This window comes from Apodemus sylvaticus, chromosome 5 (assembly GCF_947179515.1).
Source record: "Apodemus sylvaticus chromosome 5, mApoSyl1.1, whole genome shotgun sequence".
Lineage (NCBI taxonomy): Eukaryota > Metazoa > Chordata > Mammalia > Rodentia > Muridae > Apodemus > Apodemus sylvaticus.
The window spans coordinates 163,652,484-163,715,634 of NC_067476.1; the positions used below are offsets into that span (position 1 = coordinate 163,652,484).

General features: G+C 50.7%; 1 protein-coding gene across 2 annotated transcripts; it reads left to right on the top strand.

The window, feature by feature from the left end:
• Nucleotides 1–31,982: 31,982 nt before the first annotated feature.
• On the top strand, nucleotides 31,983–49,606 carry Slco4a1 (solute carrier organic anion transporter family member 4A1). 2 transcript variants are annotated; one of them, XM_052184526.1, is made up of 12 exons: nucleotides 31,983–32,064; nucleotides 39,360–40,233; nucleotides 41,144–41,234; nucleotides 42,589–42,710; nucleotides 43,136–43,247; nucleotides 45,903–46,057; nucleotides 46,844–47,039; nucleotides 47,202–47,370; nucleotides 47,460–47,632; nucleotides 47,902–47,966; nucleotides 48,314–48,462; nucleotides 48,873–49,606. In XM_052184526.1, exons 1-12 carry the CDS (start codon nucleotides 31,990–31,992, stop codon nucleotides 49,011–49,013), a joined length of 2,322 nt encoding a protein of 773 aa, XP_052040486.1. In that variant the 5' UTR covers nucleotides 31,983–31,989; the 3' UTR covers nucleotides 49,014–49,606. The 2 variants fall into 2 exon arrangements, with proteins under 2 accessions (XP_052040486.1, XP_052040487.1); XM_052184527.1 differs by having other exon boundaries at nucleotides 47,205–47,370.
• The last annotated feature ends 13,545 nt before the right edge of the window (nucleotides 49,607–63,151 follow it).

Genomic DNA, 63,151 nt, shown 5'->3' on the forward strand with positions numbered 1-63,151 from the left:
GTGTATTATGTACATGTGTGTGGGTGTATGTGTATGTGTGTGCATGAGTATATGTGTATATGTATATATGTATGTGTGTATGTGTATATGTGTATGTATGTGCATGTGTATGGGTATGTGTGTGTGTGTGTGTATGTATGCATGCACAGCACATCCATTGTAGATGTTATTGGTTGCTCTGGGGCTGGCATTTATTGCACACTATCTTTCTTCTGGAAGACAGTCACATTTTCCTGGTTCTGGGTATGCCTGAGCACTTCAATGTCCAACACAGAACTGGGTCCGGGCTCTTAACTTTGGAGAACACCGATAGTTTTGTTAGGTTAGTGGGTCCTCCTGAATTCTAGTGTGTCTAAGATGGACTTTCTAACATCAGATTTGTTCTCAGAAGTTTGTGTTGGGCCAAATGTCCCTCCAGGAGCCCTGTATGGCCCACATGCAGACAGAGAGAATCTACCTCCTGGCTCTCTCCTCCCCCGGGACCCCTTCTCTAGCCTATGGACTCCTTTGCTCAGCTTTGCTGGCCAGGAAAATGGAGATCTTATCAGATCTCTCTGTGGGCACTGTCTATCCTTTTGTGGGGGCTCGGTCCTGAGTTTCTCTGCCTTCACAGTGTGCCTGTTTTACGGCGTTCTCAGGAGCCATGAGCATCCTATGCATTCCTTAGAGTGAGTGACTCATACCACCCTGACAGAGTTTGCACCTGAGGATAAAAGGCCATCTTTATTCTGAGAATTCCTGGTGGAGCCCTCCATGAAGCCAGATCAAGTCTTGCCCCACCTGTGTGCTAGGTAGTAGGAAGTGCCAAGAACTGGAAATGTAGGGAAAGCTGTAATGGACTCTTTGTGGGGTACAGGTTGGCACTGCCCCTTGAGCAGAGAGGAGGGTCACTCGCTGATGGCAAGCAGCCACACCCTGTGCAATAGGGAGCTTGTGCCCTTGTGGTGACACAGTGACTTCCTTTATCATGTCAATGACAGGGAGACATCCTGAGGCGTAGGCCATGGCGGGAGCAGCTGCTGCTGCTCTCTCATTGTGTCTTGGGGCAGTGATTGAGAGGTCTCTGAACCCTTAGGACCAGACCTCTCCACCATCATACAATCTGGTCACTCGGCATTGAGACAGGAGGACTGGGGCCTGTGCAGTGTGCACACAGCACTGCTGAACCAGCTGAACTGCCTTTTATGGAAAAGTCCTTGCCGGACGTGAGTCTCCTCAGTGCTTTGTCCCGGAGGTAGCTGATTAAAGGAGGAGCCGATGAGCTCAGAGCTGGTGTGGGCAGTCTGGTCAGATGGGGTGACTGGGTGGGAAGAAAAGGATGGGATGGAGGCCCCTCACCCACACCCGCTGTCCAGCATTGACAGGAAGAGGCTTGAGGCATATGCACAGAGACAGCTTAATGGTTTTGGGGTAAAACATCTTCGGAACATGCTGGGCCGGGAAAGATTAAGGGAGCCGTGGTGGCCCTGCAGTGACGGCTACTGGCTAAGACTGGTGGACTAAACAGTCACAACAGTGGCAACAGACTCAAATGCCCCTCACCCGGCTCCCACCCCCACCCAGCCCACAGGGGACTATGGGTGCTCTCTGAGGGAGGGCCCATCAAGCAAGACCCCCCATCCTCTGCCTGGCCCCATGCTTCCTTACCCAGAGCCTACCTTCCTTGTGAGACCCTCCCAAGATCTGCAAGCAGGACCATCAGAAAACACCAGGCAGAAAGAGCCAGAGAGCTGAGGTACACTGGCTATATAAGCCACATGTCCTGGGAAGGTCTATCGTCAGCTTGGTTTGACAGGTTCACATAGGACTTGGGTTCTTTCTACAAGGGACCCAGAAAGAAACCAACATGCTAGCCTGGTCTCTCAGGCAGCAGGAACTTAAGCAGGAGATGGCAGAGGAGGGCTTTAGCCTTGGCCAGCTCCCACCAGGAGTTGCCAGCCTCTGCATTCTGAGCTTGAAGTCCAAGTATGCAGTTACTGCCCAAGACTCTACTAGCAACTGAGAAGCAGCGCATTTCCAACCCATGAAGCAAGCATACTCCCTATCCTGCCAAGCATCATTCTGCCTCTTGATGAAGATAAGGAGGTTTGGAGTCAGGCAGCTTTGCCAGATCTGCACACCACCCACAGGCCTGTGTGCCTGTATCCCTCCTACTACAAAGTTTCTTTGGGACCACTGCTCTTCATGTTGGGGCTGGGTGTCTGATACTGGGGTGCAGAGCTAGGAGTTAGCTTGAGCAATGTCCACCTGTGGACAGTGGACAGAGCAATGCCCTGAGGGTGGGTTTCCAGGAAAGTCCCATTGCCTGGAATGGTAATCCCTTTTCTAAACTGACAAAGGTCGTAATGCCAGGCTCCTCGAGTAGAGGGTGTGAGGACAAGGCCATCTCTAGAAATTCTCTTGTGCCCAGCCCAGGATGCAGGCATGGTCCACATGCTTCATAACAAGCTCAGACCCAGAACAATGAATCTGAGTCTGTAGAGGGGAGTTGGGGTGTTATGGGGCCCTGGAGCTCTGGACAACAGCAAGATGTGTCAGAGAATCCAGCAGCTTTTCAGCCCTTAGCAAACACCATGAACATAGAGCCTACAAGTCTTCTCAGCAACTTTCTCATTAGCGTAGTCCTGCTGAATGCAGAGTCACTGTGAAGGCCATGCTGACCTACTGGGGCAGGTCCTTAAAGTTTTTCTCCCCATCATGACCTGGTTGATGGGCAGATAACTGTCTGGGTGGACTAGGAAATGTAACCATTCTTACAAAGTGGCAAAGAAAGTCTTCCTCATCTGGAAAGTTACTTTTCACATCTGAACAAACAGCTTTTCTAAAATACAGGAATTGGCTGTTTGAGCAAGCGAACAGCACTCCCAGGGGCACCTTTATGTAGATGTGAGACTGAGTTAACTTTTGTTTATTTGTTTTGACAGGATCATGTTATATAGTTTAGGCTGGCCTAGAATTCTGGGAAACCCTCTTGCTTCAGCCTCCTGTGCACTGGGATTACAGGTGTGTACCACATCTGGCTCCTCGTTTGATTTTAAGCAAGTGGAAGACAGGATCTGGAATCCCAAGAGAAGCAGATATTGCTAGGTGGTGATTGAGGCACACAGAAGCTAAAACGGGCAAAGTTTCAGGGAGAAGGAGGAAGATGGAGAAAGCCACTGAATTAGCCAGCCATTAAGAAAACTTTGTGGAGAACACCACAAAGGAATAGCAGACTATGATGGTCAGCACCTTGTGATTCAGGTGGGTGGGTGATGCGTGGGTCCTGCTGTCCCAGGGATCTTCCTCCCGCCCCATCTCGAGCTGGGAAGTGCTGGGCTGGGGGCCAACGAAACACTCTGGCTCTGACAGCGGACTCATTTTTAACTGGTATTATTTCATTAGCAGCTTTACTCAGCCGGTTGGCAGCACCCCAACCCGGCCACCAGCCGATGCCCCAGCTACAGGCTTGCAGAGATCTGCCAGAATCTTCATTTGCATACCCAGTCAAGGTGCTACCCATCTGCAGCATCTCCTTTGCTAAGTATCCTAGAACACCTCACCCTTCCAGGCTCAGCTCTGGAGGAACATCAAACAGCTCCAAGCCTGGGAACTTGGGTGCGGGGAACCTGGGAATGGGGGGTGGTGGTTGGGGGGGGTGGGGAGGTGGAGTGGGTAATACATGGGCTATGCTATCGACTAGGGTGGCTGACTGGAAGGTGTCCCAGGGAAGGCTATGGGCTAAAGCCTGTTTTCTGACAGGAGAGATTCTCCAAGCGCTGCAAGCCAAAGACCTCAAGGGCCTTCTCTCTGTCAGTCACTATCTACACTAATTTTAGGGGATACAGTTTCCTCCTTAAATAGCATCTAAAGGAACCAGCAAATTGCCACCTCCTGAAACAAGTCCTTGATGCAAACAGGTCTCACATATATCACACTACAAATTAAACATTAATGTGCCCACTCAGACCCCAAATACAGGACCTGCCTGTCCACCAAGGTGACAGGGCCCATTGCACAAACTCACTCTCTGTTTTATCCCTTCTCCCCTGGAAAATTCCTGCAGAACGCAAGCACAGCGTACAACTCACAGAGACTGGCTGAAGCAAGAACAGCTCATAAACATCAGAAAGGGGCTTCAGTGGCATCTCTCATAGCTATACACAATAGAGGTCTGTGGCCATTAGGAAGATGGTGTCTGTCGGGACATTTGGTTGTAAGCAGTAGTCCAGATTCTATCTTAAAGGATGTAGACCCTGCTATACATATACACATACACATACACATGCTACATACACATATACATGCTACACACACACACACACACACACACACACACACACATATGGACACCTGATCAGCCACTACACCTTTGAGGATATGGGATGTCTAAATGTCATGCAGGTCCTGAGACAGAAACAGAAAGCAGAAAAAAAAGGCAGTGGAACTTGATTTCCACTGTGGCGAGATGTTCATGACCATGTCATGTGTTAATGTGGACGTGACTATGGGCTTAGGAACTCTGCACCACTAATCTGAAACTATTCTAAAGTGGAGAGTGTCCTTGGAATGGGGGGAGTAGAACAGTTTCTGTCCCATTTGATTTCACACTAAGCTATATAGAGTGAAGATCTGGGGTAGATGCCCTCAGGTTTGTTACCCCTAGAAGGGATCCTGATGAAGAGTCTGTAAAATACTTAAACATTCCACTAGGGGGCACGATACTCAAAGTCTGCTCCAGGAAAATGTCACAAATGCCTTTCCTGGATTCAGTAGGTGGGTAGGTGGGTGTCAAGTCAAAGTGTGACAGGTATCTGAAGTACTGAGAGTGTGGGGTCCCCTTCAAGACAGGCAGCTGGCTCCCCCCCCACCTCTCCAGGATCACAGAACAGCAGAATTCCCAGGCAGTCTACAGCTCTGTAGGGGCTGCATTTTATCAGAGACCCTAGGACACTCAGCCACAGCTACCCTGTCCTCATGCCCACCCCAAGGCTAAGCTTCTGGTTGGCTGTGGCCATCGAGCCTCCTTACAGTAATTGCTCCGATGATGCTAAATGTGTAGACTGCTTTCCCGGAAAACTGCTGACACGCATGTCTGGGAAAGGGGGGTGGGGGCTGGTGAGAGACAACCTGATCCGCAGGACGCCTGATGGTTCAGACCTTAATCAATCTCTACTCTCGCAGCTAAAATAGCCGTGATTTATGAAATTCTGCAAGTCGGATCCCCAGCAGCCCATGCATTCTGAGCAGCAAAGGGGAGGCTCACTGGATACCCTGGCTGCCGTGGTGTGTACACCACCTCCTGACTTCTCTGAGGTCCCTCTGCTCTCCCAGTCTCTGAGTGCAAATGAACACAGCATTCTGTATCTTCTCTAGGATCTGCCACACCCTCAGCAGCAGTCTTCATGAGACCTACCTGTCTCCGATCACTTTTGTCCTCCAGCAGACCTGGGACATGACAGGTTCACACAGTGCTCCTAGCCTGGGGTCATTCTCTGTGCATGGTGAAATGCCAACCGAGGGAAGAGTCATTCTCTCTGGCTCCATTTGTGGAGGACAAACACATTTGTATTAGGGTGTCAGAAATTGGCCCGAAATACCAGCTTCTATCCAGCTTTGATATAGCTCCTAAGGCTCTCTTTGTGTGTTTTGTATGTGTGGTGTGCATATGTTGTGTCTGTGCTCATGGTATGTGTGTATTGAGTGTGTGGTGTGTGTATGTGTGTGTGTATGTGTATTTTGTGTGTGTTGTATGTGTGGTGTTTGTATGTGTGGTGTGTGTATGTGTGGTGTATTTATGTTGTGTCTGTGTATATGGTATGTTTTGTGTGTGTGTATGTGTGATGTGTGTGTATGTGTGTGGTGTATATAGTGTGTGTGGTATATGTGTGTTGTGTGTGTGGTATGCGTGTGTTGTATGTGTGGTGTGTGTATGTGTGGTGTATGTGTGTGTGGTGTGTGTTTTTGTATGTGTGTGTTCTGTGTGTGGTATATATGGTGTGTGTGGTATGTGTGTGTTGTGTATGTGGTATGTGTGTGTTGTACGTGTGGTGTGTGTGTGTATGTGGAAGCCAGAGATCAAGTCTGGGTGTCTTTTCCTACCATTCTCTACCTTATTTGTTGAGTCAGGGTCTGTCACTAAACCCAGAGCTTGTCAGTTTGGATAGACTGATGGCAGCGAGTCCAAGCGACTTTTCTGCCTTTACCTCCCAAGTGAGCAGCTGCTCCTGGCTATTTAACACGTGTGCTGAGAATGCACACTCTGATCTTCATACTCACATAGCAAATACTCAGTTGAGCCAGATCCCTACCCCAGTGATGCCTCTTATTTGAAGACAATCATAGAGAAGCAGACAAAAGATTGGAAACTGGCCTTTTCACAAGCTATAGGCTCATGATGAATGCTGGCCTTTGAATGTATCCAAGTCACACAGTCAGAGAATGAATTTTCTTCTGTCAGACTTAAATTATAAACCCAGTTCTGGCGACAGAACAGATGAGGGGCTTGCTGGCAAGAAAATCAACTTCAATTTCTGTCTGGGGAGAAGAATGGAGAAGGTTCTAAGGGTTCACGCTGACACAGTGCACCACGATTCCAATAAGGTCCCCAGAAACTGTCCCCAAGGAAGCAAGTTTGTGCCCTGAGATTTGCACATTGGACCAGCCATTGAATTTAACATTCAGACCTGGGGATGACCCACATGAGCTAAATAAATTATGGTAAGAATGTGGGTGGTAACTAATGTGATATCCAAACACACTAAATAGGTGGGACCAGAGGGATAGCTCAGTGGATTAAGGCACTGGCTGCAGAATCCCAGCATACCTTGGTCTATCCCCGGAACTCAGGTTCATGCTTTGTGGGATATCCTGATTCCCTCAATTCATATGAGAAGACCCATCTCAATTATAGATTGGGCTATTCTCTACTGTATAAGCAGAGAAGGGAAGCTAAGAAGCACACACTCATTTGTGTTGCAAGACATTTCCTATCCATTCACATTGAGGCAGTGAGAGGCCAGTGATTGGAGGGGAGAGAGGAGGAGGAGCTAAGAGGTGGGGGGAGGGAGAGAAAGGGCTCGGTGGAGGAGAAGGAGGGGCAGAGAAGGAGGTGAGGATATACAGATGGCTTCAGACGTATTTCTGGTGTTTTGGAGAGGTTAGATAATTGGGATAAGACTTTATCATTGTAAATTGGCATTATGTAATTGGGAGTTTCATATACATAAAGATATTTGGTTAACTATTCAAGTTTAAGAGTCATGCTTTATGGAATATTTGGAAGGAGTGGTGCAGAGGCCTGGCAGGGCAGTACTCTTTCTTCATAATTACCCACTACACATTTGTTGCTTTTTCCTCATGACCAGCCACTTTAAGCTCCTACTTCACCTCCTAAGCATGATGGAACTGTGACCCGAGATAAATCCTTTCTCTCTTAAATTGCTTTTGTCTTGGTATTTTATCACAGCAACAGGAAAGTAACTAAGACACAGACAAAAGGCGAATAGGATCTTAGAGTTCTGCATGAGTTCTCTACAGCTTTGCTCACAACGACCAAGAGGCAGAAGCGGCCCAGGGCCCATCAGTGAGTGAGGAAACAACCTGGTATATGGTCCACACAGCAGACGCCTCTCAGCTCTGAGAAGGAAAGGTGTCCTGACAACACAAGTAAGCCCCGAAGGTGTGAGGAATAGGTAAGTCATAAGCCAGTCACAAGAGGACAAACATTACATGATCAGCAACTCGAGTTTCCTGGAGCCACAAATGCTGATGCCCCAGTGATGGCTACCAGGCTGGGGAGAGAGTGAATGCATACTGGTGTCCAGCAGGGATGGAGCCTTACAGAGGGAAGGCTCTCACTCTGGAGCTTAATGCCCGAGAGGGTTCCCCGCCCCCAAGAATTAACTGAGTACCCTCAGCTGTGCACTTGAAACACACGCATAAGTCTAATGTTATGTATATCTTCCCAGAATAAAAACCCACATTGGTGGCATCCCTACAACAACCCAGGTACACACACGTGGCTGATGCATTTCAGCCCTAGGTTCAGCTGTGTTCTGGAGAAAACACCATTACCAAGCCAGAACACCTGGTCCTGCACCCCGCTACGCCTCTGGGTCAGATTTCTCAGCTCTCAGAGGTGCTGTCGTCCATCTGTGTGGAGAGGAGAGGGCACACACTACAGCTTGCTGTAAAGGTCAAAACCCAGACAATGTGCTGAGCTTGGTATCCTGCCACCGCTCCCACTGTACAGCTGCTCTCAATGCTCTCCATGACCCATCTGACCCTTAGGCATGTGGACCCCAGGCCCTATGACCTCAGTCTAGCTAGCAGGTAAAAATCAATAGGTTTTGCTCTGAATCTGTGAATTTGGGTCTTAGGGAAAACCAGGGAGCAGGTGTCATGGGAGCTGATTCTAGCATGTGCTTCTCATTCACATATCAAAATGGCAATAAGATAGAATGCACCATTTGCAAAGGAAGGACTTCCACACATGTCAGAAGGGAGATGGAGTATTGGGGGTCATAGGCCAGCAGCTGCAAGCATCCCCACAACATACTGAGCACCCAAGTGGTACCAAAGCAGAATTTTCACGTGTGAGACAATCGGGACATCTGTTAGTGTGGAAGATCCCAAACTTTCCAGCAGAGTGAGAATGTGAGCGGGTGACATGGGGACTGAAGGCACAGACAGCCACCCAGTGAGATAGTGTTGTGATCCCTTGAAATTCACACGGATGCTTGGCTATATGTGAAGCTCTGGAACCCACCTAATAGGCCTACCCAGGCAGGCCCAGAAGTGGCCTTTAAGTCTAGGCCTCATCTAACCCAGACATGCAAACACAGACATCTGGTGGATACCCCAGGGACACATCCACTATTAGCCAGAGGGGAAGCCAGGGCTTCCAAGGACTCCATAGCACTGCTAGGCCAACTGGGAGCTGTGGAAGGAGCTCTCATCTGAGACTTCTGCAGTAACCTGGAGTTACTGACACTCTGGGACCTCACCAGACTGTGTACCAGGGTCTTGGCATGTCTGTGCTGGGCTGGAGCCTCCCTCCTCCCCCCCTTGCATTCTGAGATTCCTACCTAATCCATCTATTTTATGCTCCCCCTACTTAGCGTGCCCAGTGAGGGTCTTGAGGGCCACAGGTTATATAAGACCTTCTCACTCCTCCTGGAGATGAAAACTTCAAGAAGAGTCCTGGACCGGCTTCTGCCAGGTGCCCCAGGATTTCCACACAGTGTGGACACCCTCATTGGCTCCCTCCAGCAAGTCCTGTGCCTGGGCTCAGCTGAGACACTTCCGCCCTCTCCTGGCTGAGATGGGTACTACAAGCAGAGATTAGTGAGAAAAGCAGCGTGAAGTGGTTAGGGACAGAGCGCCTTCTGGAGCCTCAAGGGCTTCACCAGGTAGTACAAGGAAGGTCCTGCTCTGAGGTATTAAGGAGAGACTTGGAGGAACCTATTGAGCCCAGAACCGAGAAAGAGAACTAGAATAGTCTACAGGGCCAGGATTTTCTGTGCCATGTAGAGTCCCACATTCTTATAAATGGGAATACAGGTAACATTATTTTCTAGTTAGAGAAACCTAGGCTTTGAGAAGCAGCTGCCTTAGTGGGTGCTGGATTGACACTCTGGGGCCTGTGGCAGGCTTGGGGAGAAGGGAGACCAACAATAACAATAAAGCCAGGAACGAAGCTAGCCCTGGGGCTGATGCACTTAGGGGCCAGTAGCACAGGCCCAGCATGCCCTGCGCGGGGTCTGGCCACACCCCTCGCAGCTGTCTAGAACTTTGAAATCCTTACCATTAAGACCAGGTGATAAATAAGACATGCAGGTTTTAGGGTCCACCGTGGCCTTATGGATGGTGGGGCTCACCTCCATGAAGTTCACTGTAGGCTTTGCAGAGAGCCCTGGCGCGTGTGAGTCCCCACCATCAGCTTAGTGCACAGGGCGAGTACTACACACACCTACCTGTCCCTCCTCTGTAAACAAGCCCGGTTTTAATTCAAGGGTTCCAGGTCATAAGCCCTGGTTAACATCCCTGACTGGATAGCTACTAAGAGGCATGGGACCTCCAAGTACTGCCAACCAATGCACTCCCCAAAGCCAGGACTCATCATGTACCCTACTTACTTCTGGAGCTGACAAGTGGTACACTGTCGGCTTGCCACCCTCCCCCCTCCCCTGGTCTCCCAGAAGCACCAGAGTTCTGAGGATCCTGTATTCTGGGAAGGGAAGTGCTATGTACCCGCTTCTACTGGCCACCAGATTTTCATACTATTAAAGCAAACCTGGGCGCTATTATAGTCTGACTGGGGCACCACAGGATTCTGGACTAAACATAGCCAGCTGTTTTAGCCCAACTCCAGGTGTCTGGTGGTAATGTGAGGCCCATATGGCCTCCAGTGCACAGAATGCAGGAGATTTAGTTAAAATTGTTTTTTCCCTTATGGTTCTGGGGCTAGATCCCAAGGCCTCATGACTGTGTACCAAGTGTTCAAGCCCTGAGCCACATTCCAGGCTGAAAAGCTTCTTTAGTAAATATCAGTTTCTACCACCATTCTGCCAGCAGTGGAGCAGGCTCTTCCTCTAGAATGATTGAAAAACAGCTTGTGGGGAAAGGTCCTGTCTCACTGGATCCCAGCTGAACCAGGATACAAGGAAGATGTTCCTTGGGATTGGGCCCCAGCAGGAGCCTCCTTTGGTGGCTTTGCAACCGACTCTGTGGAACCCAAGCTGCCTGCTTCAGCTGTGGATCTACTCCAGGCCTCCCTCCCCGGATCAGCCCAGGACAATCACTCTCCTCCACCTGAAAGGTGCCCTGCATAGACACTGCCCATCTCTGATTATGCTTTTCCATTGTCCTAGACAACAACAGAAATGTGTGCTATGAGGACCAAAGGGGCCCAGACAGAGCCTGTTGTTCACAGAGAGAGTGGAGCGGGACCAGGTAAGGTCACTGGCGTGTTTCCCTTTGTTCCTCTTGCTGTCAAAGACATATTGGATGTTGGTAGCTCCTGCAGAAGTTACTGGCACAGGCTGGGATGGACCAGTGAGGGAGGACAGAGAGATGTAGGATGGGAGAAGGGACAGAAAGAGTAAGGTCCTGCCCAAGGCCACCCGAAGCCCATCCTGTCATAATGGAGCACCTAAGATGACAGGTGCAGCCAGAGGCAAGCCTCTGACAGGCAGCTCAGGCTAGGCCTAAGGAAGAATTGATAGGAGCATCAGTCACTGAGATGCCCACATTCCAGATTGCTAACAAGCACCAAGATATTCAGATATGCTAACCGGTCACCACCTAAAATGCCAGGAGGCAATTCATGGGTTCTCAAGTGAACAAGAGGCAAGAGGACCATCCCCACACACGCAGCGTCTCCATGTAGTCAAGGAGTAAGAGAAATGTCTCATGGGAAAGGGTAGGCTAGAATGATAATTCACTGCCCGGCACTGAGTGAGGGTCTCTGGTTGAATTGACAGTGATGTCACAGCAAATAAGGTAGTTAGACAGGGACCTGCTCCTGAGTCCCTCACTATGCATACAATGGCCAGTTTTATTGTCATAGACAGGAGTACCAACACATGCATATGGAGGAGGCCATGCCAAGGAGGCCTCAAGCAGCTGAACCTTATAAAATGTTTTGGACAGGGGCCAGGAGACAGCTCAGCTGGTAAGAGTGCTTGCTGCTAAACCTGATGATCTGAGTGCTATCCATAGGGCTTATATGATAGAATTAGAGAACAGACTTCCAGAAGTCGACCTTTGACCTACATGCTATGTATGTATAGGTGGGGGCAGCTATACATATATATGCATATAAGAGCAGGCCAGAGGTTGTTGGGCATCTTTCTCAGTTCTTCTCTGTCCTATCTATTGAGGTATGGTCTCTAGTCCAGCTAGCCAGCTTGCTCTGGGATCTCCTGTTTCTACCTCCCAAGTACATGGGATTTCAGGTGGATGACCATGGCTGTTCGCTGTTCACGTGTTGGAGATCAGAACTTAGGACCTCACATTTGTATGGCAAGTGAGTTACCTACTGAGACATCTTCCCAGCCCCTGAATTCTATACTTTAAAATAGTCACTAGGGCGGGTGTGGTGGTGGCAAGTTTGTAACCTTGAACTTAGGAGGTAAAGGCAAAAGGACCAGGGATACAATGTTGTCTTCAGCTATGTGGCAAGTTCCAGGCCAGCCTAGACTATATGAAACTCTGTTTCAAAACAAATACAGACCAAACAAAAAAAGCCCAGGGGCAACAACAAAACAAACACATGAATAAATGTTGAACCTGGGCTGGAGCAGGGTGTCTAGCATGGAGGAGGGCCTGGGACCCATCCCCCCACACCAGGTAGCAATGCAGTAAACTTGTTGTCCCTTTTATTTGTGACACTGAAACAGCAACATATCCCTCAGTAGCTGATCTGGGGAGATCTGAAGACACAGGACTGTGGTGTCCACAGTAGTGGAAAGTTGTCTGGAGAAGTATGGGGTCAGGGCAGGGTCCAGTTTCCTTAACCCAAAACGAGAAGCCAGCCAGCCACATTCCAAGCTTTGATCCGGTTTAGACACACATCAGCAGTCGAGTGGCCTTAGTAAGCAGCCTGTGGGTGGCGTGAGCTGTTCCTGGTGGGCGGGATAGCAGAACTGTGTTTGTGTTTTAAGCATGCAAAGAGCCGCTCAGCAAGGCAGTGGGAATGGATGAGGTCATAGGAACCCAAGATTTGGCCCCAAGTAACCTGGGTGGGCTGGGGGGGGGGGGGCGGGAGAGCTGGTGATGGCCTGTGTGTGTTCCACGTGTGGGTGTTTAAATGTTTCCAGAACACGACAAAGCAGGAACTGGTGAGCACCACACACAAGAGCTCAGGGTAGGTGCTGGTCAACTCCAGGCCCCCAAGTTTGTGAGGACTTTGTAGAGGATCCCTGACACCATTCCTGCTGTGGAGTGTTGGAAGCACTTCCTGGTAGATGACTGCACCAGCAGGAAGCAAGAACGGAGATGTGGAGAGGAAAGTGAGACCAGGGATTTGGAGCCTCCCAGGACCAGAAAACCAAGTGTTTCTCCTGGGACCTGGAATTTTCCACATATCTATCTGTCTCTCATGTGACTTAGCCACATCCTCATTGCTCGAGATGACCAGACCTCCAATGCAGTAACAGGAGGAAGGGCTGTGCTCTTTGCCTTATCAGAGAACTTTTCCACTGTGGCATTTGGGCCTTTGGTCCCCTGCTCAATGCTCTCCCCCCAACTTCCTGTGGGAACCCACATTGAGCCTCACCACAAGTTTCTGAGATGACAGCTTCTTCACTGTAGCTTAGAAAATGGGGGGCGGGAGGGGACTGTATACACAAAGCTGAGACCTGTGTCTCCTTCCCCCTCCCCATCAGAACCCAGGTCCAGCTTTGGCTCTCACAGAGTTCCCATACCTAGCCCCAGCTACCATGCTGAGCCCTGGGGGAAATGCCCTGTGCACCCAGATGACAGGAAGTGCCATTCAAGACCAGAATGACAGTTTTCTAAGAGCTTCCTCTGAGACTTTCATGACAGCTCACAGTGGCCTTCAAACACGTCAATTTTCCTTAGAAGGGCCAGGCTCTGAGTAATCCTCCCATCATATAATCAGCCAGCCAGGCCAAGAGCAGTCACAGCAAAGAACACTGCTACCCTAACAGAAGGTAGGGGTGGGATGGGGAACCCAGATGCCTCAAGTGGAGATGTTAGGGGTCATCTTCCACAGAGAGCACTTTCTGCTCAAAGATCCTACCCCTACACGTGGACCAGAGATTCCCATTCCTTGACCCTAAGAACCCACACTTTGATCTCAGGAACTTACATAGACTGACTCCTCAGGACTCCACATCCTGTTCCTTTGAAACCTCCTCATATCCTAACCACAAGGACCCCCAACACTGACTAATGGATCCACGGGCTGACGGTGGGACCCGGGAACTCCTCCAGACTTCATCTGGTGGTACAGCTGAAGAAGCTAAAACAGGGCCTTATTTCTTTCTATACAGAGGCCTACATTTCCCCGGGTTGCTGAGCAGAATCGGGGCTGTCCACACTATTTCCAGATATCACACGTAGTTGGTCTGAGGCTTTCTGTTACAAAATCAACCCCCCTGGGCACCATCCTGGGCAAGCCCCTCCATACCCATACCAAATACGGGAGCGTTTGCCTCTCCCTTTGGTGACAATCACCACACCTAGTTGCTATGCGTAGTGAGGCTGTCCCTGCATCCCACCAGGGGGGGCTAACCCACAGACCTTACGTTGGATGTGAGTAGTTCTGCTCAGCAGTGAAAGCAACATGCACAAGAGCACATGTGTGATTGTCTGTGCTCAGGCAACACACTAAAAAGACTGAGGCCCGTGAAGTCTGACTGTGTGTGTCATCCAAGCTCCATCCCTGGGCCTCAAGCACACAAGCAAGTGCTCCATCTTCGGTTACGTCCCCAGCCTTCCTTTTACTCTTAATTCAGAGTCAGGGACTCACCAGTTTGCCCAGCCTGGTATTTAGCTTACAATCCTTCTGCGGCAGTCTACCAGGTAGTTGGGATTCTAGGCCTGGTGTGAAGTTAATCTTGATATCTTTTATTTACATCTAACAGAATCATAGAACTACCATGTCAGTAAGGAAGCTATGTAAGGAATGGCAGATACTCTACTCCCTTTAGCTTCTATATATTCAACCGTTTGTGTTTTACATCCACTCCCTGTGTCAATTCAGGTACTGAGTTTTTATCAGGAATACTGGACTGAGCTGTCAAGATTGCTCAGTGCGTTCAGGCAATTGCTACCAAGCCTGGCCTGAGCTCAATCCCTAAGACCCACACAGTGGAAGAAGAGAACCAACCCACAACGTTTCCTCTGACCTCCATGTGTGTACTGTGGCATGCACAAGTCTCACACAAGATAGATGGATGGATGGATAGATGGATGGATGGATGAATGGATAGATGGATGAATAAATAAATGATGGATGGATGGATAGATGATGGATGGATAGATGATGGATGGATAGATGATATATTGATGGATAAATAAATAATAGATGGTAGATAGATAGATGATAAGATTAATGGATAGATGATGGATGGATAGACAGATAGATGGATAGACAGATAAAAGGGTGGATGGGTAGATAGATAGATGATAGATGGATAGATGGATAAATATATGATAGATGATGGATGGATAGATAGATGATAGATGATGGATGGATGGATGGATGGATGGATGGTAGATGTGGTGAAATTTTAAAAAACAGATTCTGAACTGGACTTAGAATTCACAAAATTTAGCCAACAAAGCACTCTCGAACAGCCTATGGAAACAGCTCAGTCAGTGGAGTACTTGCCTTACAAGCACAGGGACCCAAGTTAAATTCACAGAGCTTGCCTTAAGGGTGAAGGTGGGAGGAAGTGGGTATAGTGGCTCAAATTTACAATCCTGGCCCTGCAGAAGCAGAGACAGTAGATCCTGGAGCTTGCTGGGCAGTCAACCTAGCTTGCTTGGTGTTCTCCAGGCAAAGAAGAGACTGCCTCAAAAATCCAAGGCAGGTCTGGGCGGTGGTGGTGCACACCTTTAATCCCAGCACTTGGGAGGCTGAGGCAGGTGGATTTCTGAGTTCAAGGCCAGCCTGGTCTACAGAGTGAGTTCCAGGACAGCCAGGACTACACAGAGAAACCCTGTCTCAGAAAACAAACAAACAAACAAAACAACAAAAAACCAAACAAACCAAAAAAAAAAAAAAAAAAAAACCCAGAACCCAAGGTAGATAGCCCTTGAGGAATGACACCCAAGGTTGACTGATCTCTGGCCATCACAAATATTTGCACATGTGCACCTTCTGACACAAGAACATACACACAAAGTAGACCCATGTGACTAATTCATACACAGATAATGACTGGTTTATTTAAAAAAATTTTTTTTTGCTGTTGTTTGGCAACAGGATCTTGCTCTAATGCTTGTGACACATGACTGTAGCTCTCTGCCATTTCTGAATTCACACTATCCTAGGTCATATCTATGACATACTGCCATCGTCTCTGATTGTCCAGTTTTATCTGCTGGTGTCTAGTCTCCACGAAGGACTCTGTCTAGCTCCACCGCAGCCAGAGCATATGGATGGAGTCAGAGAAACACCAGAAAAAAGGGAGGAAGCCCAAAGCCCCTCACTGAGAACTGCTGAGACATGGTGCTAACCCCAACCAGGAGGCCTCTGAGGAAAAGGGTGCAACAGTCTGGAACCCCCACACCCAGACCTGCCTGCCACCAGCTGGCCAGCAAACTCCTTGGATCTGTTGGTGGTCTCACTCACTGCCTGCAGTTCCTCATAGAGCTGCAGGGCAGTGTGGTGTGGTGAGAGAGCAGGCCCCAGGACGCGTCTTCCAGGCCATCCATTCATTTGTATATTTTTTTAAAAAAGAAAATGCACAAAATCCATGTACGCTGTTTGGGGACACAGGTATGTCAGGCTCTACCCACAAGAGGGAACTAGAGGAGAGTCAGTTTTTCTATGATCAGAGAAGAGCAGAGAGGAGGAGACCTGAGTGGAAGACTCAAGGGCTGTAGACTCTACAGGAGCCTACCATAGTGACTGGATTAGCATTCCAACACCCAGAATACTGAGGCAGGAGGATTGATTAGAGGTTTTGCCCACCTCAGACTCTGTCTCAGAAAGATGAACCAATAATGGCTTCACCACTGGGCTGGGCAATTGTGTGCTGGGGGCTGGGGGGTAGGAGTGGGTGGGGTGGGGATACAGGATCTCCACTTAGCACTGGCAAACTGGACATGGGAATGCTTGGGCCTGTGCCCTGCCCCTGGCTCCCAAACCTCCAGACTTGCACCAGCAAGAAGGTTGGACAATTATGTCTTAGGCTTTAATGGCTTAGCTGGTACTTAACCCTCCCTCCCAGTTACCAGACTTCCAGGCACTTTGAAAGGAATTTACACAGAAGGTGGGTGGGGGAATCTGCTGCCACCTAGGTAGACTGGACTAGGCTTTTTTCTAGAAGGAGTTGGTATGTCCTATAGACACACTGCTTGGAGTCTGCTCCTGACATTGTCACCGAGGGCCATGTACCCTGGCCACAACTGGTGTAATCAGGACAGCCTGGCACAAGTATTCCTCACCGCCAGAGGCCTCCAGAAAGGGTTGCAGTAAAAGTCACTGGAGCCAGGCATTCTCCTTGTAGGCTGAGACCAACCCAGGAAGCTGATCTCAAACACCCCCCAGGGCAGAAACTTCCCTCGTTTCCTGGATGTAATTTTCCAGAGTTGAAACTTTCCTCTCAAGTGGGGGGAAGCACATTTATATAGCCACTGACAGCACATGCAGAACTATTTCTGTCCAATCAGAAGCCACCCCCATCCCAGCCATGGTCCTAGAACTAGCACAGATAGAGACAGCAAGATCAGGAGGTCCAGGTCATCCCAAGCTACCTAGGGAATTCAAGGTCAGCATGAGACTCTGTCTCAAAATAAATAAGTGCTCTCTCAGAGTGACTGAAGTTTCAATGCTGGGTGGGCATGGAGGGAAGCCAAGCTCTGAGAGCTAGGGCAGGTGGAATGCTGGATATGCTTCTTTTTTTTTTTTTTCTTCCTCCAGGTACAGGTCTGGGCACATGTGTGCAGCCCCTACAGGATAGGAAAAGTTCTGGAGGAAGGAGGCCCACAAGGGCAAAGACTCATGGACACCTGTGGGACAGATGCCTGCAGGAGAGCCGTACCTGGCCACAGAGGCACAGAGGAGTCAGATGTGACCATCTGAGGCTGTGTGTCTGATGATGGCTCCTTTCAGCCCCGGGACCCAGGAATCCAGTCACCAGGGGAATATACTGTGGCCACATGGTATGCCTCAAAGGACACCTAATCAAACCAAAACCAAAAAGCTGAGTCTCTCGCTGGATCTGAATGCCTTCTTGGGGTACAAGTGACAGGATTTCATGACAGAAGGCCTGTGTGGCTGCCAGCCAATGACAAGGATCAGGGAGTGGGGTGCTGGGGTCTGGCTGGACCCTGCAGATCAGTGTAGAGTCCATCTGCTCAGACAGCAACAGCTCAGCACTCAGACGGTGCCCACAGAGGTAAAGGTGGTGACTTGGGCCCCTCCTAACTAAGAGCACTAGTCAACACTGATCCTCTTCTTCCCAGGGATTGGGGGCTTAGGGGGATTGGAGGGGGCTAGAAACACCAAGAATCTAGTACTTCTAGGAAACTGCAAGGCAATTCTGTGTCGGGACAGTTTTAGGAGAAGGTCTTTATGACTATTCAGATATGTCGCTATCAGAAAGGGGAAGTGGCCAACCTACAAACAATGCTGTCATTGCACCAGGAAGAGCTGACCATGCCACACAGGTGCCTGGGAGAGCAGAACCACCCCTGGTGTCTAGACAGGCAGAAAGGCTGTCCCCTGGCTTCTGTGGTAGGGGCATGCTGATAGAGCTGGCGAAGAACTCAGACACACTGTGGCCCCAGCCTGAGGGCAGCAGGCAGGTGGGCTTGCAGATTCTTCTGGAATGGTCAGGTGGAGGCTGCCTTTGCCTCCCCGGAAGGAGGGGAAAGTTCACGTAATTCCAGACTCACTGAGCTCTCTCTCTCTCTCTGGCTGTGAACCATGAACAGCTGAGCCAGGGAGGTAAGGTGGACCACGGTCAGGGGACGCATAAGTGACAGTGACCCAGGTCACTCTCCTTGGGGCCCCAGATGTTTTTCTTCATAACCAGTTATAGGAAATCCACATCATTCATCGGGATGAAATTTCAAACATTCTTCATCCACTGTGTGTTTATCAGTTAATGTTTGCCTCCAACCAAACCACAGCAACCTTCGCTGAGGAACAGAATCCAGGGTGAGCCATATTTCAAAAGGCCCAGGAAGCATCTGCTGGACCTAGCTCCTTTTTAGGGTTGGTCAGTGTGGGGAAACCGTGCTGTGTGTATAGTAAAGGGGGGGAGCAAGCAGATCCCACCAGTTCCCAGCTGGCCCTCCCCAGCCCTAGAGCCCATGAGGCAGGAAGCTAGTCAAGTCTCCTCCCTTCCTGAGAGTCACCTGGAGACAAGGTCTTGGTCAGGCTAAGTCCAACTGCTGACCCACTTCCAGTTCTAGTGCCCGGCTGGCATCTGAGAGGATCTACGATGCTCATTCACCCATAACTTGTGATCCACAAGTAAGTCCTGGGCACAACCTTGGATTCACTAGTGCCTCCTTGTGCCCTGTTACCGTCATCACTGCAATCATTACCACCATTATTATCATCAACATCAACATCCTCACTATCACCATCATCACTATATTTTGCCCTGCAAAGAAAGAGCAGATCTCAGTTCAGTAGAAACAGACTTCAGCTCCCCAAAACGTGCCCAGGAAGGAGAGACACCCTTCCTTCCCCACCCCCTTACCACAAAGGAACTAAGACTTTTCAGGTCGTTTAGAAACGTGGTTAATGAAGTTTATAAGGGAAATGGTAATGAACCCTTTCTGGATTTTTCCATTTCCCTGATTTGTCACGACCAGCTATGAGTCATTGGTCACCAACAGCTGAGTTAACCAGGCTGGGGCAGCAGCTCCCACTTTCCTCAGCCAAGCATGAAACCTGTTGTCCAGAACCCCACCCCTCATAATAGCCCAGTGTTAACTTCTCAGTCAGCCAAAGCCAAGCGCTAAGCACAGGTGAGCACTATTTATAGAATCTAAGCCCACGGGTGGGTCGAGCTGGCCTCACTTCCGGTGAGCACTGTTCACCCGGGTGCTGCAGGCCTCACTTCCGGTGTGGCTCCTGCCACTGCTTTGCCGCAGCTTGCTATCCCAGCACATACCTTGCCTATCCGACTGTACTCACTGAGCCCGCATCTGTCCTGCGGTCCTGCTGTGTTTTGCAATGTAGCCTTATCATTACCTTGAGTTGGTCCCTGTCTCATCTTCCAACTGCCTGAGCTCTGTGGGAGACCTGCATTCCAAGAACCTAGGATCAGCCCACAGCAAGGGGCGATGCCTCTTGAATGATACACACTATGGCAACATACTACTTGGCCCTGACCCTGGTGGTGACAAAGCTTTTCCATGTGTTATTGATTATCACAATGCTCATAAATGTGAGGTGTTGAGATGACAGTCGCTGAAGGAATCACGGTGGGTATCGCTCAGAGTCAGTAACCCATTCTGGGTCTGCTATCCCAGATCCTGGGCTAGTAGTAACTATGTACACCAGCCAGGCCTACAATGGTCACAATGTCTGCTGTATTCATTTCTTCAAAATCATCCTTAAAGTCACAGAATTCCCACACTCAGAGACTTCTGGTGACTGGGATCACTTGACAGGGGTTCTCTTATGACTGGTCCCTCAAGGGCCAGTAAGATGGCTTCTGGGGAAACTTAATAGCCTGAGTCTGATCCCTGGATCCCTCAGCAGAAGGAGAAAAGAAAATCTATCCTCTGATTTCCACATACACAGCACAGTATATGTGCTGTGGCATATACACAACAATAATGATGAATATAAAAAATTAAAAATAGAATCCTCAAGTTTCATCCACATTCTGGTTTGGTCAGGATCCCTCTTCTGTAACGCTGAGTAACGGCCTGTTACATGGGCAGATTGGCTTATTCATCTATGTATCCATTGAGAAATACTTGTCTCTTCACTGTTGCTATAAATAGAATTGTGCAAATCTTCTTGCGCGTTGCAGTCTCCAGTGCTTTTTACAATATGTCCCAAGTGAAATCGATAGAGGGCACAGAAATTCTATTTTTAATTTGAGGAACTGCCGTGCTGCTTTCACAGCAGCTGTTCTGTTTTATATCCCCACCAGCAGCCTGCAGCGCCACAAGTGTATTTCCAAGGAAGCCCCAGGAACTGAAGCCTGAATGTACAAGCAACAATACCAAAAGGAGAGAAATGAGGCTGCACTACAGTAAAAGGCTCCCACATCAGAAAGGAATCTATCAACGGAGTGAAGAAATAACCTACTGGGTTCAGGAGAAAATATCTGGGACAAGCTGCTATCTGGCATAGCAAGGAGGTTAGTCTAGCAAGGCCCCAGCAGTGAAACGAACAACCGCAGTGAGAATGGGGAAGGACCTCTGTGGACAGTTCCCAGAAGAAAACACAGCCTGTTAGGCAGCCGGGAAAATGATAAAAGACTCATCAAGGAAATGCAAGCCCAAACTGGCAACTTGCCCACACCTGCTAGGGTGGAAACAATGAAAAGACACAGAAAACAAGTGTTGGCAAGGACGCAGACAAAAGAGAACCCTTGTATATTTGTGGCTGGATACAAATTCCTACAGTCATTATGGAAATTTTTATGGAAGTTCCTCAGAAGAAACAAAAACACAACTACAGCCAGTTGACTGCTATGTGGTCCCTGAGCTCGTGTTGGGAGGAAATAAAACAATACACCAGAGATCTCTGCCCTCTCATGCTTATAGACACATTATTCTCAGTAGCCAAGAAATGGTATCCAACAATAGAAGATTGGGGGCAGGTAGATATAACAATGGAATGGTATTTAACCCAAATGGAGGAAATCCTGCCATTGCATAGTGACTTAAATGAACTCAGAGGACATTAGGCAAGTGGAAATAGCCAGATGCAGGGTGATAAATACTGAATGATTTCACTTATCTGAGGACTCTATTAAAGGCAAAGTCCTAATATGGTCATTTCCAGAGTCAGAGGAGGGTGGAATACCTGAGGATTTTGGAAGGGTACAAGTTTTATTTAAAAGATGGGGCAAGTTCTTAAGCCTGCTGCTTCTGTGGCCAGGTTATTGGTAACAATATAGCATGAATTGCACACTGCTAAGAGATGGGCTCCCCGTGTTTCAGACACACAGAACAAGTGATCACAGATCTGTGAAACTTCTTGCTTAATCCTCTCCTGAACTACCCATGTATCAAAATGCTATGTTCTACACTGTCATGCAGTGTTTGTAAGTTTTATTTTACTATTTTGTTTCAAAGAAAGAAATGCCTGGAAGGTCATGGATTGAGGTTCTGGAAGGAAGTCATACTTTTTCCAGATTCAATATGGAGAACCCCAAGGCATCCAGGAGGCATGGCCCTTTCAGTACTATGCTGTCTTAGTTATTTTTCTATTGTTGTGATAAAGCATTATGATTGAAACCAGTCTGAGGAAGAAAGGGTTTGTTTCATCTTACAACTCTCAGGTAACAGTGTATCATTGAGTCCAGGGGCAGGAACTCAAGGAAGGAACCTGGAGGCAGGAGCTGAAGCAGAGGCCATGGAGGAGCTTTCTCTTAATGCCCAGGACCACCTGCCCAGAGGGGCACCACCCTCAGTGGAAAGGGCTGAGGAGGGAACTTCAGGTCTGAGGATCGGGGAAAGAAGGCAGTTTCTTCTTGGGGATGCAAGGGTGGGCCAGCTTGGGACAAGCCTGGAGATAGCTTCTAGAAACATTGTAAGGGCTCTGGTCATGGAGAATGAGATAGGCTGAGAACAGACAGGGAGGATAAAACCGATGCTGGCAGAGAAGGAGTGGGGCAGAGATGAGGGAAGGTAGGAGGCACTGGGTCCCTGGGGCTAGAGAAGTTCCCCTCCTAGGGGCTGATAATTGGGGGTTGCTCCTCCCAGAGGATGATCATGGGGGTTGTCCTCCCCAGGGGCTGATGGTGGGGGGTTGTCTCTCCCAGGAGCTGATGGTGTGGGGTTGCCCCTCCCAGGGGCTGATGATAGGGGGCTTCCCCTCCCAGGGGCTGATAATACTGACTGTCTCTCCAAGGGTCTGATGGTGGTGGGTTACCCTAGGAGACTGGGTCATGGCTGGTATCTGACTTTCACGGAATATCTTTCTACCATAACCAGGGGTCTACACTGTGGACCCCAGTCAATGTATGGCTGCTGGACCTGGGCACTCTATGAAGTCATATTACATATGACTATGTAATAGTCAATGCCAGGCTATTCTCCCAAAGGGCAGTAGAGGTGATTCCTACCCACCTTTGCTGACATGTCCTACACCAGCTCCTTCTGGAACCTCTGCCCCAGGCTAATAGCACTCTAGCAGGTATGATCTGCACTGATTGAGAAATTAGTCCAAGCCACGTGTCTACACAAGGTCACAGGCCTCCATGAGAGCTCGGTGATGAGCAGAGAGAGATGTAGAAATATGTACAAGCCTACATGGGGACAGCCTGCCTATCATCTCTGCCTAAGCATTCTGTCACAGCTCAGACCAGAGCGACGTATGGGAACCAGGGAAAACGTCCCACATGTTCAGGTCACATGCCACAAGCCGTGTTATAATGAGGTCATTGCAATAATTAAATTTTCTGGGATAAAAACAGGAGGCAGAAATGGAGAGAAATGAAGAGACTGACGCAGATGCACAGAGGGGGAGGGGAAGAGAGCCACAGGGGCCCAGCAGCCTGGTGCTGGGAGGAAGCTCAGGGCCCAGACGGCTGAGGACTGAGACAGATTGGGAATGGGGCTTAGAAGAGAGACTCCTCCTCTTGGAGGAATCTGGGGTCTCCTGAAGATCTGACTGGCACCCTGGCACCCTGGAGAAGGCACTGGAGTGTAGTGAGGTACTGCAGAGAGCTGAGGCAGTGCTATAGGGTGCAAGCTCCTGTTGGTCACCCAAGCGTAGGTGATTACTGATTAAACTCAAGGTGTTAATATTGTGAGCAGTAACTCTTGCCTCACGGGTAAGTCTGCATCAGCTTCTGGGTAGACAACTCTGTGCAGCTGATGTACAAAAGACATGCGGGTCTTTGAGTAGGGGCAGAGAATGATCAGGAGAGGCTGAGAGCCCCTGGGTGGCCCTGGCCTAGGTGAGCAGGACAACCTGAGAAGAAGATGTGTGCAGACATCAGGGCAGAGGCACAAGGTGGGTGTGCCAGTGACCAACAGAGCAAGAGGCCACTTCATCTTGGGTTTTAGGTATAGTCCTTAGCAGGGCCTGTGCAGAGGTTTGCCCTTCCAGCTATTCATGAGGTTGAGTCAGAAGTTCAAGGCCGGGGGCTGGAGAGATTGTTCAGCAGTGAAGAGCACTGGCTGCTCTTCCAGAGGACCTGGGTTCAAATCCCAGCACCCTGATGGCAGTTCACATCTGTAACTTCTCTTCCAGGGGATCCAACTCCCTCATACAGGCAAGTAAACAACATGACTAAACATGTAGTAAACAACAATGCAGATAAAATAAAAAATAAGTTCAGGGCTAGTTTGGGCTACATAACAGCTTCAAAGCTAGCCTGGGAAATGGAGCCAGATCCTATATCAAAACAAAATTTTCAGAAACTATAGGGCTGTGTGTCTCAGTGGTATATTTACTTAGTTCTCACAAAGCTCTCAGTACAAGCATTAGCAGAGAGAGAGAGAAGGAAGGAGGAGGGGGAGGAAGAGGAAAAGGGAGAGGGAGAGGTTTCACTCAAGGATAGTTACTGCCACAGTCAGTCTGAGAAAGTTTGCTACTGTATGGATACAAGGCTACGAGCAGATAGACGAGGCCAGCGATCGGCTAGGATGGTCTGGCAGAGGCACTGGGCTGCAATGTCAGTGTGGAGGAGGTGGAGAACAGACAGAGAGTCCTGGAGAAGCTACAGGAAGTGATCTCCACAGATTGATGCAGGCTGGATAGAGAACTGAGGGGCACCCAAGCTTGAGAGGGGCATATTTGGGCTGCAGTGTGGTTTGGGGCAGATCTAAGACCTGTGACCCTTGTGGCAGACACAGATGTCTATGTAGGCCAGGTTATAAAACAGTCACATGGATAGCAGAGACTGCTATGGGCTTCCCGCAGCAGCACCTGCCCCAGAGACTGTAAGAGGAAGTTCCAGAGACATTGCTGTACAGGGCACCTGGAGGGTGGAGGCAAAGGAATGCGGTAACTGGTAACGTTCATAGTGTTTTACAAAGGGGATGGGGGCCTTGGGAGAACTGGGGAGTGGGGGGCAGGCGATGAAGTTCTTAGGGGGCAAGGATGGAGATCTGCTTAGAGGTAAAGGTGATAACCCCAGCTCCTGAAGTGCCCAGATTAAAACAAGCTCTCCAACACAGCTGGGCTACCAGGAGCATGCAGACGACTGAAGAGAGCCATTTCTAGGGTGTGAGGGCATGGTGGCATGGTGGGGGGGGGTGCCAAGCCTGGGACAAGGGAGAATCGAGGTAGACACTGGCCATACTGAATGCCCAGAGGAGACTCCGCCATGACCCTCCACTCTGGATCGCTCCTGTAGCCCTGCAGCCCTGGCAAAGGCAGGAGTCACTCTCCTCCCTGTGGGAGCCCTCCTCGACAGGAAATTGAGCAGACTCTTTGTTCCATTTTGGAACATCCAGCCTCTCATTCAGCCAGATCCATTTCTGCTCAGGCTAAAGAACTGAAATGCGAATCTCTCACAGAAAAGATCCGGCCTCACAGGGCACCAACCACACAGCGCTGCCTCTGAGACTATTCCTAAAGATGTTTGTTATCTCTGACAGCTAGCTCTTGGGGAAGCATCTTCCAGCTCAGATTAAGTTGGCACATGCTGGTCCTGGCTTCCTGCAGGGTCCCTGGATCTTGGGCACAGCACACACTTGTGAAGAAGGAATCTCATATGCCAGCAGGATTACCAGTCACCCATCTCAAGCTGGGTTTGCATGGCTGATCGAGTCTGTACACAGCCAGGGGGTGCTGTGGGTAGTCAGAGATCTCTGCATACAGCTAGGGAGCTGTGCATACTGCCAGGAAGCCCTTCACAAAGCCTGGGAACCTCTGAAGGTCAGTATAGACCTCTGTTTCTCTCTTATACAAGGCAGGGGTCTTCAGCAGCGAAGGGGCTGGGAGAATACTGGGAATGTCACCATCTTCTGGTACCTCTGGGGCTTACCCTGAGAAGGGAAAATGCAGTGGCAAGAGCCCTGAAGACAAGACAAAGACCTGCCTGTTGACTTTGCTCAGATCCCAACAAGGTAACCCATGAAGAAGTGACTAAGTAGCTGCAAGTCATTGCGATAATTTGCGTATTATTTATAGTTGATGTTTTTAATATAAAAGCATCCCAATGCACTGGAACCTTGCCTGTCACAAGGCTGGCGCAGGTAGGTGGGCTGGGGAAGAGAGTCACTTTGCCAGCCCAGGAAGGCCTGACAAGACCTGTCAACAGCATGCACATTTGGAAGCTAAGATAATCACTCACTAAATTCGAGGTCCCAGCCACATGGGTTCTCGCCCACCTCTAGATAGGCAGGGCAAGAGCTGGGCAGGCTCAGACAGTTCTGAATGCCTCCAGCTGGCAAGAACATTTGCTCCTCTGAAAGCTATGCAGAAGACCACACAAGTGGATCAGCACTGAGATGCCACTGGAGCAGGGCTTCTAAGGTTCAAGGACTGGAGCAATTCTGCATGGCATGGAGTGCCACTGTGGCATGACCTCCCCATTACTTTGAAGTTTAGGGTACTCCATGTGGCCACCGTGAGTCCTGTCTTTCTAGTATCTGCATTCAGCACTGAGCTTCTTTGCCAATTGTGGGTGGTGGCGAGATAGGGTCTCACACTGTGACCCAGGCTAGCCTTGAACTCATGGCAATCCTCCTGCCTCACTCTTCCCAGGGCTAAGATCACAGACATGAACACAACGCTCAAATTCTTCTTGTGTGTGTATCAAACTTGGGTCTTGCCCTAGGCCTTACATCAAAGCAAAGTACATGCCTAGGTGAGTACTAGAACACAGTACCATATGCCTAGGTGGGTACTAGAACACAGTACCATATGCCTAGGTAGGTACGAAGCACAGGACCATGTGCCTAGGTAGGTACTAAGCACAGAAACATATGCCTAGGTAGGTAGGTACTGGAGCACAGGACCATATGGCTTGGTGGGTACTGGAGCACAGGACCATTTGCCTAGGTGGGTACTAGAGCACAGTACCACATGCCTAGGTGGGTACTGGCTTCTGGCTACATGGTGGGAGAAGCTGACTCTAAGCTTGGACATGTTCTCCTGGCCAAAGCTTCCATTGCCATCTCAGCAGCCTGGCATCTGTTTCATGAAATACTATCTGAGTAGATCATCTGCACATCGACCCCAGAGCAAGACTCAACCGTGTCACCAGCCTTTGGGAGGAAGGGCAGCTCTGGTGTGCCAGCTCTGAGCCCTTTGCAGCTGCTTCGTGCAGTGCAGAGCCTCTGGAACAAAGATGGAATTGAAGCTTGTCTCCTGGTCACCTCTCTCCAGGAGACACACAACAGGGGCAGTGGGGTGTCTGTTGCCAGGAGTGGGCGGCTCACGACTGCCTGTCACTGCCAGCCAGACTAGTCAATGGCATTTGTACTGAAGTCGTAAGACTCCCAGCAGAGTGTCTCAGTTCACATTGAAGGCTCAGCAGAGTAGCCAGGAAAGAAAATGGGAAGATGACAGTTCACACAGACAGCTCGCTGTGTGTCTTGGCATGAGGCCCTGTGAGAAGAACCAAACCTGAGGCTTGTGAATATCAATGCAGTGTCTGAGGCCAGGGCTGGCAAGGCAGAGCTCTCTGCTCACACCACTCCAGGATGGAATTAGAACTTTGAGGACAGACAATACTTTTACCATCTATGGAATTTTGCCACCAAGGACCTTCATGTCACCCGAAGCTGTCCCTCACACCATAGTCTTAATTGCCTGGTGTCACCATCCCAGATGTCTGGACAACTCTGGGCTGGGTTTTTCCTAAGACTACTCCAACCCCGAGAGTCTCTTCTCTGGCATGGCCACCTCAGGACTGTACCATCCTAGTATCATCTTACTGAGCACAGATCCTTATCAAATACAGCAAGGTGTGATCCCACACACCTGGCTCTAAACATCCCCAAGGCTAGGTTTCACCTTTGACCATGGTCCCCTTCAACCTTCCAAAAGATCTATTTTCTCGTTCAAAATTTTGAGTGGAGCCCTGTAGTTGGATCTGGTGCCACAGTATAATCTCAATGTCTGGGAGGCCAAAAGATTGTGAATTCAAGTTTACCCTCAGTTTTAAAGCAGTTTTGTGGGGTGCCTGTCTCAGAAAGCAAAACAAACCTAACAAAAAGTCAGAAAACAACCAAAACCAAAAAAAAAAAAAAAAAAAAAAAAAAAAAAAGGTCAAGTATTAACTCTACTCACTTATTTATTTTGCTTTTTTGAGACTAGGCTTCAGACTGCCTTTGAACTCCTCAAACACCTCAGAAACCTCCTGCCTCAGACTCCCAAGTGTTGGGATGGTAGGTATGCACTACCTCAAATAGTTTAGAAGCCTTAACTTCAAACATTTAGCAGAGACTCCAGGGCATGTCACAGCCCACAGCTTGGCTGCCAGTTGTCATCATTCCTAGGCATGGGTCAACTGTCACTAGGTTGTCTTGGCCCTTTTATAAACCAGAAAAGGAAGAACTGGAGTATTTTTATGTATGCAGCTAGGATGATGAGCCAGGCGCCTCAGAAAACACTGCGGGGTGGGGTGGGGGATCATTCATGCCTGTCAAAGTTCCAGAGGCAGACCTAGTTCTGACCTAGGCCTTTGAGGTTGTCCACCATTCTGCCTGTGCCCTGGAGAGGCATTCCCTCAGCAGCCTGATCCCTCCTCGCCCTGTCCTTTCTCTTTCTAATCTGGAGATCAATTGCCTGCCACTGGCAACATCCACAAGGCCAGGAGAAAAGGACATGCACAGCATGAGTTTACATTTCAGGGTCCCTCCCAACGCTGTGACAGGGGACAGTGATTGCTCATAAAAGCTCAAATGTCTGTTCGGAACCTTCTGGAGCACCCCCCCCCCCCCCCCAGCACACAGTGATGCCCCTCCTCTGGGACCACGGGTGCCCAGCAGGACGTGGGTTACTTGGATTATTTTCCTCTTGGTTATTTCCTCTCCAAAAAACCCGCTGGGATAGAACTTATTGAGAGCAGAATGTTCCAGGGCTCATAATCAGCCAGTCCTTGTTCCAAGCTGCTGTGGTACCCTGGGGTTGACCTCGTTGGGGCTCCGCCCTGGACCTCCCAATTCCTTCCTGGCAAGATGAAGGGGGAAGAAGCCATTTGAAAGGAGACTGCACTGGACCCCACGTGCCACATCTCTGTCCCTTTTGTGAAAGGTTAGAGAGGCACAGACAGCTCCCAGAGCTGCCAGGTGCCTTTCAGACAGTCAAGGCCCAACACGGCTGACTGAGAGGTGAAGTCTCAATGAATGCTAACTGCCTTCAGCGTCGTTATAAAGATAAGTGGCAAAAACGCCCATCCTCATCATGCATCTGACACCACATTCAAGACCCCATACAAGGACAGGAAAGGGGAAATTTCAGCTCATTTATGGAATTCCCCATATCACCCACCACCTCAACTTATGAGTAATCTTCCCTCCATTACATTTACACTGCTCTAGGCTTCAGGCTGATGCACGTACTCAAGAAACATGAATTCTCTCTGCAATAAACTTTCTCCCAATTCCTTATTTAGTTTGGTGTCCAAATTCTTTCACTGCTGGTGACAAGAACCTGGATGTACATTGGATAGAGGTCTCAATCCAACCAATCTCTGGGACTTCCTAGTCTTTAGTCACAGGAAATATATCAAGAGTCATGAGGAGCCAGGCATAGCCTAAGGGGGTCTTTAGATACACAGGTATCATGAAGCCCCCAGAGGGCCTGGGTATGTGACTTGGCCTCTGAGCGCAGGACAGGGTCTGTGTCTTTCATTAATACCTGGATGTTTACTCTAGAATCATCTTTAGATAGTGTCTGACGAAGAAGGCTAATTCCTGTTTGCGCTTGAGGCTGTCTTAAAGTTCAGGCCCCTCAGCAAGCAGCACTATTTGCCTAGAACTTAATATCACTGTGTTACCTTTTATCTATTTTTGTGGTGACCTCTCTATAGTAATCAACACTGGTTACTTTCTTTAAAACAAACTTGCCCTTTTCATAAAGCACACCAGATGTTTAAAGGAAAAATATTGTACCAATATTGGTTTCAGGGATGTGCCCAAAATTAAGTGTTGGAAGGAAGCATGGTGTCCAAGTCAGCTCCTGACATTTGGAGTACTTCCAGGAGTCCCCTTTAGAGGTAGGCAGCTTCCACTCACACATTCTGAAATGGAGGACTCACAATCTCTCAAATTTGTGTTCAGTCTGCTCTCTCTGGCTTCAGATCTGAGCCAGGTCCATGTACCTGAGGGAGATGTTTTGAGGGAGGGGGGTCTAGTAAGGCTGTGTATACCCCATGGTGCCTGGCTACCTATTCTTCCCAGATGTCTTCTCTGACCAGAGGCAGGCTCAGATATGGAGGCCAACACCTGGGATAACTGAAATGAAACTCAGCTTTCTGGAGCAGAGACTCACATGTTGACAAGTAGACCCTGGACCCTGAAGTCATCACCAGAGGTTCCCAGGACAAACCATGAGTAGGTACCGACCACACCCACTCCAGGAAAACATGCTCATAAATAACAAGTTAGGCTCACAGCTCTAAGCTCAGCAGTCAGTCTCTTCTCTACACATAAAGGAAGAGGTCTGCCTTAGCTCCTGAGGCTACATGGATGCTGGGGCTGTCACCAGGCACCCTTGTGACTAGTTATGTCCTCATGAGCTGACAGCAGGATCCACATACTAACTTTACTTTTGAAAAGAGTCTTGCCGTGTAGCCCAAGCTGGTCACAAACTCTGATTTCTCCTGTCTTCACTTCCCCTGTCCAGATTATAAACTCTTGATGCCTTGGGAAGGAAGGGAAAGTTATTTTGTTTCTTTTGTTTTGTTTTGTTTTGTTTTGTTTTGTTTTGTTTTGTTGGATTTGATTTTTTTCGAGACAGGGTTTCTCTGTATAGCCCTGGCTGTCCTGGAACTCACTCTGTAGACCAGGCTGGCCTCACACTCAGAAATCCGCCTGCCTCTGCCTCCTAAGTGCTGGGATTAAAGGCGCGTGTGTCACCACTGCCCGGCTTTGTTTTTATTTTTTAAATCCAGACAGGATTTTATTAGGTAGCCCAGTCTGCCCTCCTACCCCACTAGAGATCATTCTGCATCAGCCCTAGGTATAGAATTATCGGTGGACATTGCCACACCTGGGTCACATGTCTTTTCAATTAAATGTAATTCACCCAAGAGGGAGACATCTGTGGAGAGTTTCTGCCATTGGCTATTGATACAATGTCAATGGTATTATGTTAATAGCCAGTGGCTGTCGACTGTTACTTGTCCAAACTCAGACCAGCTACTGTTTTCTATTTCCTTCAGTGATGTGTTGGGATTAAAAAAAAAAAAAGTTGTTTGCTTGATTTTCTGACACTGGGTTTCTTTTGTAGCCCAGGCTGGCCTAGAACTATGAAACCAGGAGGCTTCTTCTGCCCAAACCTCCTGAATATCTACAGGCTTACAAGAACAAGCAGTCACACTCCTATGGCTAATTATCTTAGTTTTACAGATGTGAAAACTGGCCCAGAGGGGTTCAGAAATATGTTCAAGGTCGCACAACAGAGAACGTCTCAGTCTGAAGGTGACTGGTATATCCTCTCTCCATCTCAGGTCAAGAGGCTCCCGGGCTGGAATCCTAAGGGGGCTCCCCTGGTGAGGGTGTAGTTTGGTCCAGGTGTAGTTTGGTTGCACTGACCCCACAGAAGTAGCCTGCACTGGTTGACCTAGGAGGAGAGTGGAGAGCTCCCTTTGCAGGGCTGCAGCCATACCCTACGTCTGAGGGGATTGTCACTCGCGCCCTCCAACGCCTCGGTTCCACACTTGAGCGCGAAACCCGGGGCAGGTGGCACCTACGACGAATGCAGTGAGACCTGAGCCGTATTTTCCTAGCCTGGCGTCGCTTTTCCTAGCCTGCAACCTCCAGAGTGCCTCCCAGCAGAAAGAAATCACCGCGTGCAAAGCTTTAGCTAGGTCCCGCCCTCTGTGATGTCCCTGCCCCGCCCAAGTTTCGCCCCGCCGCTCGGACCCGCCCCGTCGCGCTCCTGCTACTGTCACCTCCCGCCCAGGCCCTCCCGAACTTCGCTGCCATTGGTGGCGGTGGTGAGGCCACTACCCCCACCCTGCGGGAGCGGCTTAGGCGATGAATGAAGCGCGAGCCGGCTGCGCGCGAAGGCCAGAGTGCAGGGCGCAGCGCGGCGGCCGGGTTCGCGGGAAGGTGAGTGCTCTGGAATCTGGACTGCTTTGGGGACTTGGACCCGGATGGGGACAGGATCTGGTGCCGAACGGGATGCCTCCTAGGTATGCCAGACTCCGACCTGCTGACGTCAAGAGCGCGGCAGGTGTTTGCGGAGGCTGGACTAAAGCGCGGCAGCGCCGGGGTGCGTTGTCTGGCGACACAACCCGGGGACCAACGGATCCGGATGCAGAATTCACCCCTTCTCACTGCCAGCTGCACATGAGGGAAGCTGCGAGTTTGCATGGGGATTGGGGGAGGCAGAGCCGCTGCGCCATGCGCCAAAGCAAGAGGGAAGACGGGAGAAGACTGGGGCGCAGGAGAGCGTGAAGGGGGAACGCTAGAGCTGTCGGCCCAGGTTAAAGGTCTGAGCGTATGCGCTGGTGCGAGCCTCTGCAGGTCTGGTCAGAAACAGACCCAGTGGCTGTGGTGGCTGTTGCTAAGACCGAGGGAAACGTGGAGCACGGAAGTTGCTCACGAGTGGCGGGCTTTGTCCCTACGAGGAGCGCGGATGACTGCGTCCCTGAGGCCCGGTACCTTCACGCAGCTCTCGGACGCCCCCGGACGCAGGTGTACGCCAATGAGAATTCGGGCCGCCTTGCTGCCTGATTGGCACGCTTGGCTCCAAACCCGGGAACCCGAGGCAGGGTATCTCCTTCTTGGGAAACATTAGCGTCTGTAGGAAAAAAATGAGAGACACACAGTAGCTTGAGGCCCCAAGCGTAATAGCTTGAGCTTAGCGTGATGAGGATTGCTGGCCTCCCCCAGACATGGCCTTGGGGTGTTCCTATCCCGAGGTTGATGGAACCTTCCCTACTTCAGGGCAGTGGGGTTTTTCTAGTTTAGTAAACCGAGGTAGCTGTCTAGTCAGCTGTTGTTAAGGCGGCTTGGGGCAGGTGGACGGCAGGGGAGAGAACACCTGGTGTTTAGCCGAATTATTTATAAATCTTAGCTGTGGTAATGGGGACAGCAGGCGCTTTTGCTGAGCCTGCCATTTGCCGGCTGGTGAGAGCTTTGGACAAGACCGTCCCAGGCAGCGTTTTAAAGTCCCCTGGCACAGAAGAGCAGCCTGGGGCACCAGAATGTTTGGCTTGCCTAGAAATGACACAGGGGAGGCCAGAGGTTTGTATGTTTGCCAGTCATTCTCTCCTCAAGAAGAGAGGAAAGCCAGGTCAGAGAATCAGCAGTTACCAGGACAGGACTCTGCCAGTGGCCAAAGGTACCTGTTGGCTATGATGAGGTGCAAGACTTGATTTGCCTGCCCACTAGGAAAGACCAACAGGTACTACCTGGAAAAATTCTTCCTGGATGATCTAATTGTAGCTCACAGGGTGTGGTCCCCAAAGCAGGTGCTGGACAAGTCCCAACCAGAACCTTCCCCAATACTGCTGAGGGGCCTGGCAGGCAAGAAGGGGGCTTGTGACTGGGCTAAGAGAGGGGCGGGGCAGGCAGGATAAAAACCTTGTAAATGGGCCCAGCAGGAAAGCGATGGAGTAACCGGTTTGCAGCAGTTTGGACTCCATCTATGCCTTGCTTCCAGACACCCAGATTTTCTCCGTTCTCTGACATTTGGGGCCTGTTGTCGTGAGTCCTCTCTCTGTTACAGAAGTCTTCTGACTTAGCCTACTTCCCAGGTGTGTGCTGTTGTGTTATATGAATTCATACCAGGGTGATCTCCTAAGGTGGAACAGGTTGAGTTCCCAGCCAGAGGGTCTGCTGCAGGGTGAAGCATTTGAGACACAGAAAGGTCAATGCTGACTCCGGTGCTCTTGGACACCCTGGCTTCCTCTTGAGATATATTCAGTGCCCCATGAAGCACAGAGACTGGGTACTTCCTTCCTGATCCCCATGGTCACTGAGAGGGATCATGGGCTAATCCTTGGAACCTCACCACAGGCCTAGTTCTGGGATTCTGGTGAAAGTCTGACCTTAGTGTGGTCTTGATGAACAAGAGGGATAGAGAGGCGCAACTCTAGTTCCCAGCCACTGGGAGTAAGTGGACAGGCCCTCAGGGATTGTGTCCCATGTGTCCAGTGGCCAGAGTTCTGCCTGACCAGTAGAGCCTGAAGCCTTGCTGGTGGGAGTGGAAAAAATGGGCCAGCATGCTGTGCCTGGGTTGTATCCTGTTGTGGGTCACTGCAGAAGCAGCAGCTGGTCTGGGATCCTCCTCCAAACCTACTGCTCTCAAGTGGAGGGTCTCTGGTTTTCCCCAGCCCCCCTTTCCCTGTGGACAGCTATCATGACCTCCTTCTTCTTAGCATTACAAAGAATTAGAATCAGCTGGGTGTGGTGGAGCGTGCCTTTAATCCCAGCATTCAGAAGGCAGAGGCAGTCAGAGCTCCGTGAGTTCAAGGCCAGCCTAGCCTATATGGTGAGTTCCAGACAGCCAGAGCTACATGGCAAGACCCCACATCTTGAGAATACAAAAACAAACAAACAGAAAAGAATTAGAACTCTGGACCATTTCTGTAGATGAGGGTGGTGCTTTCTTAGACCACTGGCCTTTTAAGAAGCCGCTCATTTGTGGCTCAGAAACTAGGGGCCATGGGTAGGTAGGGTGAGGCTTGCAGCCATTGTCTGGGCTTCCCTTGGCCGTTTCTTCTCCCTCACCCAAGTGCTATCAAGCTCCCCTTTCACGTGTCCAGGCTGTGCCTCTGCCTTGTAATGTTTAAAGCTGCAGGTTTTGGGGCACGCCTCAGACATTGCTCCTCAGAGCCAAGCCACAGAGAACACTCAGGACTATCTGAGCATGGCCTCTGCACTCCACCCATACCTACTTGGGACCCTCCAATTCTGTACTTGGGGTCCCGCTGGCCAGGGTACTCTGCAGGTACTTTCGCACCCTGGGAGGCCACCTGGAGGCAGCAGCCTGGCTATGCCAGGCAGGTCTCTTATGTAGCTAGAGCTGCCTCCTTCTGAACCTAAGAGGACCCTGAAAATCATGAAGGTTGTCTGTCATCAAACTCCTTCACTGTCCCGAAGGACGTAGAAGAGCTGTTGCAAGAAGAACCATCACACCAACCAATGAGCATGGACAAAGCAAGTTTGTCCCCAACTACCAGATGAGCTGAGGTACATCAAATGAGGTATGGAGACCTTCTTGAAGTTCAGGAGTACCATGTCTCAGAGGCTGAGGTTACCCAGTACTGCAGGTCTGTTTCCCATGTGATTTAGTGGCAGCTGGGCCTGTCATGTAGAGGGCTGAGTCCCATACCTCATGACACACTGAGGAGGGAAACTAAAGATCAGGGAGACCTGTGACTTGCCTCCTGCCTGGCTTGTAGGCAGCCTCTGCCTGGCCGCCTTCTTCTCAAGTACACCTTGACCAGCAAGGCTTCCATCCCCTCCAAAGCATGGTGTGTGGCAGAGCCTTCTGCACGTCTGGATCCCCAGATCCCCAGATACAGACAGGTGGGAGCAAACCTGCCTGGTAAGACAGCAGACCTGTGTGGGATACATCCTTCTGGTGCCAGCCCTGGTGTCCCTTACTCAAGTTCCCTGTCAATCAGTGCATGCAGCTTCTGAGTAAAGCCGCCAGGTTTCCTATCCTTTCAGACCCAAGGCTCCCGAGTGTGTGAACTGGGTTGTTTAGTGACTGGCTGATACACTGTGTCCTTGTGTGAGAGCCTCATCCTGAAGAAGTGAACACACTCCCCCTGTCTGTAAGAGGGGAATGAATGCCTGCGAGAAATTAGGAGTCAGAGAAGAGTTCCACCATCTTGGGGTCGCTGCTGACTAGCTAGTATGTCATCCAGGGTGTCAGGAAAGAAGTGAGCATAGTTTGTTGGTGGCCCCCGAGCTGTTGGGTGCAAAGAACAGACAAATTTCTTTTGCCTCCTTTTTTTTCTGGCTGGAGCTGAGGGGTGTTGGGGTTGGGAGTGGGGAGAAGAGAGATGGGAAGAGAAATGGATCTGTGGTTTGCTAGGTGCCAAGGTCTGAGGAGGTTCTAGGATTTGGGCCTCAGAGTGTTTCCAAACAAGGACAGAATTCTGCTAGACATCCCAGCTTTAGGACTTTACGATGTCCTGGAAACATCCTGCAGAGATCCAGGTAGCAGGGATGCAGGGCAGAGGACTCCTCCAAAATTCTTTCTTTCAAATTGAGCTGAGGCCTTAGGGGCTGCTCCAGCTGGGAGTCCAGTAAGTGGATGGATAAGGAAATAAGAAAGCAGGGAGGAGCGTGCAGCCATGTAGAGGCCCCAGACCTTTTCTCACAGATTAGGCGGTGGCAAGCTGCCTCTGGCCACCGACCTTTCTGGGAGACTCTGAGCAGGCAGCCACAGCTGGATTCTTCCAGAACTAAAAGGCATCATCAGCTAAATGCTGCAATTGCAGCCCTGAAGGCCGTGTGGGGCACTTACTTGTAAGGGAATCTTGGTCACTTGTGGCCTCCTAAAATAGCTCGCACGCATTACCCAAGACCGTGCACACGCCTGCCCTTCCCACAGTGCTCAGGTGTGGCATTGTCAGTCACCAGAGGCCCCAGGGCTTCATTGTCCTGGGCTAATCAGCTTGGCCTAATCCCACAGGCCAGGCTGCTGGGCTGCTGGGCTGTCGGCTGCTGGGCTGAGTGGAGCCAGCCTGCTGGGCTGAGACACAGGACAGGGAGGTTGGCTCCCTGGAGTTTAGGCTATGTGAAGGAGCCATAACCCTGTTCCTCCCCACCTGCTCGGGCTGAGAAAATTCCTTCAAGTCTGGTGCCAGCTTCTCCTGGTCTCTAATATTTTTTTCCCTGCTACACATGTGCTAGAAGTGAAAGATGCAGGAGCTGGGGCTGGCACACAGGCAGGCTCCACTCCAGTAAGTAGTCCCTCACAGGGAACAGCCATTTAGTGGGGACAGTAGGGGTTTGTCACATGGTTGGAATCCCAGTGGGAAAAAGGTCTCTGTGCCCAGATACTTCCAGGAATGCAGGGCCCAGGTGAGTAGAGTGAGTACTTGCCTTCCTATAAATTGGATCAGTGGGCGTATGTGTCCAGGAGGCCCAGGTGACCCCCATTTGGTCACACACAAGAATGTTGAAGTCCTGTGAAAGGCTCTCCCCTTGTCAGCAGTGCATAAGCAAGTCCCAGCTCTGTGTGCTTTACCCCCTGGAGCCTGTATTTACACCCTTGTGCCTGTAGATTCCATGGTGTTTTATCCAGAAACTCCTCACTGACATGCCCATGGTGACATGTGACAAATGCTTGGGCACCTGTAGCCTAATACTAGGGTCTACTCCTGCCATCCCTGAACCAACCTACCAGAACCGAAGAAGAAAATTGAAAGCTAGTGATCTGGCCATACCTTAGCAGCACTGTCCTGCTGAAACCAGAATGGCAGCTGTGAGTGTGGGCACAGAGACCCAAAAGTTAATGTCTGTGCCATGAGGTTGTATTATCTGTGGTGATAGTGAGGTGTATGTTTGTATTGGACCATGAAGTCCAACTTAAAAAACAAAATCAACAACAACAAAAAAACCGTGTGTTCCAGGGCATGGAACTCAGGTGCTACTGCTTGTAAGGCAAAGACTTTACCCTCTGAGCTCTGGCCATGTCCTCAAACATTTTTTATTTATGTGTCTAAGTGGAGTATATGCCTTCTATGTGTGGGTGCCTTCAGAGGACAGAAAAGGGCATTTGATTTGCTGGAGCTGAAGTTACATTTAGTTGTAAGACACCTATGGGTGCTGGGAATAGAACTCGGGTCCTCTAGGAGTTACTGCCTTAACTGCTGAGTCATCGCTACAGTCTTACCTCCCCATCTTCTTTGAGTCAGAATCTCCAGGTTAGGTTGGTCTTGAACTTGTAATCCTATCTCAGTCTCCCCATGTGCTGGTATTACTGGTGTGTTACACAGGCCTAATCAGCTTTGCCACCCTACCGTGGAAAGGCTGCAAACACCAGAAAGTCGGGTGGCTAATATTTACAGTAGGATTTCCAATTGCTCATTTCAGTGTAGGGTATAGATAAGCCTAAGTTTAGATTATGCTTCAAATATTTGTCAGTGTTCTTAGCTCCGGCAAAGACAGGGTGACGTTACCAAGGGACGCCCACACCTAGAATTTCTTAGGTGGTGGCTTTCATTTTTCAGGGAAGAAATCCTTCTGTTTCCTTCAGTGTGATGCTGATCACAGGACTGCCGTCTGCGTTGCATTATATGCTATGTATACCTGATCTGCCTGTGTGGTCTTGTGTGGTCCCTTGCAGTTGTCTGGGGATGGGGTGGAGAGAGAGCAGTGGGAGGGAGGCAAGCCCATATTTCAAGGCAAATGCAAACAGCACTCTGGTGACCTTGAGTCTTTTCCTTCTGACTCTACCAGTGCTCAAAGAATCTGCTGTCTGCTTCAACCCCAATTTCCAAGGCTGGCGTATGGTACGGCCATTCTCACCCCTCTATCTGGCCCTACTCTGTTCCTCTTTGTCTCTCTTCTGTCCTGTTCCACTGCAGTTTGAGAAAGTGGACTAAATGTGCTTGCTTCGGGACCAGGGAAATGACTCAGGCAGGGAAGAACCAGCTATTGAAGCTTGAGGACCTGAGCTGGATCCCCACTAGAGGACACTCATGGGGACACGTGCCTGCAATCTCAGAGTAAGGGAAACAGGCAAGCAAAGATCTCTCGGACTTGCTTAGACACACAACTGAGCTCCAGGTCTAGTTAGAGACCCTGTGATTAAAAAATAAATAAAATAAGGCAGAGGTGGCTTAGCTGATGAAGGCACTTGACGACATTTCTGATGATCTGAGTTCAACTCTAGGGCCTACATAGTTGACGAAGAGAGTGGATTAGGTGGTGGGTCACAGGGTTCTTCAGAAGATGTTTGATGGCTGTTGATGGATTCTGAAACCAGTCATGTAATTCGGGTCTGAATTTCTGCTGGCTGGCCATCCAGTGCTTCTGCTCATGCAGCAGAAGACAGCTCAGGCAGGCAAGGCAAAGCCATGGACATGAAGTGTAGGTCTGGCTGGGCTGGGGTGTGCTGATGGTGCCTATGAGCCCCTCCATGTCTTAGCTCTGTTCACTGCTTGGCGGCTTCATCCAGTACTGTCTTCAGTGTCTTCAGGTGTGGCCACACCTCCAAAGTCTGCTGGAATTCAATCCCTGGAACCAGGCTGCATTGTGACCCAGAAGCTGCAGGGCTGCAGCTGGAAGCAAGACATGAGGGGTTGGCCAACAGCCACACTGGCTCGGGGAAGGCTGATCCCAGTGATGGACTAAGTGGGAACTAATGTTCATGCAGGGATTTCAGCATATTGGGGAACAGGTAAAGGTTTGCTAATGAGAAACTCTGTTCACAGATAGACCCAGTGACAAGACAGTCTCAAAGCCACCTCTACTGCACCTGCTGTGCTGCCAAAGCCTTCCCCAAGAGGCTGGAGATGCCCCAGCACACGATGGGGGACACGCATTTCCTCTCCCTCCCGAAACACCTCTTTACCTCAGCCACGGACAGCGGGTGTGACACTCCGCCCAGCAGCAGAGCATCCCCAGCCTCCCTGCGCTCTGCCCACAGCACTCTGGGCTCCTCCAGTCAACCCCTGTTTGAGCCCCAGGTTGAGAAGAGGAGCAACCAGACGGCCCAAGAGGTGCAGTACGTGTCATCAGGGCCACAGAACACACTGTGCGGCTGGCAAGCCTTCACGCCCAAGTGCCTGCAGGTCTTCAACACCCCCAAGGGCTTCCTCTTCTTCCTGTGTGCAGCCTCCTTCCTTCAGGGCATGACGGTGAACGGCTTCATCAATACTGTCATCACCTCCATCGAACGTCGCTTTGATCTGCACAGCTACCAGAGTGGGCTCATCGCCAGCTCCTATGACATCGCTGCCTGCCTGTGTCTTACCTTCGTCAGCTACTTTGGGGGCAATGGGCACAAACCACGATGGCTAGGCTGGGGTGTGCTGGTCCTGGGAATCGGCTCTCTGGTATTCGCACTGCCCCATTTCACCGCTGGCCGCTATGAGGTAGAGATGGATGAGGGCTTGGGGACTGGGATGTGTCTGACTAATCAGAGTCACATGGAGTGTAAAGACAGTGTCTCAGGCCTGTCCAACTACCGACTGGTCTTCATGCTGGGCCAGCTCCTGCACGGTGTGGGCGCCACACCACTCTATACACTGGGTGTCACGTACCTGGATGAGAACGTCAAGTCAAGCTACTCGCCCATCTATATCGGTGAGTAGATTTGCCAAAGAGTCAGGGCAGGTAGGCAGAAGGGACCGGCTGGTGACATGGAATGAAGGTGTGATGCATTTTGGGGGCCTGGCTAGGTGATCTTCTATCCCTCCCTAGGTCATACAATCCAAGTGTCCCTAAGTTACCACTTACAATCATCAGGGCTTTTACCAAAAGACAGGAGAGTGGATGTCAACTTTCCTAAGTTCAGACCAGAGATCTCAGCACAACCCTATACTAGGTGGGGCATGCTCACGTAGCTCAGGGGCTCTAAGTCCTTGGGCAGGGCTAAGGCAGGGTTACTTAGTAACCAGCCTCTCTGTAGTTTGGAAAGAGTCCTGTGCAAAGGTGAGTGGGGGGAATAGAGGCCGGCTCCTGTGTGCCCTGTGTGTACCCGCCTGGCATTGCTAGCTGGGAAGTAAATAGTGAGAAGTCAGGAATGCTGGCTTTGAGGCAAAGCCACAGAACAACTCACAGCTTCTATATTATTGTGGCCTTCAAGACAACTGCATGCAATTGCAGGTTCTACCATGCGGGTGCAAGGTCTACCCAGGCGGCCTCAGACTCCATGTCCTCTCAGCTCAGGCTCCTGCCTCTGGACAGGGAGTAGGGAGCTCAGCAGTGAGTACAGGCCACACTCTGTCCCTCCTCCATGGATACTGCCCTCACCATGCAAAAGGGTCAGAGCATCTCTGCTCTTCGTGCAAGTGCAAATGATGCCCAAAGTGCACTTTGAGGAACATTTCAAACGTTGATGTGCCTGGATGTCGGTCCCAGTCACAGGCTACACAGACGCACACTGACCTTAAGTGGTCTACCATGGGGCTACAGGCACAAGCACATGGTGGCGAGGCATCTCTCAGGAGGGCCCACCGAGTTGTGACGACTGCACACTCTGTTTGCTTTCTAGCCATCTTCTACACAGCAGCCATCCTTGGACCTGCAGCAGGCTACCTGATTGGAGGGGCCATGCTAAATGTTTACACAGAAGTGAGCCAACGGTGAGTAACTGGACATTCCCAGCTGCCTTCCTCAGAACCCGGGATGCTGTGGGCCCCAAAGAATAGTTCTGATATACAGCATGAAGATGGAGCAGGGAAAATCTGGGCCAGTCTTGGATACAGGACTGGGGGTGTGCAGAGAGACTTGGGGGTGAGTGGCTTTGAGGGCAGAACCAGAGTGAGGTGGGAGATGGGGAAGGGGGTGTGGATTCAAGGTCACATGATTCTGGAGCTCCTGGCCATGTGTCTTCAAAGCTCTTCTCTTGAAGTGATAGACAATGCGTCGATATCTTTAGTGTATGATACTAAGTTTTTTAAATGTAATTGGGAGAGCAGGGAGTGGGAGGGATGGGAGGAGACAGCCAGGGTGGCCTTTTCTGGATACTGCCCAGCAAGGGTGTGCAGGTGACCTTGCCCTACTGTGTCCTACTGTGGAAGGGCAGCTCTCGTTGAGTTTTCCTGGTGGCTGTGCTGGGTTTGGGGCACCACTCCACCTTGGGACTCTCTCTGCAGATGGCGCCGGCGAGGTTTCTAGCGCTCTGCCCTCTCACTTGCTGCCTCTAGCCCTGGGTTGATACTATGGGGTCAAGGGTGCGTGTTGTATGCAGAGCCTGAGGTAGGTCAAGGCTCCTGTCTTTGCATCTGGATGTGTTGTGGTCCTTGGGCTCTGGGTTCTGAGTTAATGTGCACATGGGGGTGGGAGCATGATCTAGGCCCTGGGCAGCTTCCTACTGTTCCAGAACAAAGGGTGTTCAAGCTCTGCTCTCCTGGCCTTGGTGCCTGAAGTCCTTCCTCCATTTTTCTCCCTGACCCTTGTCCCGCCATCCGCCCCATCCCTTACTCCCTCCTCACCCTCTTATTCCCATTGGCCAGTCACTACCTTCCCATGACTTCTCCTGTTCTATCTGAGAGCCCCCTCTCTCCTGTGCAGATGGCAGTCGGATGCCTAATGGTCCCCGTATGAGTAACTCAGTGAACTCCAGCTGAGCCTTCTGTCCCCTGAGCTCTGTGGCCCTGAGGATGACAGCTGGTGTAGGGAGGAATACCAGCTGTTACATGAAGCTCCTGCCCCCAATGGGCCTTGCCCCCGAGGTCTCAGCCTGAGGCCTGGTTGCAGTTTCCCGGTGTCTGGCAGTCAGGGTCTGAGTGAGGAGCTGCTCTCTCAGGGAATGGTCACATTAGAGAAGGTTTCTCCAGTCTAGAGAAGAAATGAATGTAGGGCTGTGGTCCTAAGAGGCTCTGTTGCCCTCTGTGAAGAGGTCTTAGAGGAATGAGCAGGCTACCCCATACAGGTCCTGGAAAAGACATGGGGGGCGCTGATCGGTAATCCAAGGACCATTGCTTCTTCCAACAGGACGGAGCTGACCACTGACAGCCCGCTGTGGGTTGGTGCCTGGTGGATCGGCTTCCTGGGAGCCGGGATTGCTTCATTCCTCATTGCCATCCCCATCCTTGGCTATCCCCGGCAGCTACCAGGTGGGTTCCGGGACCTGGCACAGAGGTCCTATCCAGGAGGCAGGAGAATGGACATTTCCTGTCCTGTCCCTTCTCCCTGTCCTTTTAACTAATGAGGGATGAAGGCTTTGATCTCAGTCTTCACACTACGTGGAGAGCAAAACTGACCAAGCAGCCTGCTAGCCCCTCTGTGTCTCTACCTGAAACCACCCCTCCACCTCCATACCTCCTGGGCCCACATGGCCCCTGCTCTTGCAAGTCTGCAATTCTGTCACATGATAACTTCACCTTTTCTGGCCACACCCTCAGGCCTTAGACTGTAATACTGCATGAGCACCTGCATATGTTGTCCCCAGGTCCTGGGAAGTGGAGGAGTTGGGGTGGAGGCAGCCTCCATGGTAACATCCTCTGGAAGCCATGGCTGTCTACTGATTCTGTCCCTCCAGGCTCCCAGCGCTACGTCGTTATGAGAGCGGCTGAAACGCAGCAGCTGAAAGACCACAGTCGCAGAGCAGTGAGCAATCCGGCTTTTGGCAAGACTGTCAGAGACCTGCCCCTGTAAGGAGTGTGTGTGTTGTGTTGTGTGTTGTATTGTGTGTGTGTTGTGTGTGTATTGTGGGTTGTGTGTGTTGTGTTGTATGTGTATTGTTTTGTGTGGGTGTTGTGTGTTATGTGTATGTGTTGTGTTATATGTGTTTGTGTGTGTTGTGTGTATGTGTAGCATTTGTGTGTGTGTTGTGTGTGATGTGTGTGTTGTGTGTTATGTGTGTGTTTTCTTGCATGTCTGTTGTGTTATATATGTGTGTTGTGTTTGTGTGGGTATTGTGTGTTGTGTTATATATGTATATTGTGTTATGTGTATGTTGTGTTGTATGTAGGCTGTGTTGTATGTGTTGTTTTGTGTGTGTGCTGTGTGTATATTGTGTTGTGTTATTGTGTGTTTTGTGTTGTGTGTGTTATGTGTTGTATTATTTGTGTGGGTGTTATGTTAAATGTGTGTTTTATTATGTATAGTGTGTGTATTGCGGTGTGTGTTGGGTTGGATTACTGTGTATATGGTGTGTGTGTGTGTGCATCATGAGTCCCACATGGGGCCAGTGCGCCCTCTCATACCATCCACAGCTCTTTAACCCTCTTGTTGACCCACCAAGCACTCTGAGACACGGGCAGCAGAAGGTCCTGGGTGAAGGCACCTCTCTGGTTGAGGCCAGAACCACTGTGTGAAGGCGCATAGAGCAGATGTCTTCCCAGTGTATGCCTCCCTGTGTACCTGCAGGCCCTGGGTTCCTCCTCAGAGAGCTCCTCAGGAAGTATAGACCACCATTGTCTTTTCTTGGTATCTTGCTATCAGAAGCTCCAAGGGGTGCCATTCTGGACCCCCACAAGATAGAAAGCCGTAGGAACAGAGGACTCTTCCAGCTCTGGCCTCGCCCACTGACCATCGTCCTCCCTGGGGCAGTCCTTTTCCGTGCTGAATGTCTTCACTCCATCACCTCCTTTCCATCTGTCTGTCCTAGCTCTACTATCCTTACAGATCAAGGAACAGTCTCTGAACTGGTGGGGTCTTGGGGGACACTGTAGATCCTAGGAGTACCTGGTATCTACCTACTGTCTCTCTCTTACACAACTGAAATTTCCAAAGACCTAAGTGAGGCAGCCTTAAGATGTGTTGCAACCCCGTCTTGTCCTGATCTTACAAATGGTGGCATCTAACTGACCACTTGGGAAGGCTCTTCTGGTGGGGCTGAGTTCCACAGTCTGTCTTTAACACAGAGAAGGAAGGATAGCCCCCAGGGAACCCAGAATAAAGCTAGGCTGGTGAAGGTGGAAATGCAAGTTCTCACAGGCTTCTGTATTTCCTTACTGCTTGGCTCACCCAGGAGAGCTGGGAGCTGCCTACCTAAGAGGACTGAGCCTCAGGCATGACTGAATTGGCTAAGGGCCAACAAGTCATGGTCCAGGAGCTCATCTTAAAGCAGGTCTCTTCTCATCCCAACAACAGAGCTGTCTGCTGTTAAGCCATCTGGGGCAGCATACCATTGCACGAGTCTTGCACAGCTGGGGAATCCGGGCCTCTTGCTGTGCATTATACAGTGAGAGGTTCATGCCCAGGGTTAGTGACTGAAGCTATGCGCTGGCATTGAACAAGCCCAAAAATGCATTCCTTCCTTAAGATCGTGAAGGTCATGAGAGTTCTCAGTGCAAACTCAAGAATCTCAGCCAACCAACCTTCAGTGGGGTTAAGTAACATGTGGAACATGTTCCACACGGCAGAGCTACCCTTGTCCTCAACCACCACAGCCTGAAGCTAAGCAAGTCTAGGCAATACCTTGGGAATAGTCCAACCTGTACATGGTTATCCCATGCCAGACACATCCACAGAGCCAGCAAGGGAGGAGCTGTGATTGGCTAGCACCCTGAGCCTGTAGCTGTCCCTGTTGGGGTCAGGGTTCCTCCACACCCACTTTCCCTTGTCAGAACACAGAGCGGAGCAATTGACTGGAAAGACTTTTCAACCCTCAGGTCAAGAAGTAAAATTTAAAAGAATTCAGTGTACCCTACCTCAGAAGGGATCCTGTGAGCCTCTCACTAGGGCCGGTCTGACAGCTCAGCGACCCCAGTTCATTGTCAGGAAGCAGTAGGTTCTTGCCAGTACGCACGCTCTCCCATCTTTTGAATAGCCCCATCCCATTAGAGACCTCAGCCCCTTGGTGAGTCCTACCTCCTAGAGACCCCATTCTTCTGATGGCCTAGCTCCTGAGTGACCCTCATCCCTTAGTAGCACCCTTCCTAGCCCTGTCCAGCCCTGAACTCGGTGGTCACCATGGTCTAGCCCTTGCTCAGACACTCTGCTAGTTTGTCCCAGTGCCTACCAGACTCGATTACTAACTTCATCCATTCAAGGCCTGTCTGTGTCCACACACTGAAACTGGAAATCGGCCACATCAGTGACATAGTCTCTGGAATTAGTTTGAGTAGTCTTGTAGACAGGAGTACCGAAGGCTTACAGTGAGGCCATTAGTTCGCTACCTCCAAGCCCAGCTTCTCACCCCCTCCTGGTGTCTCTGGGATAGATGCGGGTATCACTTCACTGCCCTCTCAAAACCAGGGGCTTTGTGTGTGGATAGCCTCAGGAAAGGGAGGTTCCTTGCGTGCAGAGTCCGGCCCATTCTGACCCTCCCCCTTTTCTGGTCTCTCTTCCCTCTCACCCAGCTCCATCTGGCTCCTCCTGAGAAACCCCACGTTCATCCTGCTCTGCCTGGCGGGGGCCACTGAAGCCACGCTCATTGCTGGCATGTCCACATTCGGTCCCAAGTTCTTCGAGGCCCAGTTCAGCTTGAGCGCCTCCGAGGCTGCCACCCTGTTTGGTAAGGAGACCCTGAGCCTCGGAGCGCTCTGCAGGGAGAGCTCGAGCTCCAGCGGGTACTACCCTCAGCTTTCAAACTCCAAGAGGGGAGGGAAGGCCAACTCCTGCATGCAAGCCACTTTATCTGACACTCTTGCAAGGCCAGGCGGTCCCCATGGGCTATGCAGTTGGTGCCCCAGAGTCTTAGGGATCTAAGTTTGAGTCCCTGTACCTGCCTGACAGAACTCTGTGGCAGACTGACTGGCCTTGCAGAGACCATCTAGAGGCCTTACTCTACAGCTCATGGCCTCCCTAAACTGAGAGCAGGGCACAGCCTTGCTGATCACACCTTTCGCTGGAGATGCCCCATGCCCTGGATAGTGCTGAGCTCAGCCTAGGGCACTGACCAGTGTGGATAGAAGCCGTCAAATGCAGCCCACCTTGCAGGTCTCATTGTCTGGGTAGTGAGAGGGTGTCATTGGTGACTCCAGCCTCCCCAGACACATCCTTACCTAGCCCAGATGTCCACACCTGATGGCTCTCTCCCTTTCTTTGCACTATCCTGTGCTGACACCCTCACCCCTTGTACACCCACCACATGCCCTTTTCATTGGGCTCTGGGCTTCCAGGTGCACTGCACGGCTGGGGAGGGAACCCACTCCCCACCCCCACCCCCACCCCACTCCCACAACTATCTCTGAGCACCCCCAGGCAGGGACTGTTCTCTCCATTCCTCAGTGTCCACACTAATGCTGCAAAAATGACAGGATTGGGGTTTTCTTTGGCCCTCACTGAATTCCTTCCTCAGGATACCTGGTGGTGCCCGCAGGCGGTGGTGGCACACTCCTAGGTGGCTTCCTGGTGAACAAGTTCAAGCTCCGTGGCTCTGGGATCATCAGGTTCTGTCTGTTCTGCACCTTGACCAGCCTACTGGCCTTCTTTGTCTTCCTCATTCACTGCCCGAACGTGCACATGGCAGGTGTGACAACTGGCTACGTTGAGAGGTGAGCCTGTTAGAGGCCCCACACGGGAGAGAGGAGGCCCTGCGTTCCTGAGGAGGGCTGGCACTACTGGGGAGGGGGTGCACTTCACGGTAACATACTGGCAGGGATGCATACCAGGAAGCCTGAACACCTGTTAACACAACATCCAATGCTCCATTTCAGTAGCCTCCTGCCTAAAGGACAGCTGGACCTGAAGGCGGCTTGCAACGCCATCTACTGTTGCCAGCCAAAGCACTACAGCCCTCTGTGTGGCTCGGATGGCATCATGTACTACTCTCCCTGCTACGCAGGCTGCCCTACCGGTGCTGTGACAAGCCTGGGTAGCCAGAAGGTGAGTGTGGCCACGCCCACTTCCCCCGCTCTGGCTGGGACCGGAAGCTTCTGCCTTTGTGTGATCAGCATTGTTGTTGGGCTCCCCAGGTATACCGAGGCTGTAGCTGTATCCTTGAGAAGGCTTCCTCTGGCTGGGGCAATGCTACCGCAGGGAAGTGCGCTTCCACCTGTCAGAGCAAGCCCCTCCTTCTGGTTCTCGTGTTCGTTGTAATTATCTTTACATTCCTCAGCAGCATTCCCGCGCTAACTGCTACTCTACGGTAAGAAGCTCTCACGGCATTTTCTCTTGCAGTACCAGCAGGTGGCGCTCTACAGATGCTGCTGGTCCCTCCGGTAGCTGCAGGTCCAGGAAACGGGCCTCGTTCTAGTGGCATCGGAGTAGACTGACTCTGGTCCCCCAACGAGGTGCTTGGCACCTAGGGAGGTGGTGATGTGGCCTTGAACTGGTCCAGGACTCTTGCTGGTGTATGGGGTGTGAGGTGCACAGCCAAGCTTCCATTGGGCTCTGACATCGCAATTTTTATTGCAGGTGTGTCTGTGATCGGCAAAGGTCCTTTGCCCTGGGTATCCAGTGGATCGTCGTAAGAACACTAGGTACTGCGTGGGGGTGAGGAAGCCGTGTACAGTTGTGAAGTGTCTTCATTCATAAGGAACCAAGCACGAGGCCATGGGCCACACTGGAAAGGGCCCTTTCCCTAACTGCCCACTAGAGGGACACATTGCCCCTCTACATACTCACTAAGTTTCCTTGCTTCACTATAAAAGGCCCTCCAGAGAAACCACGGCACTCTTATCCAGTGCCAGTTCTGCAGAAAAGGGGGTTAAGTCTCCCTTCTGCCCCTGAGAACACAAATGAACAAAGTAGCCTTGCAAGGGTCTTCCCCTGTAACCTACCCTTTCTTCACCCATTAGGGTATTAAGTGAACTCTCTCCTTTGGCAGGCAGTATTCCGGGGCCCATTGCCTTTGGCTGGGTGATTGACAAGGCCTGCCTGCTGTGGCAAGACCAGTGTGGTCATCAGGGCTCCTGCTTCGTGTACGAGAATGAAGCCATGAGCCGGTACATGCTAATCGCAGGGCTCTCTTTCAAGGTGAGATGGCCTCTGACGTCTGCTTCCACCTCTGCCCCATCTTCCCACCATGCTACCTTGTCTTATATAAAGGCACAGTCATGGAGTTAGGCCCACCTTGAACCCAGGAGACTTCATCTTGAGCCCCTACAGAGACTATTGTCCACAGTTTCTAAGGACAAGGGTGGTACATGTCTTTTAGGGGATCCTGTCTAGCCCATGCCAGGTCTTTCCATCTGGCCTTGTCCCCTACTTTTAAACCAAGGGTGGTTCTCATTCTTTAATTGAAGTACTGGTGTCTCACTTGGGGCTAGTCATGCAGAAAGGGCGTGTCTTTGTTCCAGAAAGAGTAGGGCAGAGTATTACACCACAGCCTATGGCTGGGCAGTTCCCAGGCTGAAGAGGGCCAACGTCCCCTTCTGTCTCCCCAGGTGTTGGGCTTCCTCTTTTTTGTTGCCGCCTATTTTCTCTACAAGTCCCCTCCAGTATCCTCAGATGGCCTGGAAGCCTCCCTACCCAGCCAGTCCTCAACTTCCGACAGTCCCACAGAACAGCTCCAGAGCAACGTCTGACACTGCTGGCCCCTCAGCATTTCCTGAGGGGAACTTTCCTGGAAACCCTGACCCACCCTCACAGGGTGGGTAACACTGAGGACCTTGCAAAACCTCACACTGTGTTCTGGGGGTCTCACACCACCCTATGCTGTGACTGAGCAGCCTCAGAGACTTTAAGGAGGAGGTCACGTGTGTCATATAGGCATTCCCCAAGCCCTGGAGTCTCTAAGGGATCACTACATTTCATAGACCATCACCTGGTCCTGACTTCCTGTGTCTACTGGGAAGCCCTATGCAGGGTAACAGTGCCCTGGGCATGGTCCTGTGGAGCCAGATATTTGGTATTTTGCTTGAATCTGCTTACTGCCTGTTCTGGAAGCCTGGTGGCCTCTGTGTGGGGCGTGAGCGACTTGAATCATTATGTCCGGATGGATATTTTGCACTGATCGGTGTGTATAGAATCGGTTTTGTACTTGATCATGTGACTTGTGTCCAAGCAAACTGCATTGCAGATGTGATCCCATCTGAGGTGCCACGCAGCTTGCGTGGACAATGTGTTTCTATGTTTTTGGTTAGAATGTGTACATAATATATTTTAATATTTAAACCAATGATCCTCGTGTGGTGTTTTATGTCTAAGAGTCTATGATTTGGCAGCTCTGTCTCATTTGGTATAGGTTTCCATAGCAATAGGGTGTCCCGGGCATTGACTGGGGGAGGGCATCCCCACTGACCAGAAGCAAGGCAATAATGGTGCAGGCTCCTACCCTCTGGCCCCAAGTAGACAGGCTTTAACCAGAGCTCTGGCCCTCCCCCCACTTTCTGAATGACTCAGACCCCACCTGCAAACCTCGGGGTTGCGGGCAGGGTAGCCAGACACTGCTGACGGTAAGGTATGAGCTGTGTATGTGACCATATGTATACTGTGCAGGTGCAAGCGTACGCAGCATGAGGGTGTAAGTATAGAATTGAGAGACTTGCACATACACACAGGCACACAGAGATGGCCTCCTCTGCTGGCAACCCTACTCCAGAGGAATGAAGGATGCAGGGCCTCTCTCTGTCCCACCTCATAGCTAAGCCCCTCACCTCTGCTGAGAAAATGCCAATATGCTATGTTTAGGGTCTCACAAGTCTATGTGTTGAGGGAGGAGCTAGATAGGAGGTGCACGTGTAAATTCATGCATATGGAGGTCAGAGGACAACCTCCTTGGTCATTCTTCAAGTCCCACCCACCTTGCTTTAGGAGACAAGGTCTCTCACTGGCCAAAAACTAACCACGTAGACTAGGCTGGCTGCCCAAGGATCTACCTTGCCCCTTTCCCTAGCACAAGGACTGCGAGTGTGTGCTGTCATGTCTGGCTTTTCACACCAGTGCTGGGTATCCACCTCATGTCCACATATCTTCACTGCAAGCACCTCCTCTACTGAGTTGTCCCTCTAGCCTGTGAGCATCATTTTGAAAGGCTGGCCACTCCACTGTGACCAGGGCCATCCTGCCTCTTATCACAAGTAGACATGGAGGTCATAGCACCTAAGGGCCCGAGCTCAGGCTGTCTCAGTGTTCCTGTCTGGAGAAGTGATGGGCCCTTCAGGAGAACACGAGGTGTCTTGTTAAGAGTTTTATGGCTATAAAGAGACAACATGACCAAGGCAAGTCTTAGAAGGACAACATTTAATTGGGGCTGGCTTAAAAGTTCAGAGGTTCAATCCATTATCAAGGCGGGAACATGGCAGCATCCAAGCAGGCATGATGCAGGAGGAGGTGAGAGTTCTGCATCTTCATCTGAAGGCCGCTAGCAGAATACTGACTTCCAGGCAGCTAGGATGAGGGTCTTAAAGCCCATGCCCACAGACACACCTACTCCAACAAGACCATGCCTTCTAATAGTGCCACTCCCTGGGCTGAGCATATACAAACCCTCTGAGTGCTCTGTGTGGCTGATGCGGGCCCACCTGACTTTGGCGCCTGCTGGCTTCTACCAGCTCAGCAGTGAAACACTCGGGCCCCTGACCAAAGCCTTGTTCCCTGGTCTCAGAGAAGCCCTGTCCACTGGCTGAAGGACCCCAAACAGCCTGCTTGGCTTTTCTGTGCCTTGATTTCATTTTCTGCAGAAAAAGAATCTATGTCCCTGTGGGATAGTGGATGTGCCACCAGACAGAACTGGTAAGGTAGTAGCAAAAGTTCAGAACCCCAAACTCAAATTCTGTCCTGGAGCATGTGACACAACACCCGACTCAGAGGACCATGAGAACCCAGAGTTCTCCATGCTAATAAGGTATCTATATAGGCCCCGAGGGCTTAGCCAGTAAGATTCCCTTCCTGGGCATTCCTTCCTGAAAAGATATTCAGTCTCTGGTTCACCCTGAGTAAGTCTTATGCATCCTTCGTCACCATGAATAAACAGTTTGGACAAGCAAGGACTGTCTCTCTTATCAAGGACTGCCATGGGGGAGGCCTTCATCATACAGAGCTGTGCCTAAGTTTCAGGTAGAAGGTCTCCCTCCACTCCTGGCACTCACCCTGAGCGAAGCCAGACTACCCTGCCCCAGGCTCCTCTCAGGCCCTTGCTCCCCCCCAACCCCCAATGCCCAGTTCTCAACACTTCATAAGCATAACCAAACCACCACACTGGATATATTATCTATTATGTCTGGTCACCCTTAGTGTGGGCATCCAGGCACAGAATGGCCTCAACCCAGAAAAGGTTCCTTCTGAGGCCACTCAGGTGACAACTGAGAGAGGAGCCAAGAATCACCAATGCAGGGACAGAACATACCCGCCCCCAGTACCTTCCCAGGTGTCCCCAAGCTACCAGGACTCAGGCTTTGTTCCTTGTGTTTTGCTGCCCAAGACAGGGCTGCAGGGTCTAGCCCATGAAGGGACAAGCATCTCAGGGACTTGGCTTTCAGTGACTCACACTACACAAAGCACACAGGGCTAGTGTGCAAGAGCATCTGTGGGGTACAAGGACTCATGTGACCACTGAAGGTGACCATGTGCCTTCCCTCCCCCAAACTCCTCCCCCCAACACTAGTCATCACAAGGGGAAGAAATTAACATACCAGGACAGGAACTTCATGGCCCTGACCTGAGAGGAAGTCTGAAGACAAACTGGTTTCAGGGACTCTGGGTATCCTCAAGATGCCCCACAATCCAATAGCCATTCGGGATGGTGACATTTTGGCTTGCCAAAGCAAAAAGACAAAGCACAGAGGAGAAACATCCACCATGTTCCGAGTACACACCTGGGCTAGGCCGAGTGGGCGTCAGAAAAGGCTGCCCTGTGGGGTCAGCAGCTTCCTGGATCCTGACTCTCTTTTGAGTTGGCAAGGTTGGAGGCTCATTTCTGGCCTGAGATCGTTCCAGGAGACCATAACTGGGCTGTCAAAGTGGTGGTATCCAGTTGGCTTTTCTCTGGCACTCACATGCACTGCAGCAGAGAGGCTCTGGGATCACAGTCCTGCCGAGTGGCACAGACATATTTTTATATCCAATTAAAAACAGTCAAGAAACTGAAGAATTTCTTTAGGCCTCAGGAGACATCTCCTCTTTTCTGGTTAGCAGACATCTGACCTAATGACTCTCTCTTTGGTTCATTGCTCCCAAGATGGAAAGGAAGGGGCTCCACACCTCCACAGGGGCTGTATACCTGGAGAGGTGCGTGCCAGGGGTTGCACACCTGGGAGCTGAACACCTGGAGGTCACATCCCTGCCTGTGCACGCTATGACCTTGACTGTCAGGCCTACCGTGTGTTGGTCTCTTCCCATTAGGCTGTTCTGAACAGAACACTCCATGACCTGTGTCAAACACCAATCTAATTGTATCAGGCATGGTTCTCTAGAGTCACAGAATGTGTGGGTAGTTTCTATATTGTTAGGGAATTTTGTTGATGACTTACAGTCTGTAGTCCAACTCCCCAACAATGGTCAGCAGCAGCTGTGGATGGAAGTCCAAGGATCTAGCAGTTGCTCAGTCTCACGGGGTAAGCAGGCAGGGAACAGTGAGTCTTCCTTCTTCCAATGTCCTCATGTAGGTCTCCAGCAGAGGGTGTGGCCCAGATTAAAGCCATCTTTTAATCCCAGATGACCTTGAACTCAGAGATCTCCTTGTCTTAATCTTCTGGGATTCATAGCCACTATGCTTCAAGATCTCCAAGATTCAGATCAGAAACTTGTATCTCTGAGCCTCCAGATTAGGATCATAGGTGAGTCTTCTAATTCTGGATTGTAGATCATTCCAGATATAGTCAAGTTGACAACCAGGAATAGCCTCTACACTAATATCCCAGCATATCATGTCTTCATCGAATTGGTCCCAACTCCCAGAGCACAAAACCCTCTCTGTTCCATGCCAACCCAGTGGAGACCAATGAGACCTCTTAGGCGTCGTCTTCCAACTTCTGAGCTAGCTGAGGCCTGGCATGGAACACATCACTTATGAGGTGGCTGGGCCTGTGCTTGCCTCAAGACTGCACTAAGGAGCCGAAAGCTTGTACATTGCCTCCCTGGGGAACTGCTCATATGCATATTCTAGAGCAGCTGACTCATGATCCAGAAACCCGTGTCCCTCAAGAAAAGAACTACACCACGGTGCCCAGGTCCTTGGAGAAACACTGATTCCCAGAGGCCTCTGAACCAGGTGTGGCAAAGGCTATAGTTGGTGCTAAGAGGGACAGAGGAGTGCAGAGCCTTAGCACACCACAACCCAAGACCTTGCCTATGGCCCTGCCATGTCCACGTGTGTTTAGGGTGGATCAGAACCCTCCTGCAACAGCTGATGACATATGTGATCTGAGGGGCCCTCAAATGCCCGTTGTGACCGCTGGAAGATGCTCACCAGTAGCATGAGGCTCTGCTCCTGCAGCCCTTACGGTTTTGTGAGAGAGGGTGCTTGTGAAGAAAGAAAGCTTCATGCCGCCCACTGCTCTGCTTCCTGGAGGGTAACCCATGCAGCCACTGGCTCTAACCCCTGTGCCCTCATTCCCACCTGCTGTCCATGACGGTACCTTCGCCAGAACCTGAACCTGCAGACTGTGAGCTTCTGAACCTTTGGTGTGTCCTTATAGTCGTGAAGAGACTCCTGGCTCCAAACCGAAGGGGAAGGCACCAAAGGGCCCCAGTAATGGCTGAAGCAATGACCTCATGCAGACCTGGGAGGTGGGGTGTTTTACATACAGATGCCCAGTGGCAGGCATACATGCCACAACAAACAGAGTTTGGAATGATAGCTGAACTCCCAGGAACCCAAGTCAGAGAGTAAAGGCTTTAGAATGCACTAAGAGAATATCATGCAGCCACCAGCTCTGCAGTCTCAGCCGGTCCTGCTGTGGATAAGCCTGCCACACATCAGCCTGTGAAGCCATCTGGCAAGAGGAACCTGAGACAGACGGAGGGTTAGGGAAGAGGCAGACATCGCAGGCGTTCCAAGGATAGAGAATAAGGGAGTTGCTTGGAGTGGGGAACTCCTGAGAAATGGAGGCCGACCGATGGCCAGGCAAGTCTACAGGTTGTGAAAATAAGTCCAGCTGAGTAGTGTTCTAATCCCACCTCCATGGCTATGACAGGGAGTGGACAGGGGTGGGGGTACAGCACTCTGCCAGTCAGGCTCTGCCACAGCCGAAGGGGAGCCATGTAAGAAATCAGGTCACACTTGGCCCTCACTGAGGTGACCACCAAGCCTGGTGTCAACATCTGCCCTGTTCTTCTAGTCACACCTAGCCCCAGCCCCTCCAGAATCACTCTGCTCTGGCCACCCATACACATACACACACATACACACATACACACACACACACACATATACATACACACACACACACACATACACACACAGGCATGTGCACATATGCATACAGATCTATGTACACATATGAATCCATACAAACAGATACACAGGTGTGTGCTTACAAACACTTAAATATTCACTTATCCATATACACATACCAGTATGCATATATACATTCTTGGCCCCTGCCCCAGGGCCTTTGTACAAGTACTTCCAGCTTCCCCAGGACCCACCCTCCCTGACTTGCTGTGACCAAAGCTAGGTGGCTAGAAAGAATCTTTTATTAATACCTATAATAGTGTCTGGCATACAGCTGGTGCTCAATGAGTGTTTACTGGATGCTGTATGGGACCAGGAGCTGTTAGCTAATGCCACCCATGTCAGGAATGTAGAGGAACTGTTGGCAAGCAGAGGCTGGCCACCCCAACAGTCTCACACACAGATCTGAGGCCATGCAACCAGGGCCAGCTCAATCCTAGCACTTTGCCATCCTAGGACCACTAGGTGGCCCTCTGTGGGTGGAAGCTGAAGTCCATGGTCCGCACAGGTCAGGGATGAATCAGTCAGAGGACTTCAGGCCCCAGGAGCTCTCTGCCGCATGCTCTGTGAGGGCCCAAGATGTGCCGAGGACAACCCCATGAGATGATCATTTGTGCTAGGATTGATTTTAATCAGCAACACATTAGAGGGGCCCATGTGATAACAGCTTAATGACTGTTACAGAGATAATCTATTTTATTCTCAGCTGGTTCCCGTGGTAATTACATTTCTGTTGTGTTTAATTCATAACTTGATCATTTATTCCAAGTTGTGTTGGCCTTGGACTGCAGGCTCTTGGAAACTTCCTCAGAAGGAGCTCGGACTGAATGCTTCCTCTCTGCCTCTGCCTCTGCCTCTGCCTCTGCCTCTGCCTCTGCCTCTGCCTCTGCCTCTGCCTCTGCCTCTGCCTCTGCCTCTGCCTCTGCCTCTGCCTCTGCCTCTGCCCCTGTGCATCCCTTCCTCCTTCCCTTCCTCCCTCTTCCCGCCTTCTCTTTTCCCTTCCTCTCTTGCTTTTCCTTCCCTTCCTCCTGTCTTTAATGGTGGCAATTGAGGTTGACCATCCCAGATCAGGGCACATCCTCTCCCATGGTTGAGTGATTCCCTCTAATCATGCAAGGGCCTCATAGACACTTTGACTCATGCCTCAGTTTCCCTACTTCCAAAAAAGAGTGATACCATGGCCTGGCTTCACCAAGGCCTCATTACTAATGAATGCAGACTTTATTAATGAACCAAAGGCATCCTCATTCTACAGAGAAAGAAATGGCACAGAGTGGTTAGCCTGTGGTAGCCACGCATAGTACCAGGTGATGCCTGCCAGGCATGTAGCCTCCTCTTGGAGCGCCAATCTTCCCAAACACTCTGTCTGTTGTGCTAGTGTGTCTTCAATGCTTGATACTGACATCTCTAAGCAGATTGAGAGCCACCTGCTTCTAACAAACGTAGCTAGCCACCCTCGTGCCCCTTCAGGATGGTCTTGGGTACTCCACGGCCTAAGATTGTCATTGAAGTCAAGGCCTCTGATACACACCTCCTTCTTGCCCCCAGATCCACCGCTATTCCAGGAGAGCAGTTTAATTCCAGGAGAACAGTTGAGGAGCCCTCAGTGATTAATTGGCAGCTGCCCAACTGCCAGGCAATTACCACACCTGGAAGTCACTAATTAGGAGCCTGATTAGCCCCAGGCCCCTTCCTCACCCCATGACCAAGTAAATGTGTATTGTGTCTCACGACCATCAAGGAAACACAACAAGAACAGTTGCTGTTAATTTCTTACTCTCCCCAGAAGCCTCTGTGGGCTCCTGCAGAGGGACCAAGGGACAAACAGTAATAGGAAGGCCAGGGACAGCCTAAGACAGGACAGGACCTGTCAGAGCAGGGGTGAGTGGAGATGGGTGAGTAGGGAGGGTGTGTGGAGGGGCGCGCAGGGTGAGCAGCCACTGAGAGGAGCTCTGAGCTCAGCTCCTTTGCTTGGTTTCACTTGTCAGAGGCAGGTGGTTTCCCCCTTTTGTCTTGATTGCTCTTAGGACAGAAGAGAATAGATTCAGAAAGATGTATCACGCAGTTTGTGCCTCGCAAATAGTTCCCCTCTAATTGGATTTTGACCAGGGTCATGATAAATGCCCAGAATGCACATTGCCATGAAGGATTCTGCTCTGGAGGAAGCACCAGGTCCCTGGTCAAACGGGGATGGGCTGGGACTGGGAGGCTAGGCCTTCATTCACACCCAGCTCTGGGTCACCCTGGGGAGGCTCTCCAGATTTTTCCAAGAGTTAGAGCTGACCCTCCCTCCTCCCTCCTTTCTCTCCAGCCTGCCTTGCTCTCTTTCTTCCCTTCTTTCCCCTCCCCCCAATTGCTTCTCTCCCTCTCTTCCCTGTCTGTACTTATGAAGCTGGTAAAAGGGATCTCTGGCCTTCTCTCAGCTCGGTGGCTGATAAAGTCCTGAATCCTGCGAGCTAAGGAATTAGGAAGAGAGCTGGGTGGGGAAGTTCTTCCGGGTGGGTGGCGGTGGTTCCTGGGTCCAGCGCCTCCCTCTATGGCTGGGTGATCTTGGCCCCCACATCTGGGTAAAGCGGCTCTGTCCTCGAGCAGAGCCGCCCACAGACTCTTTCTGAGAAAAATGAGCTTTGCATCTCTATAAATCTCCCGCACCCCTGTGCGCAGCTTCCTGGCCAGGATGACAGGTGATGGCTAAATAGCTATTCACAAGACATTATCTCCAAGCAGCAGCTCAAATGAGCCTTTTCTCAGTGCGCAGCTGAGACAGGCGCGTCCCTCTGTTTGCGGAGGACAGCAGTCGACCGTGGAGAGGCGTGCAGTCTATTACCCCACTAATACCACAGTTGTGACTGAACGTCATGTTCTACAGCTCCGGAATGACGAAAACTCAGCCATGCTGAAAAGCAGGGAGGGGAGACCGGGAGGAAAGGGCAAAGTCTGCTAAGGAGAATGAGGCACAAAGAGAGAAAGAGGCCACTGGACAAAGGGGATACCCCTCCACCCATTCCCTCCACCGAGGAGCCTTCGCCATCGTCGCCAAAGGCTTTTCTCTGATACCCACAAGGCCCCCTGTCCAGTGTTTCTCAACCTGTGGGTCTCAACCCCTTTGGGGGTCAAATGACCCTTTCACAGGGGTCACCTATAACCATCTGCATATCAGATATTTACATAACGATTCATAACAGTACCAAAATGATTGTTGGGGTTTACGCGACCAGAACTGTGTTAAAGGGTTGCAGCATTAGGAAGGTTGAGAACCATTGTCCCAAACAGACAGCTTGCTCCTCACCCCAATGCATTTTAGGGGTTTTTTGAGGGGGGAGGGGCTGAACACATTGTTTCTCTGTGTAGATTTGGCTGCCCTGAGATCTGTAGACCAGGCTGTCTTCAGACTCACAAATACCACCTTCCTCCTGAGTGCTAAGATTAAAGGTATACCCCTCCACTACCCTGCTGAGCATTAGGATTTGCGAGTGTGTCCCCGCCCTTAAGCAATGTAGCCAAAATGCCTCCTCTGTGTAGCCCTGACCCTGTGCACCCCTAAGCCTGTTATCCCTGCCTCTTACCCATGAGCCTGCTTACCACAGACCTTGCTCAATCTCAACACTACTCACCCCTTATTCCGCTCACCCCTTATTCTGCTCACCCCTGACCCTGCTCACCCCTGATCCTGCTTAATTCTCACCTCTGTTTACCTTGATTACACTAAACCTTGACCCAACTCACTGCTGACCTTGTTGACCGCTGACCCTGCTCACACCACATCCTAACCACATCCTCTCCTAACTCCATCATCTTGTCTACGCACACACATACACAGAGAGAGAGAGAGACAGAGAGACAGAGAGACAGAGGCACACAGAGAGAGACAGAGACATACAGAGAAAGACAGAGAGAGACAGAGAAAGACAGAAACAGAAAGCAGCTCTGCTTCTGTTTCCTGAGTTTTTTGCAAGCACACTGGACACCTCTACATGTAAGCAGAATAGAGCTGACTTTGCAGGAAAGCCCAGGGCTCTAAGCCTTTGATGGCCAGTCTCCAACTTCACATAAAGGTTGGCCCCAGGGGATGGAAGGAATGGGGGATGACTGTAACCCCTACCCTACTCCGGCTGATTGAGGAAGGCAGTGACTTGCTGTGGTGTAGCTTGCAGGGTAGCAGCCATGGCCCAGCCGCCTGGAGGCACCTCACACACATGGAACCCACAGAACTGGGTGTGGGGGACTTCAGGATCTGCCTGGCTAAGAGGAGGAGGACTTATTTTGTGAGGAACTCATTAAATCCTTCAAAGAAGGTACATTAGCACCTATCTCAGCAGGAGCCCACATCAGCACTTCAGTTTGGAAAGGCAGATTCATCACAAAAGCCCCTGAAGTTAATCTCCCAGCCAGGTGTGGTGTATACCTCCAAATACCAGCGCTCAGAGTCACAGGCAGGAGCATAACCTGGATGGATCCTTCCACCATCCTTCCCGACTAAGGCGGGTTGTGCTCTGTGTCTCCCGGGCTACACGCCTTCTTTTGATATCCTGTCTTCTTCCATGGCATGTAGGGATTGTGTGAAAACCAGAGCTGGAAGAGGTTATCCTTCCACCGAGGAGGCCAGACACACAAGGGATACCTGCAGCTTGCTGGGCAATGGCCCTGTGGCCTCTAGGACTGGGTGAGTAGGGGGTTCCTTTGTGAGATGCAGTAGAAGGGACTATCCTATCCCAGCACCTTGATCACTCAAGTATTTCGACCCCACACTCACCCCATTCTGGGATTGATTCTTTTTCAGAAATGTCGTGGAAGTCTCCAGCCCATTAAAATGACCTGGAAGGTGGTAGCCATGCCTAAAACTCCACAGAGGTTGAGAGGTTGAAAGGTACCTTGGCAAGAAGAGATGATCCTGGCTGTCAACATCCCAAAAGCTCACCCGACGAGAGCCCTGTGTGAGAGAGAAGCTGGCATGGAGGAAGGAGGGTTAAGGCAGCAAACCTCTGACTGACTTCACTCTACTCTGCTTATCCGTGGTTCTGTTAACCCAGGCCGCACCTCTTCAATGTGGAGGCCACACCCCTCAGCTGCATGGCTGCACAGTCGCATACCTGTGCGCTGAAGGACAGTGCTCTGGATTCCTGACAGAGCAGATGGAGTCCATGGCTGAACTGTACCTGTGACACTCCCGGTCCCACTTACCCTTCCTTCTCCCTGTTGCTTCCCAAGCCTCATTCCAATGTATTGCCTTACCTGCCCCTGCCCCAAGGGTTTCCGGACACAGGGGTCTGCAGGGTCCCTTAAGTCCCAGCATCAATATTGATCTCCCAACCACCTCCAGGGAAAAACCAGCTTCAGAGGGGCATGGCCTGGTGACCTGCTTCCCTCCCTGCTCAGGGGAGTTGAGTCCCCACAGGAAAGCAGAGGAACAGAAGAGACCGGCAGCCATACTCATGTAATTCCGCCAAAGCACAGCCCCTCCCCACCCCCCACACCCCGGGCAGAAGGCCTGCTCTACTCTCCCATGCTCTCAGCTTCGCCATTTATTTCACAGCAGAGGGGCTGTGGGGACATTAGCATTCATGTGCTCAGCAGTGAAGCACCACGCCACTGGCAAGCAGAGAGAGGATTATGAGAAGGCAACAACCACCCTACCAGCTTCCAATGCTCTGACTGGTTGTTTCACAGAACCCAAGGTGGAGAAAACAGCTTCATCATTTGTTTTGGTTTGCTGATTGTCCTGTTGGCTCTGCTGGTGTGGTGTCAGACCCGCCCCCCCCCCCCAAGAGTCTCTGCTCAGTTCAGTGTTTTCCAGCTCACAGCTAACCTCACTGTGTCCTTCCTGTTTATGGTACGGATAGTCTCTGACAAAATGGAGACTCTCTCCTCAGTGCATAGGCAGTTTCAGAATGGAGTTCAGTGACAACCTTCCAGGGGTGTCCCTCAGCACTGGTGAAGGAGAACTGACTACAGATAGCAGCAGTATAGGGGAATACCAGAACAGGGAAGTGGGAAGGGGTAGATGGGGAAAAGGGGAGGGAAGAGGGCTTATGGGACTTTCGGAGAGTGGGGAGCCAGAAAAGGGGAAATCATTTGAAATATAAATAAAGAATATATCGAATAAAAAAAAAAGAAGTCCTCAAAATCCTCTTCAAGTAGGTCACCAGCCACACTTAGGAAAGCCCCAGAAGAGTCAAGTGTTGCATGTCCCAGACTGGGATCTCTTGTATGACTTTTTATGAGAAGACACAAACAAACATCTACCCACCCCAGACCAGTACTGGCAACACAGAGAAGAAACATTTCCACTCAAGTCTAGCATAGTGAACTAGTGAGTTTTTTTAGGATTTCCCTCCTTCCCTCCCTCCCTCCCTCCCTCCCTCCCTCCCTCCCTCCCTCCCTCCCTCCCTCCCTCCTCCCCCCTCTCTCTCCCTCCCTCCCTCTCTCCCTTCCTTCCTTCCTTCCTTCCTTTCAAGATTTATTTATTTTATGCAACCACACTGTAGCTGTCTTCAGACATACCAGAAGAGGGCATTGAATCCCATTACAGATGGTTGCTGGACATTGAACTCAGGCCCTCTGGAAGAGCAGTCAGTGCTCTTAACCCCTGAGCCATCTCTCCAGCCTTTTGGGGGATTTCTGACAGGAGCATGCATGACTGAGGTATCCACTCTTGAGAAGCCTACAGAGAGCTACATCCCAGGGTCTTATTGCACAATATGTGGGCAGTTCCATCCTTTTAAAGGATCTTCCCTCCCCAGCCACTGTTACTGCTTATATAACCCTGGGCCTTGGGGGTCTTGTAAACTTCAGGAGCTTCCTGTGTCTTGTATGTTTTGTTTACTTTCTGAATATTACAGGCCTCCTTCCTCTTTTCCAGGGATCTCAATTTGGAGAAAATCACTAGATAACAAATGTGCTCAGGCCCTTAGGACTGTTCAGCAAGATCTTGTGCACAGGCCTAGAAGACCAAAATCCAGGAGGCTGTAGTACTAGATACAGTCCTTGCTACTGTGTGCCTGTGAGATGCCCTTCACAGGCTTACATGTTTGAACACCTGGTCTCTAAGCTGGAAGTACTGTTCAGAGAGATTGTGGAATCTTTGGGAAGTAGGGCCTACATGGCAGTCATAAGTTACTAGGGCCAGACTTAAGGGTTCCAACCCTACCCTGTGTCTGGTCTCAAGTTTTTTGGTCATTTGGCAGGTGAGAGGTTGCCACTACCTTGGGCAGATCTAGACCTGCTACTATGGTGGACTAATCATGAACTGTGAGCTAAAATAAACCCTTCCTCCCTTAAGTTGCCTATATCAGAGGTTTGGTCACAGCAATGAGAAAGGTTAACTAAGAAGTCCTCAATGGATATTAGCCTAGAAACTTTGAATACCCAAGACATAATCCACATACTAAATGATGTCCAAGAACGGAGGAGTGGCCCCTGGTTCTGGAAAGACTCAGTGCAGCAGTGTAGGGGAATACCAGAACAGGGAAGTGGGAAGGGGTAGATGGGGAAACGGGGGGGGGGGGGGGGAGGGAAGAGGGCTTATGGGACTTTCGGAGAGTGGGGAGCCAGAAAAGGGGAAATCATTTGAAATGTAAATAAAGAATATATCGAATAAATAAAAAAAAGAAGTCCTCAAAATCCTCTTCAAGTAACATGCTCATGCAAAGGTGGTCTGCTGAGGGGAGTTACATGCTCATGCTGTGGGGGAGCTGTGTGCCTGTGCAGTGGTGGCCTGCTGTTGGGGAGCTGACACAGGAAGAAGCACGTCCCCTCTGTTCTGCTCTCACACACCCAGAGTAGCTCAGCAACAAACATCTCAGTTATCCAGCCTCAGAATTCCCAGAGAAAAGGGAAATTATTCACACGTGACACTGTCAAGATTTTCCAGCTGGTCATGGACCATGGGTCATGGGCTTGCTCTTGCCCCCCCCCCTTTCTTCTGTTCACAGTCTTGGTCTTATCTTGTGGTTGTAGCAGAAGCCTCAGGAGTCACCATCCAAAGTGCCCCATCTGTGCTCAAGGACACATGGCCACCATGTCAGATGCCAGAGAGGGGAGCCAGAGTCAGACTATCTCAAAGAAAAATGGAGCAGGGTAGAAAGCAGGTGTCATGGGACTCAGGACTTAGAGCCCTGCCACCAATGCTCCAGGCTTCTTGCCACCCCTACTCTTCCCTGGGTGACCAGAAACCCACTTACCAATCAGTGAGGAACGGCCTGTCCACCTGGCAAGCACAGCGGAAGGATCCCACATGTGTATAGTAGACAGTGCCTGTGAACCTGGACCATTCCCCAGGCACTTCTAACTGCCTGGCAGGGAAGAGTGGAGACAGCCAGTCCACTCTAG

Excerpts from the sequence above, each read along its gene's own strand:
- Slco4a1 (XM_052184526.1), top strand. The coding sequence starts at position 31,990 with ATGAATGAAGCGCGAGCCGGCTGCGCGCGAAGGCCAGAGTGCAGGGCG. Across the intron at positions 32,065-39,359 it reads GCGGCCGGGTTCGCGGGAAG|ATAGACCCAGTGACAAGACA; the intron begins GTGAGTGCTCTG and ends CTCTGTTCACAG. Across the intron at positions 47,371-47,459 it reads CAAGCCTGGGTAGCCAGAAG|GTATACCGAGGCTGTAGCTG; the intron begins GTGAGTGTGGCC and ends TGGGCTCCCCAG.